Source organism: Phacochoerus africanus, chromosome 14 (genome assembly GCF_016906955.1).
Source record: "Phacochoerus africanus isolate WHEZ1 chromosome 14, ROS_Pafr_v1, whole genome shotgun sequence".
In the NCBI taxonomy this organism is placed as follows: Eukaryota; Metazoa; Chordata; class Mammalia; order Artiodactyla; family Suidae; genus Phacochoerus; species Phacochoerus africanus.
The window spans coordinates 29,942,654-30,014,742 of NC_062557.1; the positions used below are offsets into that span (position 1 = coordinate 29,942,654).

At 35.5% G+C, this 72,089-nt stretch overlaps 1 protein-coding gene and 1 pseudogene across 1 annotated transcript; both read left to right on the forward strand.

The window, feature by feature from the left end:
* Window positions 1-37,006: 37,006 nt before the first annotated feature.
* Window positions 37,007-37,161, forward strand: LOC125115368 (uncharacterized; annotated as a pseudogene).
* A 2,211-nt stretch (window positions 37,162-39,372) lies between these two features.
* KIF2B (kinesin family member 2B) lies at window positions 39,373-41,426 on the forward strand. The gene is given in 2 exon segments (XM_047758671.1): window positions 39,373-40,798; window positions 40,801-41,426. Coding segments are annotated over 2 exon segments (2,052 nt in total).
* The last annotated feature ends 30,663 nt before the right edge of the window (window positions 41,427-72,089 follow it).

Sequence of the window (72,089 nt, forward strand, 5' to 3'; positions counted from 1 at the left end):
TCCCAAAGACATTCTATGATGCCACAATTGCCCTAATACTGAAACCAGACAAAGATACCACCAAAATAGGAAACAATAGGCTCATATCTTTGATGGATATTGATGCAAAAATTCTCAACAAACTTTTGGCCAACTGAATCCAACAACATATAAAAATGATTATATACCACAGACAAATAGGATTCATCCCAGCTTCACAAGGATGGTTCGACATAGGCAAATAATCAACGTCATACACCACATTAACTAAAGAAAAGTAAAAAACCACATAATCATTTCAATAGATGCAGAAAAAGCATTTGACAAAGTCCAACATACATTCATGATAAAACCTGTTATTAAAGTGGGTACAGAGGGAACATACCATAACATGATAAAAGTTATTAACAACAAACCCACAGCAAATAAAATACTCAGTGGAAAAGAACTTATAGCCTTTGCACTAAAATCAGGAATTAAGACAAGATTCCCACTCTCACCACTGTTATTAACATACTATTGGAAATCCTAGCCACAGAAATCCAACAACAACAAAAACAGAAATAAAAGGTATCCAAATTGGAAGAGAAGTAACATTGTCACTCTATGAAGATTACATGATACTATGTATATAGGAAACACCAAGGACTCAACCCAATGACTACTTGAAGTGATCAACAAATTCACCAAAGTAGCAGGATATAAGATTAACATTCAGAAATCAGCCTCATTTTGGTATACTAACAATGAAAGATTAGAAAAGGAATACAGAAAGAATACCTTTTCAAATTGTACCTCAGAAAATCAAACACCTGGGAATACACCTGACCAAGAAGGTGAAAGATAATTGCTGAGAACTTTAAAACATTAATCAAGGAAATTAATGAGGATGCAAAGAAATGGAAAGATATTCCATGCTACTGGGTTGGAAAAAATAATATTGTAAAAATGGCCATACTTCCCAAAGCAATCTACAGATTCAATGCAATCCCTATCAAATTACCCAGGATATTTTTCACAGAACCAAAACAATCCAAAAATTTATATGGAGCAACAAAAGACCCAGAATTGCCAAAGCAATCCTGGGGAACAAAAACCAAACAGGAGGCATAACTCTCCCAGACTTCAGGCAACATTACAAAGCCACAGTCATCAAGACAGTGTGGTACTTTTTCAAAACAGACAGACATACCAATGGAACAGAATAGAGAATCCAGTAACAAACCCAGACACTGATGGTCAATTAATCTTCAACAAAGGAGGCAAGAATATAAAACAGGAAAAAGAATCTGTTCAGCAAGTGTTGCTGGCAGTCCTGGATAGCCACATGTAAATCAATGAAGCTGGAATACACCCCCACACCATGCACAAAAATAAACTCAAAATGGCTTAAAGACTTAAATGTAAGACAAGACACCATCAAACTCCTAGAAGAAATTATGGACAAAACATTCTCTGACACCAGCTGTACAAATTGTTCCTTAGGTCTATGTCCCATGGGAACAAAAATGAAAGCAAAAAAAAAAAAAGTAAAAACACCAATGGGACCTAATCAAACTGACAAGATTTTGCATAGAAAGGAAAACATGAAAAAACAAAAACAAAAAGACAACTTACAGAATAGGAGAAAAAAGTCACAAATGACGCAACAGACAAGGGCTTAATCCCTAAAATATATAAACAACTTATGCAACTCAACAGCAAAAATGCCAATAACCCAATGGAAAAATTGTCAAAAGACCTGAATAGGTATTTCTGCAAGGAAGATATAAGGTTGGCCAACAAGCACATGAAAAAATGCTCAACATCCCTGATTATCAGAGAAATGCAAATCAAAACTACCATGAGATACCACCTCACACCAGTCAGAATGTCTATCATTCATAAGTCAAAAATTAGCAAATGCTAAAGTGGCTGTGGGAAAAAGGGAACCCTTCCACAATGTTGGTGGGAATGTAAGCTGGTACAGCCACTATGGAGAACAGTACCTTAGAAATCTATACACTAGAATTACCATATGACCCAGCATTCCCACTCTTGGGCATATATTTGGACAAAACTTTCCTTGAAAAAGACACATGCACCCGCGTGTTCACTGAAGCACTATTCACAATAGCCAAGACATGGAAACCCAAATGTCCATTGACAGATGATTGGATTAAGAAAAAGTGGTGTATATATACACAATGTAATATTACTCAGCCATCAAAAAGAACAAAATAATGTCCTTTTCAGCAACATGTTTGGAATTAGAGACTCTCATACTAAGTGAAGGATGTCAGAAAGAGAAAGACAAATACCATTTGATATCACTTACATCAGCAATCTAATAATCGGCACAAATGAACCTTTCCACACAAAAGAAACTCCTGCATGGAGAACAGACTTTGGTTGCCAAGGGGGATGGGGATGTAGTGGGATGGATTGGGACTTTGGGGTTAATAGATGCAAACTATTGCCTTTGGAATGGATAAGCAATGAGGTCCTGCTGTATAGCACTGGGAACTATGTCTAGTCACTTATGATGGAGCCTGATAATGTGAGCAAAAAGAATGTATACACATATGTGTAATTCGTCATCTTGCTGTACAGTAGAAAATTGACAGAACACTGTAAACCAGCTATAATCGAAAAAATAAAAAACTGTTAAAACAGGGGGACGTCATGAGTGAGTGTTTCATTATCTGAGGCAAAATACACTGCAATAAGAAGGAAAAATCATATTAACAAGCAGTGTGGCAAATTCCTGATGCTCATGAGCTTTATTTAGTGTCTGGGTTTTCCTAGACACTAAATATAGATATATATATAGATTTTCTCCAACAAACAGAAGCTAAAAGAGTACAGTAATACTAAACCCATTCTAAAAGAAATGCTGAAAGGGTTTCTCTAAAAAAAAAAAAAAAGAAGTAAGAAGAAATAGGACAGAGGGAACCATAATTGGAAAGCAATCACTTAAATAAGCCAGCATACAGATCTAAAAAAGGAAAAATAAAAAATAAATAAATGGAAACAAAATTCATATTTCTTGACTTAGCTTCTTGATGAGAATTTTATGCTGGCATATCTTGAAAACAAAAGTTTTCAATAATATTTTGTCAGCTAAAAAATAGAGAGCAAAAACAACATAAACAAAAAAATTCCCTGTGCTGTACAGTGTATCCTTTTTTCTTTTTTTCTTTTTCTTTTTTTTTTTTTTTTGTCTTTTTGCCATTCTTGGGCCGCTCCCACAGTATATGGAGGTTCCCAGGCTAGGGGTCGAATCGGAGCTGTAGCTGCCAGCCTATGCCACAGCGACAGCAACGCAGTATCTGAGCCACGCCTGCAAACTAGACCACAGCTCATGGCAATGCTGGATCCTTAACTCACTGAGCAAGGGCAACCTAATTGTTCCTAGTCAGATTCATTAACCACTGCGCCACTACGGGAACTTCTGTATCCTTTTTTCTTATCTATATTACTTATGGTAGTTTGTATTGCTTAGTGCCATATCCCTATCTTGCCTTCCCTTTCTGGTATATACTGTTTTGCTTCTTATTTCTGTGGTTTGTTTTTTTGTGTGTGTTTTCCTTGTTACACACTTTCATTTGATTTTTTTTTTAGATCCCACATAAAAGTGATAATATACAGTAAAAAAAAATTGAATGATGAGGTTATTTTCAAAGGAGAGGCATATTGACACCTTTATTTGGTTTGAAAAAGGAACACAGTTAGAAAAGGACTAATTTGGCTGAATGGTTGGCCAATTAAGTCTGGCTTTTTTTTTCTCTTTAGATTCATATGGTAAATATTTTCCACAAACTGAATGAGTTAAGCATAGAGTTAAAAGTTTTAAAAAAGATGCTTTTAACAAATATAAACAATATACTAGGAATTAAACACTACCATTTGTAAATATTGAGAGTTAAGTGAGTTACTCTATGGCATTTCTCTCTCAGCATAAATTTATTTGGCCATGTGACCTTTGGAGGCCTTAAACTGACATTAGCCTCTTGTGCAAGCACATGTTTTAGATAACTGCCTGCAGAATCATGAGTAGTTCTTAATATGATGTCACCAAAGACCCTGTGATAAAGCATCTCCGCCTCCCAGGCATCCTCTTTTCCCATGTGCATCACCTAGATAAGATCCTTATGAAGTTTACCAAAACCCCACTCCTTTTGGTATGCATTGACTAACTCACTGTTATACCAGGAACTCAAAAGCTCTTTACCCAGGAATACTAATACATGCATGGGTCCCAGGTCCTTCCCCTTTCTCTACCTACACCCTGTCTGACCTCCCCATGTGGCATCTAGAGGCACGTCATGTATTTCCTCCAGGACCTGTGAGTAATAAACTTCTCTATCTCAATTCCCTGTAGTTTTGTTGCTGTTGTTGTTGAACCACGGCTCACCATCAGATACCCAGAGGTTCTACTTAAGAATGTTAATTTAATAAAGCCACGACAGCAAACATTAAATTAGATGTCATCTTGAAAGTGTGAAGGAATACATTTTTTTTGTTTTATTTTATTTAATGGCTGCACACATGGTATATGGAAGTTCCAGGACAAGGGACTGAATCTGAACCACAGCAGTGACCTATGCTGCAGCTGTGGAAATAACCATTGTGTTGGGCCAAGCATCAAACCTGTATCTCTGTAGCAACACAAGCTGCTACAGGTGGATTCTTAACCTCCTGTGCCATGGAGGGAACTCAGATTAACAATTATTTTAATTAATATTTATAAGGTATACAAGCAAAAATATGTATAGACAACTTGCCTAGCCCAACTCTGATACTGCATTTAGACCTACCTGAGAGCCATAGTTTAAAATGATGCTGACAAATGCCTTTTCAGAATAGAGTGGCCCTTATCAATCTTGAAATGGTTAATGCAACTAAGGAGTATTTAGCTATTTAGCCAAAAGAAGAGTTTACCCTGATTATTTTAAAGACTAGTTTTGGAAATGGAATTAATCTTCTTACAAATTTACAAGACAACAGAACTAGAACCTGTAGGTTCAAATTACTTCTGATAAAGCAGATTTTTGCTTAATATAAGCTAACGCCTCACCTCCAACTGTGAGAGCTGTCCAAAAAATGCAGTGGAGTTCTGACTTAACTCTGAAGTTCTCAACATAGGCTATAGAAACACTTGAAGGGAGTAGTGTGGAAAGCTAGGTCATCTCCAGCTTCTAGGCATGATAAAACTTAGCAAGTACTGTGCCTATATAGTTATTTAACTTGGTCTTAAACCCTAAAGAAAGAAAGCAAAGCAAACTTTTTTTAGTAATGGTCAGTTTTCTGTCCTATGATCCAGTAGTAGAGAATCAATGACATCAGTTTTCTTTACTATATGGCAATGGCTGCAGGCAAATTAATTTGATATTTATGAGGTCCTTGGAGATGCTCATAAGCAGAGGACCATCCATGGGATTCAATTACATTGCCACTGCAAAAAAGCAAAAAAAAAAACAACAACAACAACAACAACAAAAAACAGGAAAGTACCAGGCAGCATAATTTCACAACTTTTTTTTTTTTTTTTTTTGATCCTCAAAGAGATTTTCTAAGTTCAGTTCTTTCCTGTTTGGGGTATGTGTATTATTTATTCCACTTGCTTAAAACAAAAATGTCACAGTCAACATCTTCACAAGGGGCCTTTTGTTCACTCTACTTTAACAATAAATAAATCCTTCACTGGCTGCTACTCCTTGGCTGCCACCCCTTGAAATGTTACCACGACTGGTTCTTACTCTCCCCTTCAGTCTCTGTCTCTGACTCCTTTGGTGTTTTATTCTCTCAGAAGTTATTCCCACCATATTTTTTATAAGTGATGAAGGGAAAAGAGGAAGGGTGAGAAAGCAGAGAGAGACAAAAGGAAACAGAAAGTTACCTTCCATTTTTAAAAGGGTTCCTTACATTAAAAAAAAATCTGTCATAAGTATGTGATCTTGTATGACACTACAACTTCAGAGTTTTCTGAAAATGGAGAAACTCTTGAGTTGCTTTCTATGTTTGTACAAATAATTTCAATATTTCACATCTATTGATAACTGATTGGCTTTATTGAGTGCATATCAGTTAATATTTAGGTGCTTCAGAACTGTGAAAGCTGATAAATACATTTATTCAATCAACAAATATTTACTGAGCTGCCTGGAGCCAGCTTTGGGTTCTGGGGCTATGAATGTAACTGAAGTCCCTATCATGGGGCTTATTTTATAGTGGGCAAGTACACTACATGTGTTTCATAACACACAAAATCAGCATTAAAGTTGGGAAAAAAGACACTGTGTAAGTTAACTCCTGGTTATTTGAATTTAATTTATGCACATCTGGTTGAAAGTAATGACAAAGTACTCATCTGCTCTACTGCTATATTTTATGCTCTTTTTCTTCCATTTTACGGAGAGAATGTTTATTGTGGTTGGAAGAAGAGTGAACTGAAACTAGATAAACACGAGTGTGTTTTATTTATAACACTTATCAAGTGTCAATCCACAGCACTGTTTTCCTCTTCACACAATGGAATACTATATGAATATAGACATCAGAATAAACAAATGATGACAACATAAAACAACTGGTATGAATCTCATAAATTATTAATGAGAGACAATCTAGACACAAAATATTCTATTTACATGATGCAAAGTAAAATGTGCATCTTGGATTTCCCACTGTGGAGCAGTGGATTAGGAAACAGCATTGTCTCTGTTGTTGTGCTTAGGTCACTGCTGAAGCACAGGTTGGATCCCCAGCCTGGTGCAGTGGGTTAGGATCTGGCATTTCTGCAGCTGTGGTATAGGTTGTATCTGCAGCTCAGATTCAGTCCCTGCCCCGTGAACGTCCATGTGCTGTGGGTGTAGCCATATTTATACAAAGTTAAAAAACAGGAAAAACTAATTTAAAGTGTTAGAACACAGACATGTGATTACACTTGGAGGGAGAAGTAATGGCTATGTTATGTTTCTCCATCTGGGTGCTGGCTATACAAATGAGTTTATGAATAGTGATCAAACTGTACACTCATGATTGTACAGTTTCTAGCAGGTAAATTATATTCCACTAAAACTGACTAAAAACAAAACAAAACTTGACAATGCATGAAAATAAAATGACTCCAGAATTTAAAGTTGTAAAGGCATTTTAAAAAATTCAGAAGTAGAATATCCCTGCTGTTTATCATAAGCCCAGCCATCATCACCCCAAATGTGAACAACAGGCAAACATTTTGTGGTGAGTAGTACACTTCAGTGGATCTGTACATTGCATAATCATTTAAATTAATGTCAAAATATTTCCTTCTTCATAATGACAAACTATAATGGCCTGGCAGGTGATCACGACTGCAATATTCAGAAGTCACTCAAGATTGAGAAGAAAAATCCAACAAACATTTGAAATCCATTCAAAGAAAATTTCTCTCCAAATATCTAAAAAGCAAAGAGGGCAACTGATGGTGATTTGAGACCCAACAAACACAATTAGCTTGTTATGGAATTAGGTTACATTCGAATGAATGGGTTGAAGACAATAACACACCCAGTCAACTCCTTTCTATCTATATAGCATGACAAGTAGAAGTCACATAAATGTGTGGCTCTGCAAGAATGAAAGTTGCAACTAAGAGTTCTTTAACTTTGGAGTTAAACTTTTGGTGAGTTCCCGTTGTGGTTCAGCAGATTAAGAACTTGAGTAGTATCCATGAGGATGCAGGTTCGATCCCTGGCCTCACTCTCTGGGTTAAGGATCTGATGTTGCCACAAACTGTGGAGTAGGTTGAATTGCTGTAGCTGTGGCATAGGCCTGTGGCTATAGCTCAAATTTGACCCCTTGCCTGGGACCCCTAGCCTGGGAACCTCCATAAGCCACAGGTTCACCCACTCCTCAAAAGTGTATCATGGATAATAAAAATAACCCACTATAAATTAATCAAAACTGCAAAGTTATCTAAAGTACACTGGGACACCTAAGAGATCAAATATATATAAACAACAAGAAACATGGAAATATGGGAGCCAAGAGCAGGAACAAAGACTCCTTTTCTCTCTTTCTCTCTCCTATGGAAATCATTTCTGTTTTGTACAATACTATAAATTAGCACAATGGATATCCATTATTCTGCATATAAATAAATTAGATCCATGACATTCTAAAATACTATTAAAATGTAGAAATTTATTCTCACATATTTCCACAGAAGCTTCTATACATACCAAAAATTTAGATCAAAACATTTTTTTTTCTTTGAACATATTCACATATAAAGAATCATATTTAATGAATTTTCTTAAAAACTTTGAGATATGTTGAGGACTAAGGTAGAGAAAACATGATGTCCTTCCACTTCATTAAAACACAGGACTAAAGGTTTGGGAAATTTTTTTACTCTAGCAAACATCCACACTGATCTTAAAATGTACATTAAAGAACATAGATTTCCATATAACTCACAAATCAAGACCTTCTGTTATGGCCTAGAAATCCAGACTTTCTCAACTGGGATTCCCTGAGCAAACTGAGCTATTGTAAGGTATCCACTGCATATAATATTTTACTACTTTCATGCATCTGAAATATATTATTTCTGTGCCATCCTAGAAACAATTGACCAAAAAAGTCACTCAAATCATTTTATATGGTGTAGCTCTCTTGCAGAGTTGAGAAAGGCTGCCAGACTCTTTACCCTCCAACTGTGTTCTTTACCTCTCATAACTCATACTGTTCTATTTTCTCCTCTTTGCTGATACTAGCACACTCTTGTCTTCTGATTCCAAAGACAAGCTGGGCATGCTCTACCTTTGGGTCTTTGCAACTTGCTGCCCCACCCTCCCACATGCAATGCCCTCCCCATGGATATCTGAATGACTTGCTCCCCTCCCTTTTGCATAATCTCAGCAAGGCACATTTTACTGCCCCCACTGCTGTCTGCTATCCTTCCACACACATACACTGTAAATTTTTCCCTCCTTTGTTTTTTTTAATATCACGTATCACACACATAATATGTATTTTTATTTTGTATTGTCTGGGCTTTAGTAAATTCTTTGCACTGCTGTGTCTCCTAAAGCAGTGCCTAAGGTCTCCATGGAAATATATTGAATGAATAAATTAATTTTGATAGAAAACTGTCTTAATAGTTATGTTTTCCAGCATGTTGATATTAAAAAAGTATATTATCTAAAATTTGTGACTAGCTTTATAGATCAAGTTATATAGAACATCAGTTTCTCAATTTCCAAATTCTTCTCAAATTCTGCTTCTAGAGAGAGATAGAATACATGGTTTTTTGTGGGCATTTATAACCTATGAGCTTTCCACCAAGGCATAAAAAATTTATCTGTATAAATTCTTATTTGTCAGATGCAGCATCCAGCATCCCTTCACCAAGACTGCAAGCCTCTTCTGGTTCACTGACTCCCTTTGAGGCAAAACTCAGGTCTCAGGTCCATCTGCCCAATAAATCCATAAATCTAGGTTGTACATTCCCAGGGTGGAAGTAGTGTGGGGACTGCCATGTGCTGCTGTTTCTATTCTCAGATCCTTAAATTTAAAGATGGTTTCCACTACCATGGTAGCTATTCTTCAAAGCTGATCCCCCAATGAATCATATTGCATCCATGCCCTTCTGGAAGTCCTCTTCAATGCATGGACACCAAAGTGTCACTGAGAAAGTTATGGCACAAGCTTTAAGAAGGACTAGAAGTCTCTTCTTTTATCTCCTTGGCAGCCTCAAGCTGCCATAGTAGAAGCCCAGCTAATTTGATGGGGGGAAAAAAAAGGACATCAAGATAGATTGATAGACAGGTAGATAGATATGGAGGGAGGGAGAGAGAGAGGGGTTAAGAGAGAAAGAGGGACAGAGAGAGATGCCTAGCCATCCTAGTGCCCTAGCCAAGCTAAGCCTAGTCTTATGTCTGTCAACACACCAGTGATATGAATAAACCATCTTGGATGGTTCAGCCCAGTTGAACCCAATGGATAATTTCAGCCCAAATCAATATCACATGGAACATAAAACTATCCAGCTGAACCCACTCAATGTATAGAATAATGAGAAATTAAGATCAATGTAAGTTGGTTGGTGTGTTAGGACACTAATTTGGGGGTGGTTTGCCATGCAATAATAGAGAGTTAAAACTATTACAACAACAAATAGTGCATATATTTAATTGGGTAAGGAAGGCAAGGTGTAGGGGTCTTTTAAGGGAATATACAGGATTGTAAGACCCTCTGTCTCTACCCCATTTCCTGCTTCTCAACATAGAATGGTGGCAGTAACTGAGAATAGGTTGGGATGATTAACTCTACAAAGATTCTTCCTGAGTAGTTCTGTCTTTCATGAGAATTAGGATTCTGAATTTTAAAACACTATTTCTTCTCTAACTATGTGACTACTGCTTTTGCAGAAAAGTGCAGGCTTCTTATATCATATCTCAGATGAGGATAGAGAGTAGAAAATTGTTAAGTCTGCTGTAGAAAGGCAACATCATTAACACTTAACATATTATCCTGCCACATCTCTTCAGACCAGGCACATGTCAAAACAAATCCTCTTGAGCCAACAAACTATTCAAACCCAGAAAGCTGCCCCCAGGTCTTACACACTGGAGTTGACCCAATATTTGGATTATGATATCAAATATCCGTTAGACTTTATTACCAGCACAGACAGCTTGTATCCTCAAGGTATAAAACACACCATAAAGAACAATCTTAAAACAAGAAATTATCTTTACATTTTAATAAAGGAACTAAAAGATTTCAGGATTAGAGGCTTCACTCAGTAAAATTTCTAAACCTACTTCATTAAAGCTGAACCCAAGTGAGTAATCAGGGAGTCAGGAGTCTTCTCTTCAATTTGTATTTACTTTATATCAAGTTTATTCCATAGGTTCTGAAATAGCCCTTCCAGTTGATTTTTGTCTTAAAGGAATTAAATGTAACAATCTAATTTGCTCACATTCAAACTGGAATGTGCAAAGCCCTTTATAAAAAGATGTGCTAAATAATTCAATGAGAAGATTATAATTACAGTGAATTAAATAAATGGATGTGGTATATCTCTAATACCCTTGTGCAAAGCCTGTTTTAATTCTATAATCCCAACTGAATAGAACATACTTAAATGAGCACTATTGACTTTTTTCTATTCTGTTTAGAAACATAGTAACATTTATTAAGAAAATATCTATTTGCACATTCTTAAAGAGAATATTAGAAAAACAGAATTTTAATTTTTTGTGTGTATAATTTGTTAATATAATTAGAGTGGAATACAATTAAGTACTTTCATATCTTTCAGTGTTAATTAAAAAGCTAATAACTTGAACTGCTATAAATACAGAATCAGTGAGATTAATACTCAAGGCAGTTAATCCTTTATTTGTCATTTATTGAAGATCACTTAACTGGGATGCCATCATTATGTCAGGGATCCCCTACCAATAGAACTTCATAAACTGTAAGATTCCTAAATCTTAAATAATGCATCTCTGATATATTTGACAACACAATGCACCTCACTCTAGGGATTTTGTAATGAGCATCAACCCCTGCCTTTGACTCAGTCCATTAAGGAATTTTATTGTCAGCAATTTTCCTTCCTCCCTCAGTTCTACTAGTGTTTTCTAAGTTTTAGAGAAAGGAAAAGTAGCTCCATTAGAAAAGTAAAAGCGAAGGGTTCTATTTCTATGGTTTAAGAAGCTTATCAATATTGGATTTACGTAGAAATAATATTTTACAAGTAGACAAAATAATATTTAAATAGAAATACTCTTTTAAGAGTATATATCAAAGAGATTTATATCAGCAGTTGGTGGAAATCCATCCAATAGTGTTTGATGTATTTTTTAGTGATGAAATTCATAAGTACATAATGTTAAGACAAAATAAAGCAAAACAAAATCTCATTAGTCAAATTTAGAGGATGCTAGAGAACAAGTCCATTTTTCTTAAAGTTAGCAAATAAAGTGAAAGAATTAAATTTTTTCTCTGACATTCTTTTATAAACTAATTAAATACCTCCTCAGAAACCCTTCTGGGAGTAATACACAAATAAGGAAAGAAGACTTAAAACATCACTACTTTGCAAAGCACAATAAAATAAATGATCTAAGCAATAATCATCAATGGTCCCCAAAGTTAAAATATGGCAGCATAGGACTTGTAACAATTCAACCCACTGAACAATATTATGTCTACATCATTAAGCTTTTGTTGCAATAATTTTTTTTAAATTATCATGAATCTCAGTAGCATATAAGAAACAGTCCTTTCTTGGTTATGAAATGACTGGGTCTGTACGTCAACTGATGTTAAATTGAGCCTTAAACAACAAATGGTGAGTTGTTTCAGGTCCAATCTGTCTTCACAATCTGCAACCAGAAATTAAAGAAGCAGGCTCTATTTGAAACATATGATGTTCTTGGCAGAAGGCAGGAATTCTACAAAGCTAAGCTAGACATTGCAAATATATTTGATGCCTTGGCACAGATGTGGTACATGTCATGTCCATTCACATTCCATGTGCTAAATCATGAGTTCCTGCTGTGGCTCAGTGGTAATGAATCCAACTAGTATCCATAAGGATTCGGGTTCAAACCCTGGCCTCTCTCAGTGGGTTAAAGATCCAGCATTGCCATGAGCTATGGTATAGGTTGCAGACATGGCTTGGATCCTGCATTGCTGTGGCTGTGGTATAGCCTGGCAGCTGCAGCTCTAATTTGATCCCCAGCCTGGGAACTTCCATATGCCACATGTGTGGCCCTAAAAAAAAAAAAAAAAAAAAAACATACACTAAAGCAAGTCAGATGGCTAAACTCAAAACTGATGGAATGGGAGGTACACTCTTCTTATGAAGGGTGGGGAGAAGAAAGCACAAGGAGAGAGATTATTTGTTGAAGAATATAGGATCCACTGCAACATCGCAAAAAAGGGAAAGACAACCAGATGTGCCTGGTGATCTGATCGAATAAAAAGTAGACAACTGCTGAAGAATTCTAACTAAGCCTCTATATCAAACTATCAATCTACAGTAAATGAAGGGGTGAAGAAAGATAGTAAACAACATCACAAGGAAGCAATAGCAAAATCTGGAATATGGAAAGCACTATAGAGCAATGATGGAGAGGAGAGGAAAATTCTTCTCACTAAATAAATAAATGTGGTTAAGACATATATACTTTTTGAGATGATGTTCTACTGTAGTCCCTTTCTTGAATCTCCCTAGTTATGTCCTGTACACAGATCAAAAATTTTATCATCTCACTGTGATAATAGTGGTAAAACCAAGGTCTCTCACTGTGCATTTCAAAGATAAAAATGTGACAATCATAAATGCTCTTTTTCCTAAGAAATGAACAATAGATTCTAAGAACTTCTTCCCCTACGAAATAGCAAGAGAAGACTTTGAGAAGACTCCAAGAACAGATTGTTTAGATTCTCCTAAAGAATGCCTCTTAATGAACATAAAACTAGTCTGTGGAAGCAGAGTACTTTAATTTCTTAGGTGAGATGTTCTTTGGCAAAGGAAATAACCTCAAATCCTTTGATAGCTACAAAATATTTTGTTACATACCCAAGGAAACAGATCCACAAAGCAATTACATGTTTTCATAAGTAAGTGATAATGTGTTTATTTACAGGGAAAATACCAATTTTATTTGAAATTACAATCAAATGGTAACATAGTTTTAGGAGTTACAAAGAAAATGGAACTTCAGGAAAACCAGCATTAAAAAAAAAAAAGTTAATCAGGAGCTCACATTATCTTCCCCCATTAGAATACCGACAATGGTTACATCTGTGTGTCATTTCAATCCACTGTGATTTACCTGAAGGAAATCATTAAATCTCCCCAGCATTTTAGAATAATAGCATGATGATACAACACCTAAAAGGCACTCAGAGGAAATATTGGTTGCAAGTGCCTGTCCAAATTTTTTGATGTTTGTCAAACTTGAATTGCATTTGAAAGATATGTTGCTAGTAATGGATTTCCAGTTCTATTTCCACATCGGCAAAGCTTTGTAGCCATTACAAGTTGTAGCTTATTACATTGAATTATTTATGCAAGGATTTTTGTGAGCAAGTATAGAAACACAAAGGGAAAATATACAAGAAAGTAATTCCTTTTATTGCTCAATATATAGCAGTTAGAAATAATTTGGAAATTTTTCAAATAGCTCACTTTGGGAAATTCTTAGATCTACTTAGGAGGGATTATGTTTTACAGTGTTACTAAATAATTTGGCTGTAAATAAGACTGACATTAATTCCTAAGGGGGTTATATTTAGTTGGAGAATAGCGGTAAAATGTCAAAAAAAAACAGGTTATCAAATTTTGAATAAAAAGATAGTCAAGCTCTGTTTGTAACTACAGTTAGCTGTGTGTGACTTTGGTCATACAAATAAACTTCTATGGACTTCAGTTTTCTCTTCACAGAACAGGAAATAATACAGCCTGCCTCATGTAATTGTAGTGAGGATTACATGAGCCTAGCTCAATGATTATTTTAAAACTAGACACTCAAAATTATACTAATGCAAACTATTACACTAGGGCTATTCCAAGTCACATTTTTTTTTTTCTTTTCGACAATGTCCAAGGCATACAGAAGTTCCAGGGCCAGGGGTGGAATTGATACTACAGAAGTGACCACACCAAATCCTTAACCCACTGTGCCACCAGGGGACTCCCCCAATGTAACTGAATTTTGTTAAGTTGAAAACACTATACACATATAACACACAAAAAAAGAATTGCTTTCTAAACTTTGATGTCTTGATAGTGGTTTTCTAAAGACTGTTATTTCAGAGTTCTTTATTAGTGAAAAGACCATGTGTCAAAACTGAAACCATTCTGTCTTTCTACCCTGATATATGATCAACCACTTTGTGAGATCTTATTAAATAGGAGATTGAACTGCTGGCAGAAGAAACAAAGAACTATTATTAGTGGTGATATGGAATGGCTTCAAAATTATGATGTGTTTTGATGTTCAAAATGCTGTAGATAAATTACAAAACATGAAGGGAAATTCTTATGTATAAAATGTAGCTGCTGTAAGTGAGCAGCTAGCATTTTACACAGAGTGCCAGAGAAGCTGTGCTTTATTTCTGTTTGTTCAACTCATTCACAGCCATAGTTCTGTAATTTATGTGCAAACGAGTACGAGTTTGGGAGATGTGTATGTTCTTTATGATTCTGGCACACAGTTGCCACTTTTAATCCAAAACACTCTCAAACCTGGCCAATTTTTCTCTACACTTTGGAAGAATCATTTTCTTTTGGCTGAAGACTCACTGTAAGAATTTTCATGCCTAGAAAGGTTTTGTTGATAAATTCAGAAGGTAGAAAGATCAAAATCTAGGCAAGAACAGAGGAGGTCTTGCAACACTAGCTCCACATGGAGTTGCACTTCAAACTTCAGGATGAGAGCTAGCTGCATTCAGAAAAAAGGTTAATTTTCTTTCAGGTGAGTAAAATAGACCTCCAGTTGGAGAATATACTTCCGGTACAAATGTGTGTGTTCTTCAGCAATATTTTATTCAGAGATTCAAGTACACTTTCTGGGAGAGGATACATTAAAAAAAATTACCTACAATCAAAGTAGGGTAGACTAAAATCTGTAGGATCTATTGAAGTACTTGAAAAGGAAGATCAAGAAGAGAGGGCTGCCATGCCAGATCCCTTTTCAAAACCACGTGACCCAAAGTAAAGCAGAATAACTCCTACCTTTTATTATCTTTATTTCTATGAAGTAAAAATACCAGTTACTGACAGCTTTGAACAATAATGATTCATGGCAATAAGTATGAATACAGAAATTATCATACTAAGTGAAGTTAGTCTGAGAGGGAAAGACAAGTATTATACATCACTTATATGTGGAATCTAAAAAAGGGATACAAATGAACTTATTTGCAGAACAGAAACAGACTCACAGATTTTGAAAAACTTATGGTTACCAAAGGGGGCAGGTGATGGGAGGGGATAGACTGGGTGTTTGGGATTGGCATATTGCACACTGAGGTATATGGAATTATTGGCCAAAAATAATCTGTTGTATAGCACAGAGAACTCTACCCAACATTCTGTGATAATCTATGTGGGAAAATAGTCTGAAAGAGAACAGATGTGTATGCATGTATTACTGAATCACTTTTTTTTGTACAGCAGAAATTATCACATTATAAATCATCTATACTTCAATAAAAATTTAAAAAGTGAAAATAAAAATAAGGACACCCCAGTAAATATCCTGCTCTCATCGTCTAAGCATGTGAGGTTATACTATATTCTATGTTCTTCCTTTCCTCTTCACAACAGAATTTTCTTTCACTACAGCATTTAGTCCATAAACTGGAGATGGTACAATGTGGCAAAAAACACACAGATTTTAGAGTTGTATGTAAGCTCAAATCACCACTACTAGCAGTGAATAGTTATTATCTCTGAGCCTTAACTTTCTCATCAGTTAAATGAAGGTAGTAATGCCTCAGAGAGTTATAAAGTTATTTTAAGAATTATATATATATAGGAGTTCCCATCATGGCTCAGTGGTTAATGAACCCAACTAGTATCCATGAGGATGCAGGTTCAATCCCTGGCCTTTCTCAGTGGGTTAAGGATTCAGCATTGCCGTGAGCTATGGTGTAGGTAAAAGATGTGGCTTGGATCCCACACTGCTATGGCTGTGGTGTAAGCTGGCAGCCACAGCTCCAGTTCGACCCCTAGCCTGGGAACATCCATGTGCTGTGGGCATGGCCATAAAATGACAAAAGACAAAGTATGGTATTTCCAAAATTATATATGAAGGATTTATATTTTTTCATTTTCTAAGCTTTTACTGAGATATAATTGATTTACAATGTTGTGATAATTTCTGCTACACAACATATCTCCATTGCTTATGTAGAGCAGGTCCCAATTGGCCAGTCATTCCATATACCTCAGTGAAGATTTATATATTTTATACATATATATTTATATACACATAAATAACCATTTACATTGGTATATAAACACATATCTACAAAGATTAATGTGTGTATATATGTGTGTGTTACTGTTACCAAACTCAGGTCTGGCTGCTTGCCAATGGAAAGTCAATACTGAAGAGGCAAATGATGGTAGAAACAGAAGCGTTGCTTTAATCAGAATGCCAACATTCTGGGGGAGAAGGCAGACTTACGTCCCCAAGCCAATTGAAGATTCTGCTCAGCCATTGAAATTTTTAAAGGGAAAAGGTGAAGTAATCTCAGTTTATCATTGAGACAGTGAATCAAACTCATAGCCATCTCCCACTGCTTGTAAGCTTGTCAACTCCTTGAGATCATTCTTTAGACGCTATCTGGTTCACACACTGTTTGCAAGATTACTAAAGAGGAAGCTAGGGTAGAGATCTGGTCATCTTTTAATTACTTATTCCTCATTTCTACTTCTTTGATCTACAGAGAGAACAAACAAGTTAGGCAAGGTATTGTGTGATCAAAAGATTTGAAAGGTATGCTTGGGCTAAAGATGAATAGAGAATGGGGGTGGCCTGGTTTAAAAGTTAGTTACATTTAGCTTTGCTAAAGTGATAAGACAAAAAGGGTTTCCTGCTGAGGGTGGTTTCCTGCGAAGGACTACTTACTAACCTCCATTTGTTCAGAACTTCATTCTATTTCTAGGAGATCATGGGTCTATCTTCTATAACTTCTGTAACTTCTTCATGCTCACACATAGCACCATCTTCTTAAAATGGAAGATGTCTATATGGGTATGTAGAATCTCTGCTGATCATTTTAGTTGTTTGCTTACATATATGGGCAGAACAAGATACAATTATCTTGATGTCTACAAAGATAAAGATTATTATGAGTGACCCACGGTGTTAATCCTATTTTCTTGAGGTCACTTCTTGGAATTGTGCTAGCCATAGATTCAGTACTGCTCAAGATGAAGCCAGTTATTTCATGGCTGCAATCTTCTAACCATACAATTAGTTTTTCCCCTCTGGTGGCAGTTATAGTTTCTCTGAAACAACTCAGGAATATGCATCATTTTGAATGTGACACTGAAAGATTCTGTGACTCTATTGTCTTATTCATGAACTGATTAAACTGGCTCTTTTGTAACTCAGGGAGGCCTGAAGGATTTCAGGATTTCTACAAACAGGAAGCAGGGGACATGAAGGGATATTTGTACTTGGTTGGGGGAGGATGGCAGCCCACAGGGTTCTGCTTTGTTTCATGACACTATATGTATATTATATGTATAGAGAGAAAAAAAAGAGAGATACATAGATGCCTAGAGAGACAGAGAAAATTAGAGAAATACTTGAGAACTTGAGAATGTACACAGGGTCTGGTACATAATAAAAACCTCAATAAATAATATCTATTATTATTAGTTCTAGTATGCATTTCTTCATTGTTCAGTCACAAATATGTTTGAGTGGCACCTACACAATATGCTGGAACCAATATAGTAAAAAATGTAGTTACTGTATTCAGGAAGTTTATTTTATATTTTAGAAAATAAAACAAAACAAAACAAAAAAAAGGGAGTTCCCGTCGTGGCGCAGTGGTTAACGAATCCGACTAGGAACCATGAGGTTGCGGGTTCGGTCCCTGCCTTTGCTCAGTGGGTTAACCATCCGGCGTTGCCGTGAGCTGTGGTGTAGGTTGCAGACGCGTCTCGGATCCCGCGTTGCTGTGGCTCTGGCATAGGCCGGTGGCTACAGCTCCGATTCGACCCCTAGCCTGGGAACCGCCATATGCCGTGGGAGTGGCCCAAGAAATAGCAACAACAACAACAACAAAAAGACAAAAGACAAAAAAAAATAAAACATACAAGTGGCAAATTCAGAATTAGTGTTTTAACAAACAATGATATATCCAAATTATCTGCTGAAATCTTAAGAGCCAAGGGAAACCATCTTATATAAAATGCCATGGAACTTATGAAATACCTGAAGCACACAAAGGAGGTAATCAAGAAAAACAGAGGAAATGAGAAAAGGGAGGTATGGAATTCTGTGTGGAGGGGATACTGAAACAAAGAAAATAACAATCAGCCTTTTTAAGAGAGCTTTCTATGGATCACACACCGTACTAAGTAATTTACATATCTCATGTAAACCTCAAGATCAGTAACCAATCATTATTGAATTGACTCTAATGAATGGACCACTTACTATGATAACATAACATATTTGGCACATCATGTGATGGGAACACAGAGTTGGATAAGTGTTAAGAAGTCTAGAAAGGGAAGAATGAAGGCACCAGTGTCTTGAAAGGCATTGCCAATGGGACTTGATGGAAGGGGAGCTGGTGCCTCAGATATATGGTTTAGAAAATTCATAGGGTGGTTTAGGGCATGGAACTGCCTGGATTAAAGACAGTTTACACTTTGGAGGAAGAGGGACCAATAAGAAAGCTGTTGCTCTGAGTTATATAAGACACAATGGTTACCCAAACTGAGACAGTGACAGAAATAACAGTTAATTTGTGATTCAAGAGATTTCAGTGAAAAGAGAATCGACAGAAGATAATTAACAATTAAATGAGAGGAACAGGAAGTAAGAGAAGAGCTAGGTGTGGAGCCTGGGCAAATGGGTAGATTTACTGAGAGGGAAAACAGGAGAAACAACCTTCAAAGGCAAAGTGCTTAGTGCATTACAGCCATTCAATACATAGTAGATTTTTTTTTCTCTCTCACTGTTTCTGGTTCTTCTTGCCTCTGTGAAACTACTACCATGTATATCCTGGTTGCAGTTTCACCATTCAGCATTTTATCAAATACAGATATGAATTACCTTTGTCATTATTCTCCCAGCTAAGATAAACCTTGTAGGAATATTTTAAACTAATCACTAAAGTTAACATCATTGTCCTTTTATATGCACAAAAGTTATCCACACAGAGAAAATATCCCAAATTTTAAAAAAATAGCTATATTAATTTTAATATATTTCATATGAACACTTTTCAAGGCAAAATCCATGCCACATACAAGATTATAACATTAATATATGCCTACTGTGTTCCTGCACATGTGTCCAATGAATGCATAATGAGTAAATAATAGCTCTCAGTTATATTCACCAGGCAGGTTCTTAAAATCTGTTTCCAACCAGAAAAGTTTACTTTCAGTTACTTGGAGAAATACTTGGAGAGTATTCAAAAAGAAGAAAAAGTAAAACACAATATTAATTATTAAGTTCTCTCAAATCTAAAATTCTGTGATTCAACTCTGAGGAATATCAAGAATAATGTTTCCTTCCAGACATACAACATCACAAAATCATTTTTTCACAAGTGAATCTAGAAAAAAAAAGCTAAAAGACAACATATAAAAAAAGCTTAAAGATGTCTATAAATAAATCACAAGTCTTGGGTAATGCAAAATATAAAGATTCAATATCCTTTTCAACTGGTTCAACTTTAATCAATCCTGAACATCCTCCATTAATATTTTTTCTTGAAAATACGGCTTACAGAATTCTTGTTATAATATAGATCCTACTCTATGACTGTATATAATCACACACTGTCCACAATACAGCCTATTAACCTCACTTACAACCCATATTTTTCATAGCAAAAACAGAACAAAACATTTGATAGTTATGGAGATGATAATTTTCTCAGTGTTCATACTTGAAAACTATGATTGTAACAGGTTTTTTTCATTTATAATGATTTTTATTTTTTCCATTATGATTTTTCCAATTTTTTCCATTGACCAGTGTTCTGTCAATTTTCTACTGTACAGCAAGTTTAGCCAGTTGCACATGCATGTATACATTCTTTCTTTTCACATTATCATGCTCAGCCACAAGTGACTAGACACAGTTCCCAGTGCTATACAGCAGGACCTCGTTGCTTATCCATCCCAAAGTCAAGTGTTTCCATCTATTATCCCATATTCCAAATTCATCCCACTACATCCCTATCCCCCTTGGCAACCATAAGTCTGTTCTCTATGTCCAGGAGTTCTTTTTGTGTGGAAGGGTTCATTTGTGTGATATATTAGATTCTTGATATAAGTGATATCATATGGTATTTGTCTTTCTCTTTCTGACATACTTCAGTTACTATGAGAGTCTCTAGTTCCATCCATGTTGCTGCAAATGGCATTATTTTGTTCTATTTATGGCTTAGTAATATTCCACTATGTATATATATCAGTTCTTCTTTTATTTATTTATTTTTTCCACTGTACAGCATGACATGTATACATAGACTTTACTCCCATTGTCATGCTGCGATGTAAGTATCTAGACATAGTTCCCAATTACACAGAAAGATCTCATTGTAAATCCATTCTGAGAGCAATAGTTTGCATCGGTTAACCCCAAGTTCCTGATCCCTCCCACTCTCTCCCTCTCTCCCCCTCTCCCCCTCTCCCCCTCTCCCCCTGGGCAGCCACAAGTCTATTCTCCAAGTCTAAGATTTTCTATTTTGTAGAACGTTTATTTGTGCTGTACATTAGATTCCAGTTATAAATGATATCATATGGTATTTGTCTTTCTCTTTCAGTCTTATTTCACTCAGTATGACAGTGTCTAGTTCAATTCATGTTGCTGCAAATGGCATTATGTTGTTCTTTTTTATGTATGAGTAGTATTCCATTGTGTATATGTACCACATCTTCCTAATCCAATCACCTATAGATGGACATTTGGGTTGTTTCCATGTCCTGGCTATTGTGAATAGTCCTGCAATTAACATGCAGTGCATGTGTATTTTTTAAGTAAAGTTTTGTCTGGATGTATGCCCAAAAGTGGGATGCCCAGTTCATATGGTAGTTCTATGTATAGATTTCTAAGGTATCTCCATACCATTCTCTATAATGGTTGTACCAGCTTACATTCCCACCAGCAGTGCAGGAGGGTTCCTTTTTCTTGACAACCCTTCCAGCACTTTTTATTTGTGGACTTATTAATGATGGCCATTTTGACTGGTGTGAGGTGGTATCTCATGGTAATTTTGATTTGCATTTCTCTAATAATCAGGGATGTTGAACATTTATTCATGTGCTTGTTGGCCATCTGTATATCTTCCTTGGAGAACAGTCTATTCAGGTCTTTTGCCCATTTTTCCAATGGGTTGTTGGCTTTTTTGCTGTTGAGTGGTATAAGCTGCTTGTGTATTCTAGAGATTGACCCCTTGTCCTTTGGATTATTTGAAACAATTTTCTCCCATTCTGTAAATTGTCTTGTTATTTTCTTTTGGGTTTCCTTTGCTGGGCAAAAGCTTGTCAGTTTGATTAGCTCCCGTTGGTTTATTTTTGCTCTTATTTCTGTTACTTTGGGAGACTGACCTGAGAAAATATTCATAAGGTTGACGTCAGAGAATGCATTGCCTGTGTTCTCTTCCAGGACTTTGATGGTGTCCTGTCTTATATTTCAGTCTTTCAGCCATTTTGGGTTTATTGTTGTGCATGGTGTGAGAGTGTGTTCCAGTTTCATTGATTTTCATGCAGCTGTCCAGGTTTCCCAGGAATTCTTGCTTAATAGACTTTCTTTTTCCCATTTTATGCTCTTGCCTCCCTTGTCAAAGATTAATTGACCATAGGTGTCAGGGTTTATTTCTGGGTTCCCAATTCTCTTCCATTGGGCTGTCTGTCTCTCCGTTTTGGTATCAGTACCACACTGTCTTGATGACTGTGGCTTTGTAATAATGCTTGAAGTCTGGGAGAGTTATGCCTCCTGCTTGGTTTTTGTTCCCCAGGATTGCTTTGGCAATTCTGGGTCTTCTGTTGTTCCATATAAATTTTTGGATTGTTTGTTCTAGTTCTGTGAAAAATGTCATGGGTAATTTGATAGGGATTGCATTGAATCTGTAGATTGCTTTGGGTAGTATGGCCATTTTTACAATATTACTTTTACCAATTCTTGAGCATGGAATATCTTTCCATTTCTTTACATCTTCTTTAATTTTCTTGATTCATGAGGAGGGTATTAAAGTCTCCCACTATGACCGTATTCCCATCAATTTCTCTCTTTATGTCTGTTAATATTTGTTGTATGTATCTGAGTGCTCCTATATTTGGGGCATATATGTTGGCAATAGTAATATACTCTTCTTGAATGTATCCTTTAATCATTAAATAGTGCCCTTTTTTTCTTTCTTTATGTCTTCTGTTTTAAAGTCTATTTTGTCTGATATGACTATTGCAACTCCTGCTTTCCTGTTATGTCTCTTGGCATGAAATATTTTTTCCCGCCCCCTCACTTTCAATCTGTATGTGTCCTTTGTCCTAAGGTGAGTTTCTTGAAGGCAGCAGATTGAAGGGTTTTGTCTTTTTATCCACTCAGCCACTCTGTGTCTTTTGATTGGAGCATTCAGTCCATTGACATTTATGGTGATAATTGATAGATGATTATTTATTGCCATTTTGAACCTCGTGTTCCAGTTGATTCTATGATTCTCCATTCTTTCTTTCTTTTTTTTTTTTTTTTGGTTGGTTGGTCTCCAATTATTTACTACTTGAGTGTTTTTCTTTTTCTAATTCATTTAGGTAGTGGCTTGAGTTTTCAATTTGAGATTTTTCTTCATTTTTTGTGGGATGCTTCTATTGCTATGAATTTCCCTCTGAGCACTGCTTTTGTGACATCCCATCGATTTTGAGTGGTTGTGTGTTCAATATCATTTGTCTCAAGGTATTTTTTTTTTATTTCTTCTTGATTTCATCATTGACCCATTGGTTTTTTAATAGCATGTTGTCTCCATGTAGTTAGTTTTTATCTCATTTATTTTCCTGTGGTTGATTTGTAATTTCATACCATTGTGGTCAGAAAGTATACTTGAAATAATTTCTATTCTGTTAATTTTGTTGAGGTTAGCTTTGTGCCCCAATATGTGATTGATTCTTGAGAATGTTCCATGTGCCCTTGAGATGAATGTATATTCTGATTTTTTTGATGTAATGTCCTGAAAATGTCACTTAAGTCTAACTTTCCTATTGTTTCCTTTAGAATCTCTCTTCCTTTATTGATTTTCTGTCTAGAGGATCATTCCATTGATGTGAGTGAGATGTTAAATTCCTCTATTTTTGTTGTAGTCCTATCAATTTCTCCTTTATGTCTATTAGTATTTTTGGAGGTATCTGGGTGCTCCTATATTAGGGGTGTATATACTGATAATTGTAATATCCTCTTGAGTGGATCCTTTTACCAATAAATAGTGTTCTTCTTTGTCTTTCTTTTTGGCCTTCATTTTAAAGCCCATTTTGTCTGATATGAGTATTTTGACTCCTGCCCTCCCGTCTTGTCCATTGGCATGAAATATCTTTTCCTATCTCCTCACTTTCAACCTGTAGGTGTCCTTTGGCCTAAGGTGAGTCTCTTGTAGATAGCAGATTTTAGGTTTTTGCTTTTTTATCCAATCTTCCACTCTGTGTCTTTAGATTGGAACGTTCAGTCCATTGACATTTAAGGTGATTATTGATAGATATGAATTTATTGCCATTTTTAATTTTGTTTTCCAGTTGACTCTGTTTCTCTTTCCTTCCTTTCTTTTTTTTTTTTTTTGGTTTGTTGATTTCTATTTATTCTCTGCTTGAGTACTTTTCTTTTTAGTTTTTGTGAATGTAATATTTGGTTTTGATTTGTGTTTGCCCTGTTCTTTAAGTATGGTAACCCCTTCATGTATCTGCTTGCTTTAGCCTCATAGTCATATAAGTTCAAACAGATTATTAAAATAAAAAAGAATCTATATTTCCTTACTTTCCTTCCCCACATTCTATGATTTTGAAGCCTTTTTTTTAACATCCACATATTCAGGTCTGTATGCTCGTTTATTTAAATGATTGCTTTCCAATTGCGGTTTCCTCCATCCTATTTCTTCTTATTTCCTCTTCTTCTTCTTTTTTTTATTATTTAGAGAAGCCCTTTCTTTATTTCTTCTAGAATGGGTTTAGTATTATTGTACTCTTTTAGCTTTTGTTTGTTGGAGAAATTCTTCATTTCCTCTTCTATTTTACATGATATTCTTGCTGTATAGAGTATTCTAGGTTGCATATTTTTTCCTCTCAGAACTTTAAATATATCTTGTCTCTCCCTTCTGACCTGTAGTGTTTCTGTAGAGTAATCAGCTGATAGGCTTATGGGGATTCCCTTAAAATTAACACTATGCTTTTCTCTTGCTGCCTTTTGAATCCTCTCTTTAACTTTTGCCATTTTTATTATAATATGTCTTGGTGTGGTTCTGATTCTTAGAGTTTTTTTAAATGTTCTCTGTTATCTATGGCAAAAACCCTTAAAGTTACCTTAAATATCTGTGTCCTTGTTTCTTTTTAAAATTTTTTATTATAGCATCCTTATTTCAATTCACTTTAAAATAAATTTTATTGGAGTATAGTTGATGTGCAAAATTGTGTTACTTTCAGCTGTACAGCAAAGTAAATCAGTGATACATTTACATATATCTATTTTTTCAGGCATTTTCTCATATAGGGTAATACACAATATTGAGTAGTTTACCCTGTGCAATACAGTAGGTCCTCGTCGCCTAACCATTTCATGCACAGTAGTGTGCATACATCAATCCCAACCCTGTATTTATGCCCCCCATCCCATATTTCACCTTTGGTAACCAAAATTTGGTTTCAAAATATTTGAGTCTCTTTCCGTTGTGTAAGTTTTTGTATATAATTTTTCCTTAGATTCTATGTATTATTGATCTCATATGATATTTACCTTTCTCTGTATAAGTTACTGAACTTAGTGTAATTTCTAGGTCCATCCATGTTGCTGCAAATGGTATTATTTCATTCTCATTATGGCTGAGCAATATTCCATTGCATATATGCACCACATCTTCTTTATCCACTGCTCTCTTCATGGACATTTAGGTTGCTTCCATGCCCTGGCTGTTGCAAATAGTGATGCAAGGAACATTGGGGTGCATGTATCTTTTTGAATTATAGTTTTCTCTGGATATATGCCTAGTGGTGGGATAGCTAGATCATAAGGTAGTTCTATTTTTAGTTTTTTAAGGAAATTCCATACTGTTCTCCATTGTGGTTGAACCAACTTATATTCCTACCATCAGTGTAGGAGGGTTCTGTTTTAGCCACACCCTCCAGCTTTCATTGTTTGTAGACTTTTTGATGATGGCCATTCTAACTGGTGTGAGATGATACCTCATTATAGATTTGATTTGCATTTCTCTAATAATTAGTGATGGTGAGCATTTTTTCACATGCTTTTTGGCCATCTATCTGTCTTTGGAGAAATGTCTGTTCAGACCTTCTGACCATTTTTTAATTTTTTTTTTGGTTTAATGCTGTATGAGATAGTTGTATATTTTGGAGATTAATCCCTTGTTGGTCACTTCATTTGCAAAGAATTTCTCCCATTCTGTAGGTTTTCTTTTCATTTTGTTTATGGTTTTCTTTGTTCTGCAACAGCCTTTAAGCTTTAATGGGTTCCATTTATTTATTTTTATTTTTATTTTCATTACTCTAGGAAGGGGGACAAAAAAGTATTGCTGTGAGTTATGTCAAAGAGTATTCTGCCTATGCTTTGTTCAAAGAGTTTTATAGTGGATGGTCTTTATGTATAGGTCTGTAATCCATTTTGTGTTTATTTTTCTGTATGGTGTTAGGGAATGTTCTAACTTTATTCTTTTACATGTAGCAATCCAGTTTTCCCAGCACCAATTATTGAAGTGGCTGTCTTTACTCCATTGCCTATTCTTGCTTCCTTTGTCATAGATTAGTTGACCATAGATTTATTTCTATGCTCTACACTGTTCTGATAATTTACATTTATGTTCTTGCACCAGTATCATACTGTTTTGATAAGTGTAGTTTTGTAATAAAGTTTGAAGTTGATGAGCCTGATTCCTCCAGCTCTGTTTTTCTTTCTTAAAATTGCTTTGGCTATTCAGGGTCTTTTGTGTTTCCATACACATTTAAATTTTTGTTATTCTAGTTCTATGAACAATAATACCACTGGTGGTTTGATAGGGATTGAGCTGAATCTATAGATTGCCTTGGGTAGTACATTTTGACAATACTGATTCTTCCAATCCAAGAACATGCTGTAACTTTCCATCTGTTTGTGTCATCTTTGATTTCCCTTCATCAGTGTCTTAAAGTTTTAACAGTACAGGTCCTTTGCTGTCTTAGGTAGGTTTATTCCTATGTATTTTATTTTCTTTGACATGATGGTAACTGACAGTATCCTTAATTTCTCTTTCTGATCTTTTGTTGTTAGTGTATAGGAATGCAAGAGATTTCTGTGTATTGATTTTATATCCTGCAGCTTTACCAAATTCATTGAGGAGCTCTACTAGTTTTCTGGTAAAATCTTTTGGGTTTTCTGGTAGTATCATATCATCTACAAACAATGACAGTTTTAATTCTTTTCTAATCTGGATTCCTTTTATATATTTTTCTTCTCTGATAGCAGTGGCCAGGACTTCCAAAACTATGTTTAATAAAAGTGGTAGATTGGACATCTTTGTTTTGTCCTGATCATAGCAGGAAAGCTTTCAGCTTTTCACAATTGAAAATGATGTTAGATGTGGGTTTAGCATAAATGCCCTTTATTATGCTGAGGTAGGTTCCCTCTAAGCCCACATTCTTGAGAGTATTTTTCAAAAGTGGGCACTGAATTTTTCCACAAGCTTTTTCTGTATCTATTGAGATGATCATATGGCTTTTATTTTTTAGTTTGTTGATGTAGTGTATTACACTGATTTATTTTTCAGATACTGAAAAATCCTTGCATCCCTGGATTACATATGGTGTATGATCCTATTAAGGTATTTCTGGAATAGGTTTATTAATAGTTTGTTGAGAATTTTTGTACCTACATTCATCAATGACATCATACACCACATTAACCAAAGAAAAGTCAAAAAACCACATAATCATCTCAATAGATGCAGAAAAAGCATTTGACAAAGTCCAACATTGGTAAATCTAGCCATAGAAATCAGACAGCCAGAAAGACAGAAAGACGGAAAGAAAGAAAGAAAGAAAGAAAGAAAGAAAGAAAGAAAGAAAGAAAGAAAGAAAGAAGAAGGAAGGAAGGAAGAAAGAAAGAAAGAAGAAAGAAAGAAAGAAGAAAGAAAGAAAAGGTATACAAATTGGAAGAGAAGAAGTGAAATTGTCACTCTATGAAGATGACATGTTACTACATATAGAAAACCCTAAGGACTCAACCCAATGACTACTTGAAGTGATCAACAAATTTAGCGAAGTCATAGAGTATAACATTAACATTCAGAAATCAGTCACATTTATGTATACTAACAATGAAATATTAGAAAATAAATACAAAGATAAAATTCCTTTTAAAACTGTACCCAAAGAAAACAAATACCTTGGAATAAACCTGACCAAGGAGGTGAAACACATATACTGAGAACTATAAAACATTAATCTAGGAAATTAAAGAGGATACAAAAAAATGGAAACATATTCCATGCTCCTAGGTTGGAAAAATTAATATTGTAAAAATGGCCATATGATCCAAAGCAATCAACTGATTCAATGCAATCCCTATCAAACTACCAATGACATTTTTCACAGAACTAGAACAAACAATCCAAAAATTTATATGGAACCCAAAAGACCCAGAATTGCCAAAGCAATCCTGGGGAACAAAAACCAAGCAGGAGGCATAACTCTCCCAGACTTCAAGCATTATTACAAAGCCACAGTCATCAAGACAGTGTGGTACTGATACCAAAACGGAGAGACAGACAGCCCAATGGAAGAGAATTGGGAACCCAGAAATAAACCCTGACACCTATGGTCAATTAATCTTTGACAAGGGAGGCAAGAGCATAAAATGGGAAAAAGAAAGTCTATTAAGCAAGAATTCCTGGGAAACCTGGACAGCTGCATGAAAATCAATGAAACTGGAACACACTCTCACACCATGCACAACAATAAACCCAAAATGGCTGAAAGACTGAAATATAAGACAGGACATCATCAAAGTCCTGGAAGAGAACACAGGCAATGCATTCTCTGACGTCAACCTTATGAATATTTTCTCAGGTCAGTCTCCCAAAGTAACAGAAATAAGAGCAAAAATAAACCAACGGGAGCTAATCAAACTGACAAGCTTTTGCCCAGCAAAGGAAACCCAAAAGAAAACAAAAAGATAACTTACAGAATAGGAGGAAACTGTTTAAAAAGATGCAAAGGACAAGGGCTTAATCTCTAGAATATACAAGCAATTTATACCACTCAACAGCAAAAAAGCCAACAACCCATTGGAAAAATGGGCAAAAGACCTGAAAATAGACATTTCTCCAAGGAAGATATACAGTTGGCCAACAAGCACTTGAAACAATGCTCAACATCCCTGATTATTAGAGAAATGCAAATCAAAACTACCATGAGATACCACCTCACACCAGTCAAAATGGCCATCATTAATATGCCCACAAATAACAAATGCTGGAGGGTATGTGGAGCAAAGGAAACCCTCCTGCACTTTTGGTGGGAATGTGAGCTGGTACCGGCACTATGGAGAACAGTATGGAGGTACCTTACAAATCTATACATGTAACTACCGTATGACCCAGCAAGCGCACTCTTGGTTCTATATGCAGTCAAAACTTTCCTTAAAAAAGACACATGTACCCGCATGTTAATTGCAGCACTATTCACAATAGACAAGCCATGGAAACAACCCAAATGTCCATCAACAGATGATTGGATTAGGAAGATGTGGTATATATACACAATGGGATACTACTCAGAAATAAAATAGAACAAAACAGTGCCATTGGCAGCAACATGAATGGAACTATAGACTCTCATACTGAGTGAAGTAAGTCAGAAAGAGAAAGACAAATACCATATGATATCACTTATATCTGGAATATAATATATGGCACAAATGAGCCTTTCCACAGAAAAAAAACTCATGGACTTAGAGAATATTGTTGTGGTTGCCAGGGGGGAGGGGGAAGGAGTGGGGTGGATTGGGAGTTTGGGTTTAATGGATACAAACTCTTGCCTTTGCAATAGACTAGTAATGTTATCCTATTGTGTAGCACTTGGTATTATGTGTAGTCACTTATTCTATTCTTATTTTATGAGAAAATAGAATGTGTACATGTATGTGTAACTGGGTCACCATGCTGTACAGTGGAAAAAAATTGTATTGGGGAAATAATTAAAAAAATAAAATAAAAATTAAAAAAATAAAGTAAACTTGAAAAAAAAATAAAACAAGAAAGAAATATTCTTAGGGGCCAGAGAAGAATTGAGAGATTTGGTCCAACTTATTTATTTTACTATTTTACTTTTTTTTTTTTTGCAGATGATGAAATGCAACTTTAAAAGGTGATATTTCATGCTCAAGATCAAATAAAGTAAATAAGATAAGCTAATAAATAGAATAGTTACAAAATGTCATAATAAAAAGCAAAATTTACTAAGTTCTTGGTGTGCCAGGCATCAAGCACCTTTTTTCATTAATTTGTATCCATTCCTCATACACCCCTCTGAGGTAGATACTATTGATAACTTTTATAGATAGAGGCATGGAAATGTTCTTAAGTTCATGATCACAGAATTAGGAAGCAGTAGAATCAAGGTCCAAACCCAAGTGGAGGCAAAGGCACACAGCTACTAAGTGCAGGACCAGATTAAGAAGGAGCTAGTCCTCAGTAAAGCAAGGCATGCAAAGTTCTTAATTCAGGACAAATCTAAATACATAAAAAACAATAAAAGAAGACCAGTGTGACTGAAATATCATTTTTAAAAGGGAGGAAGGCTAACAAGAGATAACAGCAGGAAGATCTGCAAAGGGCAAATTATACAGGGCTTTGAATGCCCTGAATAAAAGTTTTAAGCAGTGAAATGGAAAGCCATTGACTATTTTAAAGCATATTTATAATATGATATGAATTACATTTGCAATGTTCACTCTGGATAAAAAAATCCATATTGAGATGTGACAATCATTGCTTTCTTAATTTATCCATTATTTCATTTGCTTAATGAGAAATTACAAAGTACTGATTTTAGCACACAATCTCACTCAAAATTTGCTATACTAGCATTATTCCTTATTCACCAAACTAAATATATAGTCACTAATAGCAAATGGCTACATCTAGAGGTTTCCAAATAATTCATGAGATACATGTACTTGAAATATAAATAAACCAACTGGTTATCTCTATTAAGTCAACCAATAATTTAAAATAATTTTTTTTCCAAAATCAACTGGTTATTTTGAAATAACGTCCTATTCCTTAGAATTTTAGTCTTCTTGTTTTGTATTTTCAGGTAAGAATATATAAATTATTGCAAAACAGATGTTACTCTGACAGAAAGACACGAGGTTCCAACAATGATAAGTGGTGCTTATAATATTACCTACAATAATCACACTGAGATATAGTATAAAACTAAGGTTTTCTCTCTTGGTATAATATTCACCCTATATACTTTGCAAATAGGTGAAAGCAATAAAAAAGCATGAATATTCTGAAATAGCATATATTTAACTCATGCTACCCAACAGTTCGATTTAACAAACATTTATTTAATACTGTGTACAAAGTGCTCTTCTAAAGCACTGTGGGTATTACAGAAATAAATACCACCTCACACCAGTCAGAATGGACATCATTAATAAATCCACAAATAACAAGTGCTGGAGGGGGTGTGGAGAAAAGGGAACCCTCCTGCACTGTTGGTGGGAATGTAAACTGGTACCGCCACTATGGAGAACAGTTTGGAGATACCTTAGAAATCTATACATAGAACTTCCATATGACCCCAGAATCCCACTCTTGGGCATCTATCCGGACAAAACTCTACTTAAAAGAGACACATGCACCCACATGTTCATTGCAGCACTATTCACAATTGCCAGGACATGGAAACAACCCAAATGTCCATCGACAGAGGATTGGATTCGGAAGAGGTGGTATATATACACAATGGAATACTACTCAGCCATAAAAAGGAATGACATAATGCCATTTGCAGCAACATGGATGGAACTAGAGACTCTCATACTGAGTGAAATGAGCCAGAAAGACAAAGACACATACCATATGATATCACTTATAACTGGAATCTAATATCCAGCACAAATGAACATCTCCTCAGAAAAGAAAATCATGGACTTGGAGAAAAGATTTGTGGCTGCCTGATGGGATGGGGAGGGAGTGGGAGGGGTCGGGAGCTTGGGGTTATCAGACACAACTTAGAATAGATTTACAAGGAGATCCTGCTGAGTAGCATTGAGAATTATGTCTAGATACTCATGTTGCAATAGAATAAAGGGTGGGGAAAAATGTAATTGTAATATATACATGTAAGGATAACTTGATCCCCTTGCTGTACAGTGGGAAAATAAAAAAAATTAAAAAAGAAATAAACAATATGCCTTTATGCTTCTGAATCTCCTTTAATGACAATATGTCTTGATATCACAAAATTTTACCTCATGTTGTTAAATGATAATACTGATTAGATTTTGCAGCAAAACTTTTGCAGCAACCTAAAAGTAGATTTCCCAGTAAAACTGCATCATATCCCATTTGTTGAAGCAGAAGTATCTTCAAACACTTGAAAGACTTAAAAAAATTTTCCAATGGCCACAGATGTATCAAAGGGTCATTCATCTTTTTATTCACAGAACCATAGGTTCATCAAATCTCTGAACAGAAGGAGACATACAGGTCATTGAGTCCAATGCTTTCTGGATTCATAGTAACGGAAGACTCACCTGGGATGCTTTTTAGTAATATAGGTGCTAGGCTCTGGCCACTAGAGATTGATTCAGCAAGTCTGGATGGAGCCAGGCAATCTGTACTTTGTATAAAATTCCCAGATGATTCCAATATATAGCCAAGTTTGAGAACACAGATTTAATCCAACACCTGGATATATTATATAAATAGAGTCTGTTGCTATGTTTCTTAACAACCTGTCATTTACTACTTAGTCTCTGCTATAATATACCTGAGAGTAGAATCCTGAATCTTAGCTATAGTTATTAGAATGTCATCCTTACAGTATATATGTGTGTGTGTTTTGTGTGTGTGTGTTTGTGTGTGTAGCTATTAATACAGGTCTTACTGTAGGCTGCAAGAGCTGTTTTATTTATTATTTCATATAGCTCAGACTTCGACATTTAGAAAACAGTCACTAAGATTTGTTGAATGCATATCTGACTGAAAGAAGTCCTTCATTAGTTTGACCTAAAGTCGCTCTCTGAAATAACTGTCTACTATGCCAGTTTTTATAGTTCCAGATAACTTAATAAAGACATACTCCAGACAATGGGCGTGTAAACACATGAAAAATTCACTCTTCCCTTCTCTTAAGGCCCTTATGTTAATTATTTACCTAGAAAGGCAGATACAGATACTTTTAATCAAAAATGGAAAGTGTAATATCAAAAATAAGTATGAAATAAAGGAGAGAACTGAGAGGAAGGCAAATAAACTAGTTCTGATTAATGATGTGGAAAGATAGCAATAGATGTCAAGCAATGTTTTTCAGGAGAAGTGATGCTAAATTTAGTCCAGACGGCTTAGCACTTGAATTACTGAACATTCACACACATTAAACCAAATAGAACAAATTATATTCCTGTCTATAGGGTAGCCTTTTAAGTACATATAGAAGTATCTGTCTCTCAAATATTTTCTAGGACAAGTATCCAAGTTCCTAAAATTATTTCTCACAAAACTGTAATGTTTTCATTGTTCTTTCCATACCAAATTAATTCAAATATCCTGAATTGCATAATTTAGATTAGACTCTAAGGGCCATAAACATATGGCTTTCAAGTTAAAGAGCTGTAGCTGAACTCCAAAAGCACCTACTTTATTCAGGAGTAACATGATTTCTACAGTAACATTGTGAATGAGTTACAAACAACATTGAGATGTAGACCATTAGCAAAACCTAAGCCCCCTCCCTCAACATCCTAAATAAAGCTGCAAGATGACAACACGAAGTGGTTTAAAGTGAGACAATGACAGCTATTACTAACTTCATAGACTAACTACCACAATCAACAAATACATAGCAATCATACAAGTATCTCTAGGTAAGTAGTGCTGTCTAATAAATCAGGAAAGATAGCTCAGAGTTGATGCTGTTGTCATAGAAACTATTCTTGCCTATTACATCATTGAGAGGGCTAGAAATGTGTGGACTTATCCATTCTGGTTAAGTGTAGTGCATGGAACAAATGCTAAAATCTCAGAAAGCAAAAATAATATTTTCAATGGCAAAATACTATTCTAAGTTAATTTCCCCCTGGTTTTCTAAAGGCATAGACTTAGTAAGGTAACTCCCTACTCTTCAAAGAAAAAAATGAGAACTTTTAAATTGGAAATGATGAATTCCATTTCTTCAAAGAGACTTGGGAAAAATCCACTGTGATCCTCTAAAGAACTAAATCAACCTACCATTGCCTCCATATACTAGGAAAGTACAGACCCCCCAAGGTGATCAAACAAACAGAACAGCTGCTAGATGTCCATGAAAATAGTGCAAAAAAGGCACTTATTTGATGAATTTCTCCTGGGAGGCTAGAAATCACATTCTCTCCTATAAAGTGACTCTGGCAGACCCCAATCTGGGAATGTACTTGTAATTAATAAATGAAAATGCTAAACTAATTTCCCATGCCTGCTTCCTCCCACACTACTCTACCTTGAGGGGCTCTATCTGATACTTAACAGCTTTTGAATAAAGGGGTTTGAAATGAAGACATAATGCATCAGCTGTTTGTTAAGTCACAGGCTTCTTAGTAGGTATATAGAACAAAATGTGAAAGCTCCTTGAGGAAAGAGTTTCTTTGGCACAGAAAATAGCATATGGCAAGTATTTCATGTATACATATTGCTTGGTTATAGTCAGTCAAAAATATCATGATGGCTTCAGTCTCCCTGACATGGAGAAACTGCTCATCTACCAAAAAGTGGCTATCCTGGCCATGGCCAAGAATGACAGCATAATTTGTATCTAGGCTTTCATGCTTTGACAAATGCTATATTTATTTATCTTACTACTAAAGATTAAACTGGTGGTGTTTTTATTTTTTTGTTGTTTTTTTTTTTTTGTTAAACTGTTCCATTAGAATAAATTCCATAAAATGAGTGGGTTACAATACATGGTATCTGAATTCTGAATTTTGTATTAGTAGATGAAAAAAAAAGATATTGTTGTGAATTAAGTTATAGATTATCAAAATTATAAAAGCACTCAAATGACTCTCTACAGATTATTTATATATTGACCTATAGGAATTTTGGTATAGTCACTAATGAAAATGAAGCTTTTGAGTTCCCCTGATCAAACCCAACTGGTAAGAAGTACTATTTCTTCAGATGTCTCGGTTTAGTGTTATTCTGCCTGATTATTATCAACAGAGTCACATAAACTTTTTCAGATAGTCATATCCAGGGTAGGTATTGAAGAGTTCAAGAAAATAAGGAGGTAGATATACTCCATTCTAGTCAGAGAGTTGAAAAATGAATTCTCAAAATTGTGTGGTCCTAAAACTGGTGTCATCACTTCATTTGGGAACTTGCCAGACATGGAATATTCTCAGCCCTACACCTCGTACTTACTGAATCAGAATCTCTGGGGTGGAACCCAGAAAGCTCTGTTCTAACAACCTCTGTAGGGAAATTTCATGTACCCTAAAATTGAGAACAAGAGGGATAGACCTTAGTAATTTGAAAGAAATTGCTATGTTTGAAGGACCTCGAGTTCTTCAGTATGGCTAGACCTTAGTAATTTGAAAGAAATTGCTATGTTTGAAGGACCTCGAGTTCTTCAGTATGGCTCAAATTTAGACTAAACGTAGACAGTGGTCAAGTCTAAGGACACAAAAGTAGGCAAGATGGAAAAATGCATGATGCGCCCTCTTGTAGAATTTTTACTGCATTGATTAGGATGATGAAGAGCTACTAAAACATCTGCAAGCAAGGAATTAATATGGAATTATTCATTAAACTAACTCTAGGGGCAATGTGAGAAATAGGCCGATTTCCTAACTTCCATGAGGTTACCCAAGGAAACAAGATAACAATTAGTTGAGAAATTAAAAGAGGTCACAGTTATGGAAGACTTCTAAGTGCTGTAAAGGACCACCTAACTACAAACTGTAATAGGGAAAACAAATCTGATTCTATGTTAGATCTGTTCCTTATCGTTAACCTTAACCTTGTCCCACTTTTAGATTAAAAACTTGCTGAATAGAGAACAACATTTGTTCTGTTGGAGGTTTACAGGAACATCATGACCTTATGTTGGTAGACAGCTGTAAGAACAGAATATTTCTGCACCAAGAAGTTTGCAACAACTAACCACACCCCTGCCCTTCCCCTTTCTTGTATAAAAGGAGCCTGAATTCTTACTGAGATAAAGATGGTTCTTTGAGACTTTATCATCTTCTTGGCCAGCTGACTTTCCATTAAAAGTCATTATCCCTTGCCCCAACAACTCATCCCCCTATTTATTGGCTCATCATGTGAGGAGTGGGATAGGCTTAGATTCAGGAAAAAAAAAAAAAAAAAGAAGAAAAAACAGGATGTGCAGAAGAGGAGGGAGAAGTCAAAGGTCTATTCCAGCCTTTTTTCATGAGTAAATGTTGAAACTACTAAAGGCAATTAAAAACACCTAAGTGGTGTATGTCTCTCTCCTTCCCACTCTCTCCTACGTGTATGTGTATGTATATATACACACTGTAGGAAAAATGAGATATCCTAAGGAAACCTTAAATGAGAGAAGAAAACTGAATGGGAAAAAGCCCAGAAACAGATTAAAGAGTCCTTTACAGGTATGCTGGACAGAAAAATAAACTTTAGTCTCTGACTTTTGCACTATCTACATACAAAAAAATTATTGGCTCAATTGTAAAATATGGTTAACCAGGAAAAGCCAGAGTTTGCATAATTTTGAGATAAGCCTAGATTTTTGAAAGGTAAAGTTTTTTTTTTTTTTTAAAAAAAAAAACTTAACCACTTTAAAGCAGCAATAATTTCAAAAACAGAACTTATTAAAAAACAGAGATTAATCGCTTCTCGGCCTTTTGGCTAAGATCAAGTGTAAAAAGCAGAGATTAAAAATGTTTACTCAATTCCCTTAAAACTAAGAAAAAATTCATTTAAACACAACTGTTTTTTTTTTTTTTCTTTTATGGCCACACCTGCAGCATATGGAAGTTTCCGGGCCAGAGATCAAATCTGAGCCACAGCTGCAAACTACAAGATAGCTGCAGCAATGCTGGATCCTTAACCTACTGCATTGGGTCAGGGATCAAACCTGTACCTCCATAGCTACTCTAGTTACTGCAGTCAGACCCTTAACCCATTACACCACAGCAGAAACTCCAAAGCACAAGTTTATATATTGATAATTTGGCAAATAAAATTAATAACCATAAAAACACAGCTAGGTAAAGCCCTTTTTCCCATCTGTCTGCTGGCATTAAACATCCTTGCAAAGTGAGCCACATACTTACACAACTTATCCAATACCCCGGCACACACATACTTTCTTCTCAAAATATAATCTTCATTAAATTTACTTAAGACAGGAACATTCCATTTAAAGAAGTCAGTTTATAATTATAACATTTCCATATGTTACTTGGTCCTAGTGAGGGTTGTAAGGACATCATGATACTTCATGCTACTATGGAACTGTCAGTGCAATCACCCCCACACTTTCAGCCCAAAAGACAATGTGGTACTTGGGGAAAAAAGAAAGTTCAACACAAAAGTGTCAACTAATCCTCATGTTGGCCTTTCTAGCAGCTGACATATTTTTTTGTTGTTTTTGCAAATCATCCTATGGAAAAATTTGCAATCTTGCCATTGTGAACTGGAAATTGGTACTTCCCATCAATTGCCATCTGCCTCTACATGAATTAAATCATGAGCCACTGCAGCTGCTGACAGGCATCACTCCCTGAGTGGAGCTCAGGATGGAAATCAGGTGTGAGGTACTCTGTGCTCTGAGAAAAAAATGACAGGACAGGATAGTTAGATATTTTTAGTAGGAGATTTTATATCTTATATCTCCTCATATCTAGAAAAAACACTAAAATCCTTCATGGTAATGTCTGCTCCTCATTACTTATAGTGGCCTTCATGGACAAGCAGCAATCTTCTCTAAAATGTGTGGTTGGTTGCATGTACCTCTCCCTTAACCTTTATCACATTTACACTGATATTATTTCCCCTGCCTCTTTGGGGTGGAGAGCTACCTGAAATAACCCCACCTGGACTACTTTTTTTAAAAGCAAAGATGTTGCAGTTCTCAGGGAATACGGCCACCTCCCAGGGTAAGCTGGTGAACCTTGAGGGAACTCAGGATGGAAACAAATAGAACCAATCATCTAGCAGCCATCAGACTGCAGCCATCCCTAATAGGGAGCCCTAAGAAAACTCTGATTATCCTAGCTGCCTTCATATCTCCCATTCCCCCCACACCCAGCAAACTCTGAAAGACACTCAAACATTAGGGTATTGAGGGGGTATAAGATGAATTATCTTTCTATCGAACATCTATCCAAATTATGGATAATGAGGCCAGTAGTGTAATTACTGAAGGAGTTTGGAAAGGTAATTACTGAAATAATTTCAAAAATAGTAGTGACTGCAGTGAGTACCACAACTCACTTTATAGCTGTCAGCACCACTTGGAATGTGATAAACATCTTGTTTGCAAACCCAGATGCTGTACCAAAGTAAGTTCCATATTAGCAAATTACCACAAGAACCCATTACGATCAACTCATTTTGATTTTGTAATGAGAAATCCCATTAAACAAGAATAACTTTAAGGTGATTGTTAAAATACGTTTTAAAGCAAAGGAGGGACAGAAGAAAGATGGCAAATTTCAGGGAATTTTTCAGGAATCCTCCTTGAAGCCTGTAATTTGCAAGCAGCTTCACTTGTTCCAGCTGATCACTGGAGGATTGTGAAGTTTAAGGGAACATTCACTGGTTCACAAACTAAAGTACTTGGCTTGGAGATTGCAGGTCAGGACTGCACGGGAGAATGGATGGTTCTAAAGCTTAGGTTATGAATGTCTGTGGAATTCACACCTAGCTCCCAACTCTGATCCCTCAACTCTCAGTAACAGAGTAATTTCTCTATTCCAGTTACTTTTGACCCTGGCACTTAGCATCATGAATGAAGTGATTTATTTTCTGACGTCTTTCACCTAGAGGCCCTAGGATCTGAAGCCTCTTCCCCTCATCCTTTTGTGACGCGAGCGGCCCCAGATCAAGCCCTAGTGTTCACAAAGCCAGTTGCGAAGCGTCAGAGCACTCAGTGCTCTGGGTGCTTCAGGCTGGCTTGGGCTCAGGCCCTACCACTCCAACCTCAAGGGAAGCCTCTCAAGGCGAGCCCTGTCACCTCCAACATTCACCATGGCCAGCCATTTATGCCTCCCTGTCTCCTCGCGCCTCTCATCTGTGAAACCCTTGATGCTGCACTTTGGAAACGTACAAGTGGGAGTCTGCGTGGCGATCCAGCGCAGTGATGGGCGGATCCATCTCGCAGTGGTCACGGAGGTTAAAAGAGAAAACACTTGGGTCACGGTAGAGTGGGTCGAAAAAGGAGTAAAAAAAGGCAAGAAGATTGATCTAGAGACCCTATTTCTGCTGAATCCAGCACTGGTCTCTGCTAAGCACCCCTCTCCAGGCAGGTCATTGTCCCGCTTGGCCCTAGCTCCCTCTTCGGCCATTGGGGACCAGCGAACGGCTGTACGGTGGATTGCTGCGATCCCCCAGAAAAATGAAACGCCCTCAGGGGACAACCTGGCCATGAGAGTTCCCAGCAGTCCTTACCTGATGAAGCAGAAAAAGTCTCCCTGCCTCCGGGAAATTGAGAAACTGCAAAAGCAGCGGGAGAAGCGCAGACGGCTGCAGCTGGATATCCAAGCCCAACGCGCCTTGGATGTCAACACGGGCAATCCCAACTATGAGATAGGGCGCATGATTGATGAGTACCGCAGGCACCTGGACCACAGCCAGATAGCCAGGCTGGAGCCGCCGGAGAACCACCGCATCTGCGTCTGCGTGAGGAAGCGGCCTCTCAACCATCGGGAGACCACCATGAAGGACCTGGATATCATTACCATCCCCTCAGACAATCTGGTCATGGTGCATGAGTCCAAGCAAAAAGTGGACCTCACTCGCTACCTGGAGAACCAGACTTTCTGTTTCGACCATGCCTTTGATCACACGGCCTCCAATGAGTTGGTGTACCAGTTCACTGCCCAACCGCTGGTCGAGTCCATCTTCCGAAAAGGCATGGCCACCTGCTTTGCCTATGGGCAGACAGGCAGTGGGAAAACACACACCATGGGCGGAACATTTTCAAGAGGTGACCAAGATTGTTCTAAAGGCATTTATGCCATGGTGGCGCGGGATGTCTTCCTCCTGCTCAAAACCTCCGCTTATGAGAATTTGGACCTCAAGGTCTATGGAACATTTTTTGAGATTTATGGGGGCAAGGTGTATGACCTGTTGAACTGGAAGAAGAAGCTGCAAGTCCTTGAGGATGGCAATCAGCAAATCCAGGTGGTCGGGCTGCGGGAGCAGGAGGTATGCTGTGTGGAGGACATGCTGAACCTCGTGGAACTAGGGAACAGTTGCCGGACTTCAGGACAGACATCCGTCAATGCTCACTCTTCCAGGAGCCACGCGGTGTTCCAGATCATCCTAAAGTCTCGAGGGAAACTCCATGGCAAATTTTCCCTTGTTGACTTAGCTGGGAATGAAAGGGGAGTGGATACTGCCAAGGCCAACCGGAAAAGGCAGTTGGAAGGAGCAGAGATTAATAAGAGTCTCCTTGCCTCAAAGAATGCATCCGGGCTTTGGGTCAGAACAAGTCTCATACCCCATTCAGAGCCAGCAAGCTCACACAGGTGCTCCGGGACTCCTTCATAGGCCAGAACTCCTCCACTTGCATGATCGCCACTATCTCTCCAGGGATGGCTTCTTGTGAAAACACCCTCAACACTTTAAGATATGCAAACAGAGTAAAAGAAATAACTCTGGATTTAAGGCCTCACCATCGTTGCCTTTATCCTGCTGAACATGAGGTGCCAAAGATGTTGAAAAGTCATAATAGAAATTCAGAAATGTCCTTTCAGAGATATGAATTTATTAAAGTGCCTTGTACACAGAGTGAGGATAAGGAAGAGACTAGAGAAATCAAAGCATTATCCTCTTCTTTAATGGAGGATACAGCAATTGCCTTGAAGGAATCAAGGCAATGGCCAGGGAATGACATCCAGGAGAAAGCTGATGGAGTAAACTGTGATGTTGATTTTTGCATTGCCCAGTTATTGTCCATTTTGGAGCACAAAATAGATGTTCTGACTGAGATTAAAAGGAAACTGAAATTACTACAAGCTAATCTTCAAATGAAAAACAAGTATAGTGAAGCCAATGATGAGAGATCAGATCTGAAATGATGAGTACAGTGCTTCAGTTGCTACCTCTCTTACAACAGAAAATCACCTAAATTATCTAGCTGTAAAGATCCTCCTGGAAAATGTAAAGCCTCTTAAAATTGTTTGTCAGAAATGGCTTCGTTCTTCTTCCTCTGTTTTTCTGTAGTTTGTTTTCATTCTGTAGGGCAGTGGTTCTCAACTTGGAACCATTTTGCCTCCCAGGGATATTTGGCAAGTCTGGACACATTGTCATTTGTCAAAAGTGGATGCGAGGGGAGTGGTGATACTGGCATTTAGTTGGTAGAAGGTCACAAGCCTCCCACAACAAATAATTATCTGGTTGAAAATATCAGTGGTAATGAGGTTGAGAAATCCTGCTATATAATGAAAACAGATCCCCTAAATTTGTGGCCAGGAAGGAAAAATACTGCAGATTAAAGAGACTGGAGTTGGAACACACTAAGGGGTGTACAATTGAGTAAATTTAATTATACCCACTCATGAATCTTTTTTGGTGTATATTGTATATTCAAAAATTTTTTTTAAGCTCTACACATACTTGGGAGGAGGCAGGGAAAGGAGAAATTTTCTTTAAGAGATTTTGTATGACAGCCTAGAAATGAAAATCTTTAGTTGAAATTGCAAAATACTGTGCTTCCTCAGAGTTATAAAGTGTGAGTGTTACAAAAGCATTGGTGGTGTTAACTATGGTGTCTTTGAGCTTTTTCTTTTCCCCCACTCTCCATACCAAATTTTGTACTTACATGATTCATGCAAAAAGTTTTCTACCATTAAATTAGAAAATCAGAGTAGGAAATAAGTTAGCAAAGTAGTAGAAAAGTTCTGTCCTGAAGTTGGGCACATCCCATAAAGACCTCATAGGGAATGTGATAAATATAAATGCCTGAGGTCAAGTGTAAAAGGAGAAAAGTTTCCTGGTCCAGAGATTACAAAGTCCATTCTTTTGCAAAAAGAAGGAAGAAGAACCTGATCTGATATGCAACTATAAATATAATAAATAATCTAATATGCATTTACCTTCAAATTTATTTATATAAATGCTATAAATAATGAAGTAATTAAAGGAGTTTTTGGTTTCAATACTAGCAATTCTAAACCGTTTTTTGAAGGAAAAAAATGGAATGACTTTCGAAGAAAGTGAATGATGGATTGGGGAAATTTGGGGACCCCACAAAATGAGTGTGCAAATTCTGTTACTACCTTTGGCAAACATGCCTATAGTTTTCAACCTTTTTCCTCCTAAGTTGCAAAAGCCTTGTTGGCACAATGGAAAATTAACACATATCTCTACCAGAGAGTAGAATAGTAATGTCCTAGTAAAAGATATCAGGTTTAATACTGATTTCATCCAAATCATCAAAACCATATGGTCTTTAGAAATTGGTGAATATCATGGCCTTTAAATATTTCCCCTTTCCTGCTTTATCTATGGAGCTGACGCTGTATATTATTATTAAACCAAACAGTTAAGAATCTGGCCTCAATTCTATTATATAGGCAAGTGATATAGTCTCACTGGGCTGTTTCCTTCTATATGAATCAGGATAATTGTAATATCTGCCTCAAAACATTGGAGGGTGGCTTTATTTTCTTCCTCTCTTCCATCGTTTATGCCAGCACTTAGTTATTTATCATTCTTATTATTGTCACTGTCCCTGTTGTTCTACTACTACCCTCACATCTCCCCCTGCCCCACACGAACATTTGGGTAGCCCACTGGGCATTTCAACATTCTAATATCAATAATTTTAATTTTTTTGTTCTACTTTAAAAGAAGAATAACATACAGTGAAGTGCACAGATCTTAACTATACAGTTACATGAATATTTACAAAGTGAATATTCCTGGTAATATCGGTGGTGTATTGGTGAATATAGCTGCCTTCCAAACTTGAATATCCCTGTATAACTGCCACACGTATCCAGATATAGATAAATCTGCCTCTTTATGGAAAAAGTGTTCTTTTTTCATAAGAATGGGATCATATACATGTATTTGTACATTTATTTCTTTCTTTCCTTCCTTCCTCCCTCCCCCTCCCTCCCTCTTTCTTTCCTTCTTTTCTTTCTTTTTCTTTCTCTTTCTTTCTTTCTTTCTTTCTTTCTTTTCTTTCTTTTTTCTTTCTTTCTTCTTTCTTCTTCTCTTTCTTTCTCTCATCTCCTTCCTTCTTCCTTGCCTTCCTTTCCTTCCTTCCTTCTTTCTTTTCTCTTGCTTCTCTTTCTTCTTCTCTTTCTTTTTCTTTTTTCTTTCTTTCTTTCTTCTTTCTTTCTTTCTTTCTCCTTCTTTCTTTCCTTCTTTCTTTCATTCTGTACTATCTTCCATCATGTTCTAATCCAAGACACTGGGCACAGTTCCCTGTGCTGTACTGTGGGATCCCATTACCCATCCATTCCAAATGTAATAGTTTGAATATACCAACCCCAAACTCCCTATCCGTCCTCTTCTCTCCCCCTCCCACCTGGCAAACACAAGTCTGATCTCCATGTCTGGGATCTGTTTCTGTTTTGTAGAAAGGTCAACTGAGCCATATTTTAAACTCCACATATAAGTGATATCATACGGAGTTTGTCTTTCTCTTTCTGACTTCTTTCACTTAGTATGAGATGCTAGCCCCATCCATGTTGCTGCAAATGGCATTATTTTGTCTTTTTTATGGCTTAATAGTATTCCATTGTATATATGTGCCATATCTTCTTAATCCATTCATCTGTCGATGGACATTTGGGTTGTTCCCATGTCTTGGCTGTTGTGAATAGTAGTGCAATGGACACAGAAGTGCATGTATCTTTTTGAATGAAAGTTTGTCTGGATATATGCCCAGGAGTGGGATTGATGGATCATATGGTAGTTCTATATTTGGTTCTCCAAGGAACCTCCATACTGTTTTCCATAGTCGTTGTACCAATTTACATTCCTACCAACAATGAAGAAGGGTTCCCTTTTCTTCACATGCTCTCCAGCATTTGTTGTTTGTTGACTTGTTAGTGATGGCCATTCTAAATAGTGTGAGGTGGTACTTCATTGCAGTTTTGATTTGCATTTCTCTAATAATTAGTGATGTTGAGCATTTTTTAATGTGCCTGATGGCCATCTGTATGTCTTCTTTGGAGAAACATCTATTGAGATCTTCTGCCCATTTTTGGTTGGATTGTTTTGTTGTTGTTGTTGTTTTCTTGCTGTTGAGTCATATGAGTCTGTGTGACCTGTCTTAATTACTTGTTCTATAGTGTTCCACTACATAAATTGTTCATTATTTATAAAATTCACTCGAGAAAAATTGAGTTATTTCTGTTTTAAACAATTAGTAATGATGCTATGAACATTCTTACACATGTCTTTTGGTACATATTTATATGTTAAGTATGCCTAGTAATGGAATTCTTGGATCTATAGTATATGTATATTCATCAAAATAGGTCAAGCCAAGGAGTGTTTCAAAGGACTTGTACTGATTTTTACACAACCACCAGCATTTTGTAAGAATTATGGATCTTCTGCATGTTTTTCTGCACTTAGTACTGTTATTTTTAAAGATCTAATTTTATACCTTCTAATGTGTTTTCAAAGATATCTCATCATGGTTATAATCTGTGGTTTTGTATTTTTTTTCCTTTGGATGACATCTTTGAAATGCTTACTGGTATTTAATCATTTTCTTTTGTGCAAAATGTTTTCTGGTTGTGAATTATTCCTTATAGATTTTGCAAATATCTACCACTAGTCTGTGGAATGTTTATTAATTCACTCTTAATGACATCATTTGATGATCAGAAGTTTATAGACTTAATGAAGTTCAATTTATTTATTTTTTCTTTTCAGTCACACCTCTGGCATTCCCAGGCCAGGGATGGAATCCAAGCCACGGCTGCAGTCTATGCCACAACTGTGGCACTCTGGATTTTTAATCCAGTGCACTGGGCTGGGGATCAAACTCATGCTACTGCAGAGACAATGCAGGATCTTTAACCGACTTCAGTACAGCAGGAACTCCAAATTCATCATTTTTAACTTTATTGATGAAGCCCCATTTAATGCATTTCTATTTACCCTGTGTCATGAAGGTTTTCTCCTTTGATATCTTATAAAGATTATTGTTTGGGCTCTGATTGGAGCCAGAGCTTGCTCACCTACATGCCTCCAGTGTCAGCAGCAGAGAGGGCTAGTTGCAGGACCAAGTGGGACCAATTCCATAGGAATATAGGACTTCTTTCAGTCTGAAACAGAGACCATGTTTCTCAAACTTGCCATTAGGTCATTGTCCTGCCTTCTCAAAGTAGCTCTTCTTAGTCCTGGGCTTTACTGCAATTTTACAACCCCCTACCTGAATACCAAAACTCCCACAAAGGCATTTTGTCTGTAGATGGCTGTCATACAGTTGTTTATTGGAAGGGACATCCTGCTCACCCCATGAGTCCTAGCTCACCCAGAGTTCTATTTAAAGGAAGATTTTAGAGATTCAACATATTTAGTGGATATAAAATAATTCAGATCTAGATTTAGTACTTTTTTCTTATACAAGCTTTAATTAATAATGTAAATTAATACAAAATTTATTGTTGGAATGATAGTGTACACATTATCTTTAATGTTATTATTGTTTCCAAATTTTTCATTCCTCATATTAAGTTGTGCATTTTCTTTTTTCCCCCTTCATCAGACTTTCCCCCTTCCATATATTTGTAAATTATATGGTCTTTTAAAAGAAACAACTCTTGGCCATTTTCTCTATTGTATATTTGCTTTCTATTTTATTAGTTTCATTTTACTTTTATTTTAATTTCTAAGTTTTTCTAATTTTTTGAGCTCAAGAATTTAAAATTATAAATTCCCTTCTAAAAATTGATTATCTACAATGCCATATTTTATTAACAAAATTACTCAAATATGCAAAAAACTCTTTTTTCCTTTTATTTACTTTACCAATGCATTAACAATTATAAGAATTGCTATATCTCTATGATTTTTAAGTCAAGTTTGTAAATCATGTTGTTCAAATCTTCTGTAACTCTTAGTGTGTTTTATGACGAAGAAAGATATTAAATTTTTAAACTTTGATTGTAGATTTCTCTATTTCTCCTTTTAGTTCTGACAGCTTTTTTGGCTTATATGTTTTGAGGCTATGTTATTAGTTTCATATAAATTTAGGCAAATTCAGTATTCCTATTGAACTCAAAGTCTTAATATGAACTTTACCTCTTTGTCCCTTGTAATTTCCCCTGCTTTAAATTCTGCACTTTCTAATATTATAAGGATATAGTAATTTTTCTTAAGTTTGTATTTCTATGGTATGTACTTTAACATTATTTTTTTGGAATCTTTCTATTCCTATAGTTAATGTTTATTTTTTCATATGCAATATATCATTGGTTCAGTTCACTCTGTTTTAGTTTAATCCTGATTATAGCCTTTGTCTTTTAATTAGAGCATCTCCCCCATTCACATCTAGTGTAACTCCTAATATCTTTAGTTTATGGCTATGAAAGTATTATTTGTTTTGTGTATCCGCTCTTCCCACTTCTTTGCCTTATTTTGTATTAATTATTTGTGTATTATTATTTATTATTTCCCTTCTAATTGCTTGAAACTTATGCATTCTTGAACTCCTCATTGAGGCTTACCTTGAAAATTATAGCATACATCCTTCGTATTACATTGTATTTTTATTTCCTTCTAGAAATGGAACTATTTTAAAATACTTCAACTCATTATCTTTTTCAGCTTTAATTATTGGCATTTAATGGATCATATATTTCAATGTTTTTAATACATTATAATAAAAAGTAAATATTCATTTAAATTACACATCTGTTTATTATTTCTTGTATTCTTAATTCTTTACTACTTTATCATGCACCCATCAGAGATCATTTTTCTTATAGAATAATTCAAATAAATGAACAGGAGTAGATCTATTAGTGATGCTTGCTCTCAGCCTGAATATTTAGTCATTATTTCACCTTAATTTTTGAAATGTATTTTTGTTGTCCATAGAATTTTTGGTTGGATATTATTCTTTTTTTGCATTTAAAATAGGTCATTCTTTTGTTTTATTCATCCTATTTAATTAACTCTGCTTCAAAGGAACTCAAGTTTTTCTTCTTGTCTTTGATTATCAGTATTGTTTTTTTAATGATGTGACAAGATGTAGTTTTCTCTTTTAAAATTTTTCTTATGTTGGGAGTTCCCATTATGTCTCAGTAGAAGCAAATCTGACTAGCATCCATGAGGACTCAGCTTCAATCCCTGGCCTTGCTAAGTGGGTTAATGATCCTGTGTTGCCATGAACCGTGGTGTAGGACACAGACGTGACTCAGATCCTGCATTGCTGTGGCTGTTGCTATTGCGTGGGCCTGGAGCTGCAGCTCTGATTTGACCCCTAGCATAGGAATCTCTACATGCCATGGGTGCAGCCCTAAAAATACAAAAGACAAAAAATAATATTCTTATGTTTTGTAGAGTTTTTGTTTTGTTTTATCTTTTCTAGAGCCACTCCCGCAGCATAAGGAGGTTCCCAGGCTAGGGGTCTAATCAGAGCTGTAGCCACCAGCCTACACCACAGCCACAGTAACATGGGATCCGAGCCGCGTCTGCAACCTATACCACAGCTCACGGCAATGCCAGATCTTTAACCCACTGAGAAGGCCAGGGATTGAACCCGCAACTTCATGGTTCCTAGTCGGATTCATTAACCACTGAGCCATGACAGGAACTCCTGTAGAACTTTTTAATCTGTCACTTTTTCCATCAGTTTTGGAAAATTATCAACCTTTTCCTCCAAATATGACTTCTGTCTCTATCTCTTTCCTCTTTGGTCTGAGTTAAAAATATGTTAGTAGTTTTCACTCTGTTTTACATATATTATTTTATCTAGCTTTTATTCCTTTTTCTCTTAGAGCTTCAATCTGCATATTATCTAGTGACCTACCTTTCATTTTACTAATACTTTTTCTCACACTATTAAACATATGTATTAAATTTTAAAAAAATTAGCTTTTATTCTCATTTCTAGGATTTCTATGTGACTCCTTAAAAAATATATCTCTATTCTTTGGTGATATCTGGCTTACTTGTGGCCTTTTTTTTCTCTTGATTTCAGTTATTTGGTAATTTTTGATATCATGTCTAGTAAGTTTTGATTGAATACTAGACATTATTTATGAGGTGATGTTATGTTCCTTTGAAGGGAATTTTTTTTTTTCTTCTGAAGACTCATAAAGTAAGCACATATCACATTGATCCATATTTCCGGTTTATACTTAATTTTAGACATAATATGTTTGATATCTTAACTGAAATTCTCCACCTTTATGAAAACCAGTCTTCCCATAATTATAACCTTGCCAAATTATCTGCTAAATTTTTAAATCCCTTTTAAACTGCTTTACTTTTTTTCTTTTTTGAATATGGTTGTATGTATACACAACTTTAGAATTAGCAAATATATGAGGGAGACTCTGCACTCAAAATGCATGTCTTCATTCTCTCTGGTCCCTCTTTCTCCAAAATAAGTCCTATTGGCTTTAGTAGGCCTGAACTTCAATCTTGAGCTCTTACAAGACTTGTCTTTGTGAGACTGCACCAATATGTACTTAGCTGCTGCTTTGCCTGGGCTTACTTTTCATACTCAGAAATAAGTAAATGCCCCAATGGGACACATTATCAATGACTATAATGACCTCCTAAATGTAGTTCTCTTTTCTCTGAGATTTATTTATAGTAGTTTTAGTTTTTAGTATATTCAGTGTTGTGCATCCATCACCAAAATTAATTTTAAAATATTTCATTACCCCCAAAAGAAACCCTATATTCTTTAGACATCATCCCTTAATCCTTCTACTCCACAGCCCTAGGCAATCACTAATCTGCATTATATCTAAGCTCTCTGCAATTTTGACCTTTATGACTTGACTTCTTTTTTGTTTTTTGACCCCTTTCTAAAGTACTGTATTTGAGTATTTTACTCAACTTTGTTGTTTCCTTAATAAGATAGCTTGTTACTTTATTTTGGTGATTTATCGATATATATAACAAAAATAATGATTTAATAAGTAAAGCAAATATATGATTATGTAGAAAAATTACATATCAATTCATATATGACATAACATTTCTTACAAGAAGATATTTTTTTTTTTGCTTTTGAGGGCCACATTCATGGCATAAGGAAGTTCCCAGGTTAGGGGTCAAATTGCCACCACAGCCACAGCCACAGCAATGTTGGGTCCAAGCCTCATCTGTGACCTACACCACAGCTCAAGGCAATGCTGGATCCTTAACCCACTGATTGAGGCCAGGGAATAAACCTGAGTCCTCATGGATACTAGTCAGCTTCATTACCTCTGAGCCACAACAGGAACTCCTCTTACAAGAAGTTCTAATCAATCTCAACCAAATAGAGAAAATTTTTGTTGTTGTTGTTGAAACTTTCCATGTAAGGGAGAGCAGCATATTAACATCAATATCTAATGGTACCCATTATTTGAAAGTGGGAAAGTGGATACAAAGACCTCAGCATAATGTTGAATGTTTATTTGGGGGTGTGTGTGTGTATGTGTGTGTTTGTGTGTATGTCACTAGTGGGTTTTATCTAGTTTTTGCTTATTTAGAAGTTGAGTACAAATGACACAAAGTCCTAAGAGCAATCCACCTGTTGATTTTTTTTTTTAGCTCCTCCTTTGGAAGAGCTGTTAAACAAATTCATTTACGTTAGAGTGTATGCACACACATAAACAAACACACACGGTTTTACATGTATAGTTATATATATATATTTCCCATGGATTCTTAAATCTGCAGAACACAACTTTAAATCACTCTTTCAGTAGAAAAAAAAAATCACTTGCTAAATTGTCTTAGTATAATTATTTCTATTGAGTTGCTGTTCTTCCTTAACAAGTACACATTTATATTTTCACTGATGTTAATTTTATTCTACTTAAAATGATCTGAAAACACACAGGATAAAATTTAATGTGAACATTATAAAATAAGTTATGTAAATGAAAAACTCAGATAGTCACTCAGAAAATGAATTAATTTGGGTCCACAGAAAGAATTGCTAATGGTTCACATAGATGCCCTGAAGAGGAGGATTGTAAAGCAAATTAATGATTTAACAAGATTGTTCAGAAAATATCAGAACTCCTAGAGTAAGAAAAGTAAATACTTTCAGTACTTTGGAAACATTCATTTGCACACAACAATTTGACATGCTAATTATAAGCTATGCTTACCTATTAACTAAAGTTCATTTTCTCCATTCTTGCACTGGCCAAACTTATTTTGAATTGGTATATGAACTGGTAGTTAATAAAACTGCCTTTAAAATACTGAATTTAGGGTTTCATAATTTCAAATTATTCTCACAATCTGTGATAGTAAGGTTTATATTATCATTCTATTGATTTTTTTCAGTAAATTTATTTTTAACAATGTACATAATAAAATAGTATGAGAGCCCTAGATAAATATTTATGTGCTGGTTAAATGAATGAATGGATTATTTTTCCTTTGCAACTTGATTACCAATTTAAATATCATTCTAATAGCAGAAACATAGTTTCTAACATGTGCTGCTTAATAAGAATAAATGTCAAAATTTTTATTCAAAGTGTAGAATATTATCTTCAAAGCAAATCTGCCATTTATGAAGTGTAATTCTTTTTATTCTCCAAAAGAGCAACTGCTCATAAAAAATCTTAACATGTCCTCTTTTCTGAAATATGATTTTTTTCCCTGTTTCAGCATTTCCTTTCTGATCCTAAAGTAATCTCAGAAATTAAAAAGAAAAAAAAAGACAGATGGTTTTAATGTCTTATAGAAGGTATTGAACCAAATCAACAATTGTAGATTAAAATTGGACAGACACATGCCTTCTGTACCTGCATGTTTGAAGTGCATCAACCAAGCAGCCTGCCAGTCAGAGCTAGAATACAAGGGTTTAAATGGTGACAGAGGAAGTGAATGAAATAATCTTGAGGGGGAAATGAGAGAAGTCATCAAAGCAACAAGGACAGAGGATTTTACCCTGAAAAAATTAAAAGTCACAACATGGTACCAATTAACATACTATGCTGAGGCTTAGGTTTCAGATAAAGTCTCTGAGGACAAGGAAGAGAAGACTGCTTTGGGCCACAAGAGTAAATCTAAATTATTAATCTTATCTTGACTATCTGGTCATGGCTGTAAATGCTGACATTGAAACTAAAGGAGCTAAATGAGCAACAATTCAGATTTAGAATCAGATATTTTGTGTTTGTTTATGTGACCTCAAGCAGGTAATTGGACTGCCTGTGTGCTTCATTATTTTCAAATCTGTTAAACAAAAGCCCAAAAAACACAATACTAATCACACAAAGTGATTTTGGAGAATCAGCATAAAAACCAATAAAATAAGATTTTATTGCTAATATTCTACATACCAGAGGCTAAAGACATAATCATGGTATATAATTATCCCTGACTTTAAGGAACTTATTTAAATGAGGATACAAAGCTTTGTACAACTGAGAAGCATGTTTTTAAATGTGATAGCCTATATAAAGTGCTATGAGAGGAGCTGTTGTGGCTTAGTGAGTTAAGAACCCAACATACCATCCATGAGGATGCAGGTTCCATCCCCGGCCTTGCTCAGTGGGTTAAGGATCTGGCATTGCCAGAAGTTGCAGCATAGCTCACAGATGTGTCTCAGATCTGGTGTTGCTATGGCTGTGGCTTATGCAGCTCTGATTCAACCCCTAGCCTAGGAAATTCCATATGCCACAGGTGTGGCTATAAAAAGAAAAGAAATTCTATGGAAATATAGTTGATGATTAATTTAGCTAATAAGCAGGGGAAATTTTCACCAAATGATTCATCTATAAGTCTAGAATGAGCAAGGAAAAACCTGGTAGACCTAAAAGGAAAAGACGGACATTTAAAATAGCAAGTACACTGACTACTTTGATGTAAATTAAGGAAAGCTAGTCAGAAGCAGGCTCAGTATTACCTTTCTCAATAAAATGGAGGCACCCTGAGGGCAGAGACAATCTCTTACTCAGTTTATATAATTAGCATCTCCTAGGATCCTTGACATTATATACAACCTCAACAATCCTGTGGGGGATGTTGCTATTTTTTCATCAATTTCACCTACCTAGAATAGGAAGAAAAGTGTAACTGCCTTTGTTTTTAAAAAATGGCAGAAACTAACATTTTTACATGAGCAATCATCACAAGTGAATGCATGGTCTTCAGCATCTGCTTGTGCTGGCAAATGGTTGGTCCAGGGAAAGGGTCATCTCTTGACTCTAAGTACCTACCTGGCCTCTGCTTTCCAACCTGACATTTAACAAGAAACTCCATGGCACATCTGCTAGTCCTCTTCATTTGTTTTAGCCAAAGGACCCCCCTACTCAGGTATTTTGGTATTCGCTGTCACATCTCTGCCACTGTCAGCCCTACAAGAAAATATTTGGATCTTAGCTTCCCCTAACAGAGGCCTGCCCTGAGGCTCTATAGGTTTGTCTTCAGCCATTATTTGGCCACACGTAGCTCTCTCTACATTTGTGGAGAAGGTGGCAGAACTTTGGAACCCAATCAGGAATCCAAACAAAGTTTACCTAGCTCTTTGGATACTTAAATCACTTTAGGATTTTTACCACCACCCTTTAGGATATGGCCCAATGGAAAGAGGACATAGATCATGCCTGTCTCTCTCTTATTTCCACCCATTCAATAGCCTTTGGCATCTTATTTGGGCAGGGAGGCAAGAGAAACTCTTTTGTTACAGAATTTACTTTACGCCATGCATCGCATAAGTCTGTATTTTAGAAAACCGAAAACTTGCCCTCTTGTACTTTTAAAATCCTTTTCTGGTGAGACCATAATCTTTACTGTCAGTTCCCAAAGTCGATATAACACTCAAAAATAGAATATTGACCCATTTCTTTTTCCCTGAATTTCTATGTTAATAATCCTCTCCTAAAAGTTGTAATACCATAATTTCCTAGGGTAGGGACTGAGAGCACAAAAAAATGTGTTTGAAAGGTGAAGGCAATAAAGGAGAAGATGTAGATACATCAGTCAATTACTCAGTATGTTCCTGCACATGCCCTTTTCCTTCCAAGAACTAAAGAACTGAGGGAAGAGACGATGCTATTCTCAGTGCTTCCTGTGCCCCCAGCACCTGATATAGCACCTGGTACATAAAGGGAAATTAATATTTGTCAAATAACAAGTTGAATAGAAAGAAACTCAAGTGTTTCCCACCAGATAACAATTCAGAAAAACATTCACAGAGAAAATGGTCAGAGGCAGAAATCTGAGAACGCAAATATTTAAGGATAGGAGAGTGGAAAATTGTCAAAGAAGAAAAATAAGGAGAGGTCAGAAAAGTAGGAGAAAAATGGAGAGGAGGAATTCGTTCAGAAAGCATGGGAAGAGAGAAGTTACAGGGGAGAAAGTAGTTTACTCTGTTAAACAAAGCAGTGATTGAATAGAATAAAGACATAAGAGCAGGTGGGTGGCTTTTGACAGTTTGTGGGACATTAAGAACATTTGAGAGATCAGTTTGAATGAAATATTTGGTCCAGAAATCATTTTACAATGGGTTGAGGAGTCAGAGAGCAGCCTGGATAATTAGTGTGTAAGTACTTTATAAATCTGAAACTGCTTTACAAATGCAATTAGGATATTTAGCTTTTTAAAATTGGTTGTTGCTCATTCACCAAACTTTCTGAATTCATCAGGCACATATTTCCTAAGACTTCAGCAGAACATGTTAAAACTAATAGAGAATTTAAGGGAACAGATGTTAAATTTTAATAGTTTTCTTGTGCCTTAAACTAATTTTCTTACATAATATGCCCCGGGTGTCAAAAAAAAAAAAAAAAAAGAAAAAAAGAAAGAAAGAAAGAGAAAAGCACTATCATTAAGCAATTTCCAAATATCCTATTGTTTCTCCCAAGGTATTTTCCTGTTGCCAACAGCTTAGCAACTTCACCTTAACTTCTTGAAAACTTCTGATTTGAAAAACTTCAGATTTGTAAAATTGTTATAAATTTGAATATGGCCTTGACTCCACGCACGAAACTTGGAACATGCCCCATCACTTCTGCATTCCTCAGAACTGGAACCATTTGCATTATTTTCAATATCTCTTCTTTCTTGGTGTCTCTATCCCTAATTTCCATTTTATGTAGATTCCTTGTCAATCAAGTCAGCTCATTAGACAGTACATGGACTTAAAATAAAATTAATTACACTCTGAGAGATTCTTTTTCTGACCTGAGCCCATACTCTTCAGATAACCTTATTCTAACATTCCTTGTAATGACATCTAATTGTCAAAGCATTTATATAGAGGCATAAAATGAGCAGCTTTAAATTAGTTATATTTAAAATTATTCAGAAAGTAATGGGTTGAGTATATTAATGTTTTTTTAGAGAAAACTCTACTAGATATTAATATGTTAAAGATGCTGCCACTGTTTAAAATTTTTCTACCAGAACCCTGTAATTTATCTGTTCAGCACAAGGATTGTTTATGAAGAAAAATAATCAAATGGAATAACATTACAGTTATTTTTATGGTGAAACAGTGACCTCTATTGTTCAATGTTATATAAAATGGAATTTAAAAATCATAAGCAATGCTATCATTTTGTAAGATTAGCTTCAGAATAATAATAACTTTCTTAAATACAGTGTTTTAAAAATTAATAGAGTATATCCGGAAATTCATTTTAATTTAAATTCAAATAAAGCTATTTTAATCACCATTCAAAAGTCCAGGTTCTGTCCAGTTGCTGAAAATAGAGAGATAAATAACACAATAAAAACATGAATACAATTCTTAAATTTGGCCACATAGTACAATAGATGTGTTTTTCTCTGCAGAAATACTCAAATTGAAATCTGTGAAAGCCAAGCTGAATCCTGAATTCAAGGCAAATTTCTGTTCTCATTTTACAACTGTTGTTAACTAAATCTATGTATTTAGAAAGGTTGTTTACCATCAATACCTACAGTTTATTCTCTAAAAAATTATAAGGTTTTTCTTGAAGGTGATCAATTTCCTTCTAGCTCTTATTTTCTCTAATGTCATTCACAACCATTCAATTAAGCAAAAATTTTAAAAGTGCTTCTTTAAATGTCTCTTTTCTTTTTTCTTTTCTTTTTTTTTAATAATGATTTTTTTATTTTTTTCCATTATAGCTGATTTACCATGTTCTATCAATTTTCTACCGCATGGCAAGGTGACCCAGTCATGCATACATGTATACATTCTATTTTCTCACATTCATTTTCTCGCATTGCTCCATAACAAGTGAACAGACATAGTTCTCAGTGCTATGCAGCAAGATCCATTCCAAAGGCAATAGTTTGCATCTATTAATCCCAAATTCCCAGTCCCTCCCTGCCCCTTTTTTTCTTTTCTTTTCTTTCCTTTTTTGCTTTTTAGGGCCACATCAGCTGCATAGGGAGGCTCCCAGCCTGGGAGTTGAATCTGAGCTGCAGCCACTGACCACCAGATCCAATCTGCATCTGTGACCAATACCACAGCTCACGGCAATGCCAGGTCCTTAACCCAGTGAACAAGGCCAGGGATGGAACCCACATCCTCATGCATACTAGTCAGGCTTGTTATGGCTGAGCCACAATGGGAATTCCACCAAGTCTCTTTCTAAAGAGAGTTAAAATTTTAGATGATTTAGCGGGGAAAAAAAAGCTTAATTTTGTGAGAAAACATATATTACCTATAGGTTTTTAAAAAAATAATTGGCTAGGAGTTCCCATCATGGCTCAGTGGTTAATGAACCTGACTAGCATTCATGAGGACTCCAGTTCAATCCCTGGTCTTGCTCACTGGGTTGGAGATCCAGCATTGCTGTGAGCTGTGGTGTAGGCCACAGACACGGCTTGGATGTGGCATAGGCTGGTGGCTACAGCTCCGATTGGACCTCTAGCCTGGGAACCTCCGTATGCCATGGCTACAGCCCTAAAAAGACAAAAAATAAAATAAAAATAAAAATAAAAAAATAATAATTGGCTAATTCAATAAAAATGACTATATTTCTGGTCACTTGTGAATACAACATTAATATTAAGCTCAATTATCATCAGGTAGCAATAAAAGAAAAAAATTCCAAAATATGGCCTTTTAAAAGAAACTGAACAGACACTATAAGCATTTTCCAGTATATAATATAACAGGTAATGTTCCAAAGCAGTAGAAATCAAAATCCTAATGGGACTTCAAAGAACTTATGGATAGTGGTTCAGTCTAGACTGTGAACTGTGAGGTGCTCTGTTCACCCAAAGCTCTAGGGATCACTTATGGAGAAGGGGAAATTGGATGCTGCCCATTATTACCTGCAGTTCTGGCCCCTGAATGCAGTAGTTTTTCCTTCCATCAAAATATTGTACTTTAAATAAATTTCTAAAATAAAAAAAGTGATCTAACTGATAATTATTGGGGAAAAAATACTTTGAAATTGTTGGACCTGAAAGGTGTAATATTGGAAAATAACAATGAAACAAGCTTTTGTTATAACAATAAAACAAGCTTTTGTTGGCCTGGAAAATTTTGCATGCTGCAGGCATGGCCAAAAGAAAAAGAAAAAGAAGAGTTCCAGTTGTGGGTTAGCTGGTTAAGGATCCATCATTCTCTCTTTGAGGATGTGCTTTCAATCCTTGGCCTCACTCAGTGGGTTAAGCATCCAGCATTGCCACAAGCTGTGGCATCGGTTGCAGATGCATCTCAGATCTGGTGTTGCCATGGCTGTGGTGCAGGCCTCAGCTGAAGCTCTGATTCAACCCCTACCCCAGGAGCTTTAGGTGTGGCCCTAAAAAGAAAGAAAAAAAGAGAGATGGAGAGAGGACATTCAATCCAAGGTAGGTCCTTGGGAATAGGACAAGAGGTACATACCCAGCTCATCTTTCCCCTCATTTCAGCTCTTCCACTGCCACTTCCCTTTCTCCAGCCCTGTACTCAACTAGAAAGGCTATTGCTGCTTTCTACTCACATACAAACACTAAAACATATGCCATAGCTAATATTTCCTTGTCTGGGATCACATGGAGTAAATATCTCTTGTTCTTACAACATCTCCTCACCCTCTGCTGAGGTAGTAGGCCAGGGAAATACCTGTAAAACAGAAGAGAGGAGATGAAATGGCCAAGTGTTCAAGTCGCTCTTGACAGGCTTATCTGGGAAAAGAGCATTTGAGGTCAGAAATTGGTCAGCACATATCTATCTGAAGCACAGGATGCATGTAATTTCTGGTTTCTTATATTGCTATCTCCAAATATCTCCTTGTCTTCTATTTTTTAAATTTACCATTCACTTTTATTTATACAAAATTTATTAATTATATTAATACAAATAACATATACAAAATTTTTATTGCTGATGTGAAGTATTACTATAAACTGAGTGGCTCTAAAAGCACACATTTATTATCTCACAATTCTGTAGATTAGAAATCTGCTGTCGCTGGGGTAAAATCAAAGCCTTGCCAGGGTTGTGTTTCTTTCTGAAGGCTCTAGGGGAGAATACATGCCATTGACTTTTCCAGCTTCTAGAGTCTATCTAGATTCCTTGGTTTATGGCCACTTTACTCCATCTTCCAGCCAGCAAGTTTGCATCTCATCTCTCCAACCTTTATCATCACATCTCTCTATTTCTCTCTGAACACAGCAGGAAAAGATTTATTGATTTTAAGTATTTGTGTGATTAACTCAGACCCTCTCAGATAACCCAAGATAATATTTCCACTTCTTAACCTTAATCACATCTGCAAAATCCCTTTCACTATGTAAATAGATAAAGTATCAACAGATTTGAGGCTCAAGTTGTGGACATCTTTGGTGTATTTAAAATGGTAAGAACATCAACATAAATTGGGAATAAGAGTTGAGAACTAACCCTTATTTACTTCCTTGTCTAGGAAATTACATACATTATATGGCTGAATTTTCAAAACAACTCAAGTCAGGTGATATTAAAAGCAAGCAGATTTTTTTAAAAAAAATATTATCTCAGAGAAGTTTAGTAATTTGTCAAAAGTCACACAGTTTATAAGTGTTCATTATAGGATATGGACAGAGCCTGCATTCTGCTACCAAGCCAACAGAGCAATCTAAAACTAAAGGCTTTATTTCACAGGAAGACATATTGCTAAAATTAAAAATCAAAACTTTTCAGATTAAATAGTTTACCTGAAAGTTTTATTCTTAAGCTAAGCCTGGCATATACATGCTTGCTTTTCCCGGAAATACTCTCAGTAAAAGGCACCATAATGGCATACTCTGATTGCCCAATCAGAAACCTCACTGTTTTTCAATGCCCCTCCCTTTTTCATTACCAAAATTTATAGTCAGGACATCACCAGAACCTCCTGTATTCCTCTTACCTACCTCTCAAATTCATCCATTCCTACTGCCATCTCCTTGGTACATATGAAGTCATTTCTCTCATGGTTGATTTCAGAAGCCTCCTAACTGGTTCTTCTATCTCCTATCTTGCCTGCCTCACACTTACCATCCATTCTCCCTTGTTATAAACAGAGTGAGTTCTTTAACATGTACAATTTAGCCTGAAAAATCTCTTTCTTGAAAGATTCTCCACATTTTCCTCATCTCTTATTAAGACAAAGGACAAACTCTTGATCTAATAGACCTTCCTAAAATCTTGCTTGCTTCTTCGGTATAATTTATCTCACAGAACCACCTCATGCCTATTTCCCTCCTTCACACACTTTAATGTTCTATTGTTTTTTTTTTCCCCATTCCTGAATCATTTACTTTTGTTTCCATTCTCTCTCCCCTCTTTCTCCCCCACCCCTGCCTCTTCCTAGGGGCACACTCCCCTCACCTAGACTTTCCCACATTCTGTCCTCTGGAAAACTCTCCCATAAAATCTTCATGTGGATTTCTTCTCCAAATCCTCTGAAAATCCTTTGCTGAGTTCCCTACTCCCTACCTTAAATTTGCTACACTTACATTGTTCTTATATATCTTTTGATGTGTATTATAGCATAATACACATCAAAAATCTTACTGCTCTGTAATTTCCTTCTCTGCTTATAGGTTGTACCTACATCAAAGCACAGGAGCCATATCTTTAAGTATATGCAGTTTATTGTATATTTGTTTTTTTAAGAAGGTATAAATACTTATATATGTATCTTGTAAAATTAGAATTTTTATGTATAGTCTAATTTAAAGCTAGTAAGGGAAGTTCCCATGTGGCATGGCAGGTTAAGGATCTGGCATTGCCATAACTGTGGCACTGGCTGCAACTGCAGTTTGGGTTCAATCCCTGGAATTTCCACATGCCATGGGTATGAACAAAAAAAGCTAGTAGGATATAATATTTATTTAAAATTGTCATAGCTGGGAGTTCCCATCATGGCACAGCGGAAACAAATCCAGCTAGGAACCATGAGGTTGTGGGTTTGATTCCTGGCCTCAGCCATGGCTCGGATCCCACATTGGTGGCTGTGGCTGTGGCTGTGGCCAGAAGCTGTAGCTCCAATTTCCCTAGCTTGTGAACCTCCATATACTTTAGGTGTGGACCTAAAAAGCAAAAAAAAAAAAAAAAAGCCACATTTTGGAGTTCCCATAGTGGTGCAGCAGAAACACATCCATCTAGGAACCATGAGGTTTCAGGTTTGATCTCTGGCCTCACTCAGTGGGTTAAGGATCCAGTGTTGCCATGACCTGTGGTGTAGGTTGCAGACACGGCTCTGATCTGGTGTTGCTGTGGCTCTGGCATAGGCCAGCCGCAACAGCTCTCATTACACCCCTAGCCTGGGAAATTCCATATGCCGTAGGTGCTGCCCTAAAAAGACAAAAAAAATAGAAAATAAAAAATATAAAATTGTCATAGTTACTGACAAGAACAGAAATTACCAATTTCTTATAATAAATTTATGTTTTAGGTCATGGTAAACTTTAGACTGAACAGAAATAAATATTATAATTTCTGCCTTGAATTTTGTTATCTTTGTCTATGCTGTCAGCTAGATGACACCCAAATTATTGTATGTATGTCATTGTGTATATGTGTTTGTCTTCCAAAATCATAGATAATTAGGAGTGACTTTTATACATAGGCACTCGAGTTTGAGACTAAAATCATTATAAATAAGTATTTTGATTTAAGTCAATCACTTTTTAGAACTAATGCAAAAAGATGTTAAACTCGATGGCCATATTTTTTCTTTCCAGACCATTTCCTATTGTATGTAAGATGGGGGAAGGGAAACTTATCAAAACCAATTTTTATATTGAAATTACGATTCTAAAACAAGTAACTAATTTAATGGATTAAAAAAATAATTTAGTGTAAAAACAAGTGGTTTTTCCACTTTAAATTATTTATTTTTGAGTCATTAAATACATGCCGATTGACCACCATAACAGTCAAATTAACAGAATAGCTGCAAATCTTTGGTTTAGGCTAATTTTCCTCTTTTTAGCCCACTTAAATGCATACCTACAAGGGAACTGAAAGTTTGGCTCTCAGATTTTGTCTATGAAAGTAGATTCCAACTTAGAGGATAGTTAAACATTATAATGAAACACAGGGATTGCCATCAAGCAATAACAAGTTTATCAAAAGAAGACAATATTGGCTATGTAGAATACATTATCATAATTATGGAATGCATCTATTTGGCAGACCTAGTGCAGCTACTATCTGCTGCCAAGGTTTACCCTACTGATGAAAATGTTCTCACACGTTCTGTCTGATTGTGGCAGCCAAGATTGGATGGGAGAATACAGAAAAAAAAAAAAAATGTCGTACTACAGGGGAAAATAGGGAGAGAGAATTTTTGCAATTCAGAAATAACCTGTTAAACAGTGAGGATCTTGTTTTACTCCATAAGAGAATCTAAAATTTGAGTTAAGAAATTATACCAAAAAGAAAACCATAATGCCATATTATTCCTCGCTATTGTCATAGGGTCAAATAGAACTGGTCATAGAAAGCAATGTAGCTGTCATCAAATCACCAGTTCTTGACTTCTAATGAGTTTCTGAATTTCTTATTATGTAAAAGATGTGGATAGGCTGTTTTCATAATATTTTCTATAAAGTTAATTTTTTTCATTAAGTTTTGGAGCTAGGGAAAAAATCGTGATTTTGAAAATTTTACCAGCATTTTTAAGAAAAGTATTTTATAATATTATTTTAAAATTCTATTTAGTGTATCACATACTAGCAATATGAAGTTGGTTAGTAGATGTTTTAGTTGGGCTGCCCTAGAATCAGACCCTGAGGTTGGATTTGTATATAAAAGGAAAAATCCCACAGAAGTGAAAGAAGGTGAGTAAGGGTGAAATATCAGAAAAATTTTAAAAAAAGTTAAAGACTTCCTTTAATCTCATTTTCCCAGACATTTTAGAGTCTAAGTCATACCCCAGAATTCTACTGACTTGAGATAAGAGATCTTAACTTCCATATGTCCACTGCCTAGACAATGCATAGGCATCTTCAAGGGGAATGTAATTTTCTAAGGAAGTGCATCCTTAACATTTGTAGGCAAAATATGTTTCAGTATTTCACAAAGGCTGTCCTTTGTTCGTTATTATAAGCAAGAACACACAGAAGCTGGGAGTAAGAGGGACCATCAAAACAGTCTTACAAAAATCAATCCAAAGAGATATGAGTGGAGCACAAACATGTACACTACAGTCAGACTTTACTCTTTCATGCTCAAAGATGACAAAACTGAGGTTCAGAAAGGAAATATGATTTACATACAGACATCCACAGGTAATATTGTAAAACAGATTATACAAGGCCCTAACTGAAAATATTACGCTTCTCTTGCTATTTTGTCCCTGTTATATCTTACTATTTGATAGTGTTGTTTATTTTCATAATTAATATATAACCTTATAATAAAATGACCTAACATTTATAGTACTCTACATACTTCTGATTACTTTGAATATTTTAATTTACTTCATGTATGTAGTTTTGTATCCATTTAAACCAGAGGTCACAAACATAGGGTTCTTGCAAATAATATAAATCAATGAATCAGGACAGATGAGAGAGGCAATAAACCCTGGAGAGTTGCTAACTGCTTCAAGGAAGAAGCCACTTCAAAGACTCAGATTATTGTTGCTGAAGCAGAATAAAGATCCAGTGTTCCTTGATCTTTCATTTTGTCTAGGCCCAGCCAGAAATCAGGATGCTTTACACGCAGTCTCCTAACTTCTAAAACTGGTAACTGGCAACCTGCCCTCAGATATCCTCCATTTTTTTTCATTGGGAGCCAATTTTATGCAAGTTACAAAACACCTATTCTTGTTACAGGTGAGGTGCCATTTTATTCATTTTGGCATATGCAGAGTTGGTACACTTAGAGTAAATACTCATATAGTCATTCAAATTAAAAAAAAAATTGAACTATGATACTGGCCAAACCAAAATTTATGGAGAATAGGATTTAATCTCTGGTGTTCAGTTTAGGATCTCTGAATGAAGCTAATACCTCTATGAACTGTAAATGTTATTCAATTTAATTTTCAAAGCAAATGAGGTTTTTTTTTTTTTTATTTTTGGACTTTGAATCTTGGAGTGAACTATAAATGATATTGAAAGATCTCAAAATCCTTTAACTTGTTCTAAATTCTGTCAAAGCAAGTCCACTCTGACAAAAGCAGTTACTCTCAGCCCTATGACACCCAGGGTCCCCCCATTAACAAACATTCTAATGCTAACTCTATCATCTTAGAATAAAACTCATAAGATAGCCCTGTATACCAACACATGTAAGTTCTGATATGATCAGTATAAAGCATAAACCCCAACATAAAGGAGGAGAAGAGAAAAAATAACATATTATTTAGTATAGTAACTATTTAACTTATGTAGTTTGCATTTCTTTTTATTGAATTATAGTTTATCTACAATAATATATCAGTTTCAGGTATACTTCATACTGATTAAGTATTTTTGGAGATTATACTCCATTATAAGTTTTCTTCTTTCTAAGCCTGGCTAAGGTTTATCAATTTTTTTTAATCTTTTCAAAAAACTAGCTTTTTGTTTCATTATCTTTTTTTACATTTTAAAATTTCTTTTCTACGTATTTCCTCTCTGATCTTTCTTAGTTCCTTTTTTCTTAGGTAATAAGTTAGGTTGTTTAAGATTTTTATTGTTTCTTGAAGAAGGTTTATATTGTTATGAACTTCCCTCTTAGAACTTCATTTGCTGCTTCCTATAGATTTTGGAAACTTGTGTTTCCATTTTCATTTGCCTCAAACTATTTTCTCTTTTATTTCATCTTTGATCCATTGGTTGTTTTAATAGTATATTTATTCTTTTTACAATTTTCTTTCTGTAGTTGATTTCTAGTTTCACACCATTGTGGTTGGAAAAATGCTTGCTATAATTTCTCTTCTCTTAAATTTGTTGAGGCTTAGGCTTGGTTTGTGACCTTATATGTGATCTATTCTGGAAGGCCGTTTCAATGTGCAGTTAAAAAGAGCATTTACTCTGCTGTGCTTGAATATAATGTCCTATAGGTATCAATTAAGTCAAGCTGGTCTATTGTGTCATTTAAGACCACTATTGTCTTACGGATTTTCTGCCTGGATGATCTGTTCATTTATGTCAGTGGGGTGTTAAAGTCTCCTACTATTATTGTGGTATCATTGATACCTGTCTTTATGTCTGTTAGTATATGTTAGTGTCTTCTGTATATGTTAGTGAGTATAATATACACTTCTTTTATTGATTCCTTTATCATTACGTATTGCCATTCTTTGTCTCTTGCTATGGCTTTTGTTTTAAAGCCTATTTTGTCTTCTTGAATATTGAATATTGCCTTCTCATCATTTCCATCCTCTCACTTACAATCTGTGTGTGTCTTTAGCCCTGAAGGGAGTCTCTTGTAGGCAGCATATGGAAGTATGACTTTTTTCCAATCAATCATATTATATCTTTTGATCAGAACATTTAGCACACTGACATTTAAATTAATTATTGAAAGATATGGCTTCTTGTCTTTTTATTATTTATTTTCTGTGTTTTTTTGTTTGTTTGTTTGTTTTACTGTTCATTCCTTCATTTTGTTTCTCTCATTGTGGGTTGATGATTTTCTTTTGTAGTGTGCTTGGATTTCTTTCTTTTTGTGTTTTGTGCATCTGTTATAGGTTTTCAATTTGTGGTCACAATAAGGTTTATGTTGACCCACAAACCTCAAAAAATATGTTGACTGAAAATTTTATCTACTTGATTTAAACTACTTAGTCATTTAGTCTCAAACATATTCTCAAACATCTACATATTACTCTCATCCCCCACATTTTTTGTTTGTGATGTCATATTTTATATCTTTATGTCTATCTCTTTACTGTTTTGTAGGAATAGTTGCTTTTACTTTTTTTTGTCTTTTGACCTATGTACTGGTTTATTTAAATAATCTTCAATCCCTACTACATATCTGCCTTTCCTATTGGGATTTCCTATTTCTTATAGATTTTACTTCTCTTCCATTTATTTCTTATTATTTTATTTTTCTTATAGTCAATTTACAATGTTGTAAATTGTGCAGCATAGTGCCCTACTCCTCACACACAGACACACACAGACACACACACACACAGACACACACACACACACAGACACACACACACACACACACACACACACACATTTTCTCTTCAGTTTAGAGAAGATACTTCAACATTTCCTTTAGAGTGGGTTTGGGTGTTGCTGCATTCTTTTAGTTTTTGCTTGTCTGAGAATTTCTCTATCTTTCCTTCCATTCTAATAGATAATCTTCCTGGGTAGAAATTCCCAGGTTGCATGTTTTCCCTTTCATCACTTTGACTCTATCATGCCACTCCACTCAGGTCTTTAAAGTCTCTGTAGAGAAATGAGCTGATAGCCTTATGGGGATTTCCTTGTATATTTCTCTTTGCTTTTTGGTTGCTGCTTTTAGAATTCTCTTTAACTGTTGCCATTTTAATTATGATTTGTCTTGGTGAATGTCTTTTTGGGTTCATCTTATTTGGGACCCTCTGTGCTTCCTGTGCCTAGATGTTTCCTTCTTTAAGTTTGGTAAACCATAATAATTTAGCCATTATTTATTCAAATATTTTTCTGATGTCCTTCTCTTTCTTCATCTTTTCTAGAAACCCTTTAATGTAAATGTTAGCAGATTTGATATTATCCCAGAGATCTTATATGTTGCACTTTTTTTATTTGTCTTTCTGTCTTCTGCTCTAATTGAGTGATTTCCATTATTCTATTTTCCAGATCATTTATGCATTCTAATCACATATATGTGTGTGTGTTTGTGTGTGTATATATATATATATATATATATACACACTCATATATATATGTGTAAATAATTAACATGACTATACTAAAAGATTTAATTCAACTATAATGGAAAAAATAAAAGTCATTAAAAATAAGAATAAATACAAATAAAAATAAAGTTATTTAACTAAAAAATAAAATAAAATAAAAATTGGCCATTCAAATGTTAGCTACAAATAAAGATCAATAAAGTTCTGGGCACTGGTGACCTGACTTTCAATGCACTGTTCTCAGTAAAATATTTTCCAAAATATCAAATAATTATTTGTGGAAATTTCCCAAAATATAAATAAGGTATATTCATTTTCCTCTTGATTTTCACAGTTTTTGAAAAATGCAATGCATGTTAAAAAAAATCAGGAAAATATCTGGATTTACATGTAAAAATAAGTTAGATTCTGGGCTCAGATAGCTGTTTACTTGACAAAATATTTGATTGATAGTTCTTACAAATTAAAGAAGCTAAAGGGTCAAGATTCTAATCCTGACTCAATCCCTAACCCATGAAGTATTGGCAAGTCATTTAATAACTCTAGCTACCAAAATTGATTTAATTATCTTTAACTATCTTTAACTCATAATGTGTTATATTATTTCACTAAAGACTACATAAGCAAAGCGTCAATAACGCTATTACCTTTGGTTCATCAGAAGTGTATTTTCCCCAATAAAAATATTATTTAAAGGGGTTTTCTTAACTGAGATTTATATAAATGTTAAAGACCTGACTTTTATATATAAAATACTTACTGCTTTTTTAAGCAAGGTTTTGTCCAACATATGTAGAGAATCCCTTAATCATTGAACTAACTTTTATTAAACTTATGTATTGTGACAGGTACTTTGCTAACCACTGGGGAGACATACTCCAATACTCAAAAGAGCTTTTAAGTAAATACTTTTTGAGGTAAATACTGTATGGTTTGTATATGCATAAAAATTTATAAATCAGTGTTGTGTAAGTTAAATGCCATGAGAAATCTATATATGGAGTAGAAGGGAACATGGCTCACTGAAGGGATTATATAAGGCTTTCTTGAAGACCTAGACCCTGAAGAATGCATGATATCTCACCACACAAAAGATGTTTTGGAGGGAGGGAAATAGAGAGAAATTATTACATTGTAGAAGAGATTTCTGTCAGAGGGACTAGCCTTAAGAAAAGTAATATCTTGGTAAATAGCAGCAATTTACATATTTCCTTTAAGATAGAATATAGAAAGGGAGATAATATGGGATAAGACTGAAAAGGTGAAGTATGATAAAATCATTAGTGGCAATAGGAGACTTCTGAATATTTAAATTCATAAGAGTGATATGAAAATATGTTTTTAACAGTACTTTAAAAATTGGATATTGTTAAGAGACCATGCAATCATAATTGGGAAGAAGATAGGTATTTTTGTAATATAGTGAGAATTGCAAAGAATTTACTGACATGTGCCTTATATATTCCCTTATTCTCTTTATGAAGGGTAACATCATGGAAATATGAAAAAATGTGATTTAAATTTCAAACACTGACTATAAACCTTAAAGTTTACAAATCCTAAGAGTTAGATGCCCTGATAAAGATACAAAACAGGAAAACACCTCCCATAACACTATCTTTCTCCAAATCTCTGGAAATCTACTTGGCCTCTTTCAGCAGCAGAAAGCCTCAATCTACATGTTTCATGCAGAAGATATATGATTTTGCATTTGTTTATCCAATTTTCTTCGAGCTTAATCTGAATAGCTATCTAATTTATTCTCTGAGGATAAAGTAAAACAGCTTGTCTCTTTTCAGAAAATATGTGGACTGAATTATTTATTTCTAACTTCTTAAGAAGCTTATAAAGTGCAGGATGAAAGGTCAGAATTAATTAAGAAAAATGGTGTGAATTCCAACAGAAGAAATGTATACTAATTGGCAAAAAAACTGCTATAGCCATTACCCTATTGATATTCAGCAAAACTTGACTGGACTGAAAAAAGAATGTCTTGGTTTTAACAAGTTGTGTGTGATGATAATGTTGATCTCAGTGTGGAAGAGCATACAGTCTGTGAATAATAATATTTCTCAAGAGTGGCTCTCAATGATAGTTGTGTTTCCCTTCATTATCAAAGACAATGGAAAGCTACTCAAAAAATTGGCATTGGACCATTAAGGCCAGTGGACTCGGTTATAAGTGCAGAGGCAACATTAAGGAAGTTGTAACCAATAGCTCATAATTCCCATGTTCTCTAAATAAAGCAACTTTAATGATTATACTTTTTATGCTAATAAGAATTTAGATCAGCTCCCCATCCATTAGAAGTGAGCATTTGTGCTGACTGCTGCTCTATGGGTTAATGCATGGTAAAGACTGAGTGCTGATTTGTGAATCAGAAAATATGGGTTCTGCCTCTTGAGAATTGAGTCTTAACTTTCTCTTCTCTATCTACATTTGTTCAGAGGGCATTTTGATTTGGATGTTTTGCAGTACTACTTCAAAGATGTATTAAAGTACTGCCCAACTTCTTAATCTTCTTTTTTAAACTGAATTTTACCTCCAGTTTCCTTGCAATTTACTTCATTTCAGTAAGCATTTTTTATTAGTTATTGTCCCAGTTTGGAGTTATAAAGACATATCTGCAGGTGAATTGTCCTCAGCGATCTTATAGCCAAAAAGAGAGAGACAGTCATGTAAAAACATGTGATACAACAGCTTAACATGCTACATCTTATGATAGTAATATATAAGACACTTCAGTCCATTAATCCTGTGAAAACTAATAAAGGCAAACCTCACTAAAATGGAGTCAGAAGTCTGGAAAAGGGAATTTGCAGACAATATCACTGGAGGTGACTTATAGGAAACATTGTCAGTTAAAAAGTCTAACAGAAAAATCATCAGTCCAACAGAAAAATTATCAATCACATGCCCCAACAGGAAATGGTGTACATCACATCTCCCGTGAGAACCTGACTACCCCAGAAATTCAGCCAGTAATAAACCATCACCCTGAACTCTCAATTTTCTCCAGTAAACTTTCATTCAAAACAACCCCCCTCCCAACTTCCTCATTTTTCTCTGTAAAACAGCATTCCTCTTCTTTTTTTTTTTTGTCTTTATCTTTTTAGGGCTGCACCCACATCATATGGAGGTTCTCAGTCTAGGGGTTAAATCAGAGCTATAGCGGTCAGCCACACAATGCCATATCTGAGCCACATCTACAACCTACACCATAGCTCATGGCAATGTGGGATCCTTAACCCACTGAGCAAGGCCAGGGATCAAACCCACAACCTCATGGTTCTTAGTCACATTCATTTCCGCTGCACCACGACAGGAACTCCCACTCCTCTTCTTTGTTTGTTGGACTTGGCCTATGTTTTCTGCCCAAAGCTATGGTTTTAGCTTGCTTTTCTCAAATTGTAATTCTTGGCCATTGCCAAATAAGCCCTTTTTTTTTTCTGGTAAAATGCTGTTTTATTTTTAAAGTTGGCAACATTATATCCTATCTTGGTAATTTTCCCCTAAAATGTCAGTCATCCTTCACTGGAATTAACAAAGCTCTAAGAGAGCAGAAATGGTGCTTGAACAGTGTAGGTAAATAAATATTTACGAAACAAACTTGTTGAATGCCTGGAATAATAATCAAAACTTTGCAGGTACTGAATAAATATTTATCAAATGAATAAAATGTATTTCTTTTTATTCAGAGAATATACTTGGTCTCAGTTTTTTTTCCCTTTTCTGACATTAAAGAATACAACTACCAAATGCATTGCATGTAAACAACTAGCATCTAATATAAGGGAGGACACATTTTTCTATAGAGTCACATTATACACATTTCCAGCTTTGTGATCCATACTAACAACCAATCAACCCTGCTATTGTAATGCAAACATAGCTATTGCCAGTATGTAAATGAATGAGCAAGTTAACCTGTCTTCTAAGAAAACTATTTACCAAAATAAATAAATACATAAACCAGGCAATGGGTCTAATTTAGTTTTTGTTTGCATTTGCTGACTTCTGATGTAACAGCTATCTGAAGTTCAAAAATTATTTTAATAAATATTTTTAGTAGATTTGTATAATGTATCTTTTCTGTAGCACTTAGGTATCCAATGAACAGATCACAGAGCCTATTAGAACTGTTCAGGGAAAATATATCAAACTTCAACTTCCATTTCTCCCAAGGTGCAACGTGCTGATTTCTAATCTTGACTTCATTTTGATGCCGGTGTAATTTTCTCAGATTGGTGGCTGGTGGAAGCAGCCTTCCCTCTCTCACACTTGTTATGGAGCCCAAGCTAGTACTTCTCCCCATACAACAGGCCAATAAATTGAGAGATGAGTTGCTGGGCAAGGAATAGTGATTTTATTTTAAAAGCCAGCACACTGAGAAGATGGTGAACCAGTATCCCAAAGACCCATCTTACACAGGTTAGAATTCAGGCTTCTTTTATACTAAAATGGGAGGAAGTATTGTTAGTTGTTATAAACTTTTTGGTGTCTTCTTTCTTGGCTTCCTTGGCATCATTTACCCTTGCAGCTGTCCATGTTGTAGGTCAGGTCATAGAGGTCTTGTAAGCGTTCAGAAAGACAAATGTTATTCCCTATTCTGCAACTCTTTATCTCTTTATGAGTGGAAAATGTAAGAGCAGAAAAATCATTTTAGATAATAATAGCAATGGCATTAATATTAGTAGTAGCAGCTAATGCTTACTTGGCACTTATTAGATTCCAAGCCCTGTACTAAATGGTATATTCATTATCTCATGCAATCATAGCATATTACTATTAATCTAACACTATTCCAATTTCAAAGATAGAGAATTTGAGGTTTAAACAGCTTAAGTAACTTTACTCTAGCAAGTAATGGACTTCTTCAGGCACAGTACAGACAGCTTATGATATCATCTATCATTCCATCATGAAAAGATTTTACACAACTTACTTGGAATAGTAACTTCATTCCAAGTTAATAGTAACTTCATTAGTTATCTACCCATCTCCATAACTACTACCTACCTACATATGTATGTATGTACCTATCTGTCTATTCCTTTATTCTGATTAAAATTTAGTATCCAAATTAAGTATCCATCATACTCTTTCCAAATATAAATGTACCCCATAACACAAAATAATTCACAAATGACTAAGCCTAAAATACTTTCAAATTGCATGTTTTCATTCTTTCCTTATTTTAACATTACTGATTTTTTAAAAATCTGCTCAATGCTCTTACCTTAGTGTCCTTCAGTTCTATATGCTTCTCCAACTACTTCAAAAGTACATGAAAGAATTTTAACTCTCAGTTTACCGGCATTTTACAACTCTACACACAGACACACACACACACACACACACACACTTCTAACATGGCTAGAGCAGAGTTTACAAATTTAATGTTTTCAAACATCAGATGGAAAATGCTTTTCAGAGAAAGAGGGCAGGTGGTCATTTTACCTGCTGATAATTTACTCTAAGGTAAATAATAAATGATAACTGACAGCTCTGATTGCTTCAGTGTTGAGGAGACACCTGGAATTAAATTTGCAGTGAATCCTAACCTGGTCTTTACAATGGAATCACCAAGGAAGCTTTTTATTTTTTTTTAATTGAACTCTTTATTCTGAGATACATTCACTTGTAAGGAATATAGAGAGAGTTTCTATGGCTGCCTTACCCTTTCACCAAATGGGATCGTCTTGACAACTGTAGTGTAATATCACAACCAGAATACTGACACTTGCAGTTAGGATATAGGACATTCTTAGGCATAAGAATTCCTCATGTTGCCTTTTAAAAACCACAGCTACTTTCTTTTCTCATCACCCTTTCCTTAATTCCTAACAATCATTAATTTATTTCCATTCCTCTAGTTTTATTTCAAAATTGGTATGTACATGTATTCATACAATATATATCTTTGGGGATTTAGTTTTCACTCAGTCTCTGGAGATTCATCCAGGTTGTTGTGTTCATTAACAGTTTGTTCATTTTTGTTGCCAAATGTTTTCCATGATTTGGATGGATCACTGTTGGTTTAATCATCACCTATTGAAGAATATCTAAGTTATTTCCAGTTTGGTGGCATTACAAGTAAAACTGCTATAAGCATTTGTGTATAGTTTTCATTTCTCTAGGATAAATGCCTAAGAGAGCAATTACTAGGTCATATAGTATTTGAATGTTTAGCTTTTAAAGAAAGTACCAACATGCTTTCCAGTGGGGCTATACCACTTTATGTTTCCACCAGCAATACATGAGTGATCCAGTTTCCCTATGTCTTTGCAAGCATTTGTGGGATTATTTTTATTCTAGCCATTTTGGTGCTGGTAT